The sequence below is a fragment of the Arachis ipaensis genome, chromosome B3, assembly GCF_059453495.1.
Source record: "Arachis ipaensis isolate K30076 ecotype BB chromosome B3, ASM5945349v1, whole genome shotgun sequence".
Lineage (NCBI taxonomy): Eukaryota > Viridiplantae > Streptophyta > Magnoliopsida > Fabales > Fabaceae > Arachis > Arachis ipaensis.
In genome coordinates this window covers 13,155,116-13,224,405 of record NC_142438.1, presented here as the reverse complement: position 1 = coordinate 13,224,405, position 69,290 = coordinate 13,155,116, and the positions used below count along the sequence as shown (strand labels likewise).

At 33.1% G+C, this 69,290-nt stretch overlaps 4 protein-coding genes, 1 long non-coding RNA gene and 1 pseudogene across 5 annotated transcripts; 2 read left to right on the top strand and 4 right to left on the bottom strand.

The window, feature by feature from the left end:
- Window positions 1-10,733: 10,733 nt before the first annotated feature.
- On the bottom strand, window positions 10,734-11,222 carry LOC107632536 (ran-binding protein 1 homolog a pseudogene; annotated as a pseudogene).
- An 8,003-nt stretch (window positions 11,223-19,225) lies between these two features.
- Window positions 19,226-19,898, bottom strand: LOC148569872 (uncharacterized). Its single transcript, XR_015907638.1, has 2 exons — window positions 19,770-19,898; window positions 19,226-19,411 (listed from the first exon to the last, which is right to left on the bottom strand). It is a non-coding gene; the product is annotated as an uncharacterized LOC148569872 (long non-coding RNA).
- A 160-nt stretch (window positions 19,899-20,058) lies between these two features.
- Window positions 20,059-23,262, bottom strand: LOC107629670 (S-adenosyl-L-methionine-dependent methyltransferases superfamily protein). The gene is made up of 8 exons (XM_016332509.3): window positions 22,901-23,262; window positions 22,567-22,680; window positions 22,392-22,460; window positions 21,829-21,848; window positions 21,696-21,748; window positions 21,549-21,579; window positions 21,366-21,447; window positions 20,059-20,623 (listed from the first exon to the last, which is right to left on the bottom strand). The coding sequence occupies exons 1-8, from the start codon at window positions 23,085-23,087 to the stop codon at window positions 20,418-20,420; spliced, it is 762 nt and encodes a 253-aa protein (XP_016187995.1). The 5' UTR covers window positions 23,088-23,262; the 3' UTR covers window positions 20,059-20,417.
- A 6,662-nt stretch (window positions 23,263-29,924) lies between these two features.
- Window positions 29,925-31,489, bottom strand: LOC148569871 (uncharacterized). Its single transcript, XM_088507831.1, has one exon. The coding sequence runs from the start codon at window positions 31,487-31,489 to the stop codon at window positions 29,978-29,980; it is 1,512 nt and encodes a 503-aa protein (XP_088363957.1). The 3' UTR covers window positions 29,925-29,977.
- Window positions 31,490-37,890: 6,401 nt separating this feature from the next.
- GLYI8 (Lactoylglutathione lyase / glyoxalase I family protein) lies at window positions 37,891-38,989 on the top strand. The gene is made up of 2 exons (XM_016332507.3): window positions 37,891-38,278; window positions 38,410-38,989. Exons 1-2 carry the CDS (start codon window positions 37,916-37,918, stop codon window positions 38,674-38,676), a joined length of 630 nt encoding a protein of 209 aa, XP_016187993.1. The 5' UTR covers window positions 37,891-37,915; the 3' UTR covers window positions 38,677-38,989.
- A 16,950-nt stretch (window positions 38,990-55,939) lies between these two features.
- On the top strand, window positions 55,940-65,015 carry LOC107629667 (transducin family protein / WD-40 repeat family protein). The gene is made up of 22 exons (XM_088508363.1): window positions 55,940-56,651; window positions 57,607-57,661; window positions 57,844-57,966; window positions 58,070-58,166; window positions 58,253-58,289; window positions 58,391-58,496; window positions 58,573-58,630; window positions 58,887-58,984; window positions 59,119-59,238; window positions 60,072-60,114; window positions 60,314-60,435; window positions 60,513-60,640; window positions 60,727-61,282; window positions 61,399-61,491; window positions 61,928-62,113; window positions 62,204-62,417; window positions 62,736-62,833; window positions 62,927-63,106; window positions 63,480-63,602; window positions 63,693-63,951; window positions 64,158-64,396; window positions 64,486-65,015. The coding sequence occupies exons 1-22, from the start codon at window positions 56,335-56,337 to the stop codon at window positions 64,579-64,581; spliced, it is 3,348 nt and encodes a 1,115-aa protein (XP_088364489.1). The 5' UTR covers window positions 55,940-56,334; the 3' UTR covers window positions 64,582-65,015.
- Window positions 65,016-69,290: the final 4,275 nt, after the last annotated feature.

Sequence of the window (69,290 nt, the reverse complement as noted above, 5' to 3'; positions counted from 1 at the left end):
TTTTTCATAAAATTCTTAAATAAAAGTATTAAGAAAAATAATAAAATAAACTACAAATCAAACACATCTTTATATTCTTTTGTATGTTTTGGTAATTCCTGAAAAGTAGCACTGCACATGGATCGGATAATATTCGTATATTCATGGTAATTATCCGCATTCAATCCGAATTTTACGGATATTATTCAATCCGTACTATGGTAGGACTGGATTGCGGATTTGGCAGTGATATGAGTGACATCCACGGATCCGATCCGCAGATTCGCATATCCGCACGTCTTATATAAATATCATAGTTTAAGAAAGTAAACCCTAATGTAATATGAATTTTAGTGTTGTTTTATGAATTTATGGTATCTTATTTTTAATTTTTTATGTTGTACTTTAACTTAGAATAATTAAACTTAGATCTTGTGTTATTATTTTTCTTTTGTTATTCAAAAGAACTTTTATTGATAATATTTTAAGAATAAATAGGCTTAAACACGTAAAAAAAATAGATTTTCTAGAACAAAAAAGGGTCTTAAAACAATTTTTTTGAATTATGTGGATATACCTGATATCCGATCCGATCTGATCTAACTTGAAAAAATGCGGATATCATATCTGATCCAATCCGATAAATATAATGCAAATCAAATAGAATTATAAGCTATATCCAATCTGATCTGATTCGTGTGCAACCCTACTGACAAGTGCTTCTTACATATCTATCCACTAGTTTGAATATCCGGGTACACTAAATAAGTTCTGATTTGAACAAGACCGCATTCCTTCAAATTTGAAAAAAAAAAATAGAATCCTTTATTTACAGGGACGAATGTAAAAAATTTGGCCAATAGAACAAATATATATATATAATTAAACTAAAACAAAATTTAAATTTAAATTAAAAAAATTAAATTAAAAAATTTTAAATTTTAGAGAGAAAAGAGAGTTTTTCTCTTTAAAAATCTATTTTAAACATAAACTAAAACTATCTTTATTGTTCCCTTTGATCGTCCTTAAGTTTGGCTTGAAATACTTTAGAAATGAGTTGGATTGAGCTTGAAAAGGTCTAAAATCGCAACCCACATGTTTACTTAAGTGAAATCACGTGCTAGTAGTTATGCGTACGCACAAATTTGCGAATTCTCATAACATGCGTACGCATACGCGCAACATGAAATTCATGTGTACGCACAAACTTGAGGTGCTCTAAACTTCATTTCTTCATAAATTTCTCCACTTTTATATGATTTTTCCTCATTTCTTCAATCCATCCTTGTTTTGTAAGACTGAAATCACTCAACAAACACATTGTGGCATTGAATGAAATTAAAGTGAATTAAATTTAGCAATTTAAAACCCTAAAAAATCATATTTTTAATCTTAATCACAATTTAGGAGGAATTCACAAAATTATGTTATTTCAATGAATATATAAATGTAGGATAAGTTGATAAAATTTACTCATTTTAATACAAAATAAATCATAAAATTGTGGTTTATCAAGGACATAAATATTTATAATTGATAGATAAACAACATATAAAATTGTTCTTTTTTAATATATATAAATTATAATTTATTGATATAAAATTATAGATTACGTTCCTGTTATTTGAGCCAACTCGTGAGTTCAAACAAGCTTGTGAGTTTTTATTGAGTCGAACTTGAATTTAAAAAATTTGTTCAACAATTAAATCGTGAGCTAAGTTCAATTTTCGTGAGTTGAACTTGAGCTTGGTCTAACTCAACTTATTTCGACTAATTTTCAGTCGTAGTGTCGAAAATATTTAGTGCTATATTAGAAAACCATTTATTAACAAATCCCAATTAGTAAAGGCGTTTTAGATGGCTATGTGATATTATTTCTTTTCCATTTTCAAGCTTAGTGCGTATGAAAGAGAATATATAGAAAGAAGTTGAGCTCTATAATAATTGATGAAGTATAAACCGATTACCAATATAGGAAACTAGAGAGGGTTGAAAAATGAAACAAAATCAAATGAAATCTGGCCAAATTGACAAGCCATATTAATTTATTCTTTCTCTGAGCTACGTTATTTTGAGGATACACATTAGCTGCGTTCTTAGGTACCTATTATGTTACCATGGCTATAGTGAATATAAGCAAATTGCCAATTAAATATAAATATCTGACTTTTCTAAAGTAACTTTGACTTTGAGTTACGATGTTTAAATAAGGTAAAAATTTAATAATTAAGATAAATAATTTTAATAAAAAATTTGGGAGAAATTATTTTTCTATGCTAGAAAAATAAAGAAAAAATAGATGTTATCACATCATCTATAGATACTGAAGTATTACATGAGTTAGAATTGTTTGAATGTGAAAAGACTGATTATTATAGCAAATATTGGCATTCACGTTGTCTGCGATCTGTTATGAAAAGAGGGAAAGTAAGATGTTAGGATATTATTTTAATTTCTTAATTTGTTTGTGGGCAATACATATATTAATTATGATCACAAATTATGTTATTTTAAATTAAATAATTTATATAATGATGATCTCATTTATTGTTATAAGTGCTAAATTGAATAAGTTATGATTATTTTTGATTTGGAATTAAATGAGAATAAAATTATATATTATCTTTTGTTCCTTAGATAATTATCTTTTTGAATTTTAGATATATTATCTTTTAGACTTTAGTTACTATTTTATTTGAGTTTTAGGGTTTAATACTTTAATAGTGCCATATTCAAATATAAATAGTGTCTTCAGAGATTCGGTTTCCAATATACTAAAGTCGCCTTTGTAGCTCTTTTTCCGTCAGAAGAGTCACAATTCAGTCCTCTTAGGGATACAGAAGACTTTGGTTGAGGAAGATCGAAAGAGTTACAAAACTGAGACAATTCTTTCATCAATTTCTGATTTCTATGAATAAAAGTACGCTTTCGCATTGTGATATATTTTTGGTGATTCAATATAAGTGATCTGAATTAATAAAATAATTTATTCTAACAAATAATATTAAAAATATCTATAATTTGATCATCAAAATATTTAATTTTATTATTCTTTTATTTGGAATATGTTAATATTGCGTAGCTTACATTAATATTATCGCACCGCAAAATTACATATACTGTAGGTGAACACAATATTCTTTTACGGTTCTGTCAATTATTGTTGCACATATATAATATATAATTCTCCTTTTGACGCGGTAGATGTCGTTTGAATTGTAGTGCTTTTATATATATGACATGGCCATTTACATATATATATATATATATATATATATATATATATATATATATAGAGCATGTTTTAGTTATTTTTTTATATAAAATGATGCTCATTAATTGATGATTTATATACGGTTTTTACCTTTTGTTAAATCAATAGAGTATTATTGAATTATAATTGTTTCGTTTTAATTGTATGTATACCATTAATTTTGATGTAAAGTTAATTGATTATCTTTTTGGATATAAAGATTATTATGTATATGTTATTTATGCAAATATTAATTTGTCCGGAGAAAGATTTATATTTGGCCAAGTTATGTTTACACATTAATAATATTTGAGTAATAGAAAATAATGTTTATTATTTATGCAAACAGTAATCGGCCCAAAAGAAATTTATTGTTTGGCCAAATAATAAGAATTATACACTTTTGTTTATTTTCTATTAATTATGCGATCAATAATCGACTTAAAGGAAGGTTATTGTTTGGCCAATTAATAGAAAATATATGCGATAATAAATAGGTTGCGAAGTTTAAGTTTCCATGTGCGCATTAAGTCGGTCCAAAGAAAGGCTTAATGTGTGACAGAAATTTTGACAATATTTGATTACTGCAATGAGAGTATCACTTACAGTTAATTTTTCTATCCAAAGTTAAAAAGTAATGTTGTTCTAGATATCTCAATATGGACCTTTTTTTTCCATTATTTAACTAATGTTTACTACATGTTTCTTTTGTTCTAATCCAGAAACTATGGCTTTAGCTACTAATGTTTCTGCACAAATTAGCAGTATTCCTATGCTGAATGGTTCAAACTTTAAGGTTTGGAAGGATATCGTGGAAATTGTCCTCGGTTGTATGGATCTGGATATAGCACTTTGAGAGGAGAAACCCACTTCTACTTCGGAAAATCTCAATGAGGTTAAAATAGAGAAGTGAGACAGATCAAATCGAATGAGCATTATGATCATGAAGCGCTCAATTCCTGAGGCGTTTCAGGGCTTAATTACTAAGGATAAAATTCCACTTTAGCCTATCATAAGCTTTCTCGAGGTCAATTTTGATCGCCATCCACCCATTTTTTCCTTTCAAGTTTTTTATAGAATGAATAACCTCCTGTGTGATAATAATGCTATCACTGCTATGCCTTCCTGAAAAAAACTATTTTGTGTCGGCTTGACCAACTTTTCCATAACCTTTCTAAGACACCTTGTAAGAATTTTTGTCACAACTTTGTAAGAAACATTACAGAGGCTTAGCTTATAGGCCTCATTTGCTTTATACTAGTGATGGGTTCAACTTTTAGAATCAACGTGATGAGCATCTCATTAATACCACCCAGCTCATGAGGGTTATTGAAGACACCCGTGACAAACCTGCAAAGATCTATCCAAACTCTGTCATATTTATTCTGATAAAAGACCGCCTATATACCATCTCTTTCTAGAGCCTTGAAGCTCCCTATACTGAAAATAGAATTTTTTATCTCCCATTCCAACACACTGCTACCAATAAAATTTAAATTCTCATTACTTAAGGTAGGAAAGGCCCGCCTCAAAAGGGATATCCAAAAGATCATCCATGTATAAAGTGGTATAAAAGGTAATGGCCATACAGAACCATCATTAACCCACATTCCATTATCGTCTTGAAGAGCATCAATCCTATTTCTCTTTCTTCTAGCCATCGTAGTCCCGTGAAACAATTTTATATTACGATATTCAAATTTTATCCATTTACATCTAGATTTCTGGAACCACAATAACTCTTCTTGAGCTAAAATATCCTCATATTCACGCCACAAACTATCTTGAAGTTCACATAAGAAGCTGTTGTTTCCTCTATTAAGGCGATTAGCAAACTGAAACGGTCTTCTCCCCTAGTTGGGAGGGATTGAGGGAGAAAGTTAAAGGCAAAGGGGAGCATGATCAGATTTGAGGATGGGAAGGTACTTGATCTTATCTTCTGAAAAAGCAACTTGCCACTGAAGTTTGCTGAGCCTCTTATCTAAATGTTCAACCAAACTGCCTCTCTTTTAAGTAAATGTCCATCCACTATACTCCAAATCAATAAGACCACAGTTAGCAATGCAAGATTGAAATTTAAAACAAATGCCTCTGTTCTGAGAACCAGCACCACCTTTCCTTTCAAAATCATGTAGAAAAACATTAAAATCTCCAATTAAACACCAGGAAAGGTTGATACCATTTTTTATTTCTCTAATAGTACGCCAAAGATCTCTTCTAGCCAGTATTATCAAAATCGGACCAACCCGCCCGGTGGAACCGAAAATCCGATGAACCGATAACAAAGCCGGTCTGGGTGAGCTTGCTGACCGGACAAGAAAGAGAACCAGCAAGACCTAGTTTGAACCAACCAGGTTTGACAAAAACCAGCGAACTGCCAAGTTTGAAAAAACCCGGACCGGTTCGAATTCTAATTTTTTTTTCTTCAAGTGAAACAGCGTCGTTTCGATCAATAAAAAAAACTAAACTAAAATGAAAGAAACCCTAGCTCGAAGCCTCCCATTCTCTTTCCCAAACCCATTCCCTTTCCCCAAGTTCATGAGAGAGACCTGAGATTGAGAGAGATCCGTTTAGCCAGCGCCCCTCACCATGATCGCAGTCTCCTCTCGCACCACCTGAGCACAACCAGTGCCACCTCCATGGAACGGTGCGACATCGGCGGCTCTTGTGTGTCCGTCGCCTCCTACTACTGCTACTGCTTGTCGTCTCCTGTCCTGTTCCGTTGTGTGTCTCGTCCTCCTTTTGCCAGTCCAGTCGTCTAGTCGTCCCTGTCGTCGTCGTCGGCATCGTGCTTCTTCTCCGGTCTCCCTCTTCTCTGCCGGCGGTGCATCAGCCATAAGGTATGTATTTTCATTTTTTTAAAGTTAATCAGTATTTCAAAATTTCAATGAGTTAGTACTTTAGTTAGAATTAATTGATTGATGATGTTGATTATCTATGTTGATTTCTGTTTGATTTCTGTTAGATTGTTCAGTTTTTTGTTTTATGTTGTTGGTGTAAATTGTTGATTATAGTGTAATATTAGTAGATTGTTGTTGCAATATCAATTTTTTGTTAAAGTGTTTGATTTTTGTTGATTATATTGTTGATTATATTAGTAGATTGTTGTTGTATATTATTCCTGTAGATTAGTCATTTAGTCCTAGTTGTTGTATATTATTCATGTTGATGATATTTTGGTTATTTTATATATTTTACTTATGTGGGACTGGAATAACCGGTTGAACCAGTGATCCACCGGTTGAACTAATGACCCAGTAATCTAATCAGTTCAATCACCGATTTGGTTCTGACAGCTATGCTTCTGGCAATTTTCTAAGGCTTTCCATAAACGGCAGTGAGGAGCCATGGCCTAGACTCACTCCCCTCAACCCTCATATGCACACACTGAGTATTATGATGAAGAATATCTACCTTCCATTTTCCTGTATCTCAAAGGCACCAAATTCAACCAGTTTAACCTTTAGCTTCTTCCACAAAAAAATGAACCAAGAAATAGTCATGATCCATATCAATAACATTAATATAATCTTTTCTCACCCAATCTCTTTTGAGTCTTTGCTCCATATATCCCAAGCCCACTATTTTGTTTAAAACTTTGACAATGAGCGCTGATTGTCATGGTTTCACCATTCATCGAACTCTTTTTGAACTCCTCTTTTAGTGTGTGTGTGTGTGTCTATATATATATATATATATATATATATATATATATCAACTATTAAAATCAGTCATTATATATTTAAGTATAAATAAATATATTGTTTAACTCATTTTTAATATGTATTTTATATTTTAACATATATTTTATATTAATGGTTAATTTTATATATATATATAGAGGGACGGATGTACTATATAAGTTATGGGGACAAGTACTCCCATTAACTCTCTCTCTCTCTCTCTATATATATATATATATATATATATATATATATATATATATATATATATATATATATATATAAGTTATGGGGACAAGTACTCCCATTAATATTTTGAAAAAATGTACAAAAATATATGTATAAATATATGTGTGCCTCCATTAAAAAATTATATTTGTCTCCATATTAAAAAAATTATCTATTAAATTGTGTTAAAACACATAACCCAATCATTTTTTGTAGCACAAGTTTGCATTAAGCCACTTCTTAAAATTTGTAAAGAAGAAATCTTGTGGGATCTCTTGTTGAAAAACTAACTTCCGGGTCTGCTTAGCAAAGGGACAATCTCGAGCCATGTGGAGAACAATCTCTTCTTCATGAATGCATCTCGGATTATCTGTCATATGTCTTCGGACACAGTTGACATTGGTAAGAACAGCTTCATTAGCCATGAGCTACAAGAAAGAACGAATGCATACCGGTCCATGCCAATTCCAAATGAGTTTGAAAATCTTGTCAGGAGGCTTATGATCATCAAGGATGGATTGGTATGCGGTCTTAACAGTGAAGGAACTATCAGTAGTTCGAGCCCAAGCAACACTACTATCTTCATTGTTCTTCCATGGAGATGGTGGAGCCAAGGCCATGATTCTTCTGTCCACCTCATTCGGTAGAGATTCTCGAAGCTTCTTTTCGTTCCAGATGCCTGAAACAGAGAGAAAATCATTTAAAGATGTATTCGAATCACTAAGATTAGTTACCTGCAAGTTATGCTAATCCAGTCTCCCGATATTTGGTACCCATTGATGCTCCCAAAACTTGATCTGATTCCCATTTTTTATACGCCATATACTGTTTTTTTGAACATCATTCCAAGCAGCATTGACTCCCTTCCAAAGATTAGAATCGTTGCTTTTCTTCCTTATATTGGGTAGCACATCATCACCACATTTGTATTTGGAATGCAAGACTAAAGCTTTAAGATAATCTTTTTTCTCCATCAAACCCAACCAACCTTCATCATAAAAGCATGATTCAGGTCTTTGTCATGTCTAACTCCCAACCCACCTCTGCTTTTGGGTTTATTAATTTTTTTTCAACTAATGAGATGGATTTTTTTCTATTGATCCAAGTCTCCCCATAAAAATTCCTGCATTTAGCATTAATCTCATTACAAGTAAATACCCGAAATAAAAGCAATTTGCATAGCATAACTAGGTAAAATAGATAGGAAATAACAAATCTTACTAGAGTAATCCTTTCAACAAGGGAGAAAGAGGTCTCCTTCCAATTACTGAGTATCACATTCAACTTGCTTAAAATTTCTTGGTAAGTCTAATTAGTCACTCTGAAATGCAACAAAAGACGATATGAGTCTTCTCTAACTCGATGGCCTACATTACTTGAAAAGATGAGATGAGTCTTTTCTTGATTAACTTTCTGACCAGAGCTAATACAGAAGGCATCTTAGGCCCACCTCTATTAAGGTGAATAGGTTTTCAATAACCAAGATTAACCGCTTCAGTGATGAGGTGAATCAACCTTTCCATGCACAAAATGAATAAATACGGAGACAATGAATCCCCTTAACGAATACTCCTTGAAGGCTTGAATTCACCGAACTCTTCACCATTCCAAAGCACTCTCATTCTAGCGGAAGAAATGCAGGAATATATTAAGTTAATAATGTGAGTTGGTAACCCAATATCACAAAGAGTGTCTTGGATAAAACTCCACTTTAGCCTATCATAAGCTTTTTCGAGGTCAATTTTGATTGCCATCCATCCTTTTCTTTCCTTTCAAGTTTCTTATAGAATGAATAACCTCTTGTGTGATAATAATGCTATCAGTGCTATGCCTTCCCGGAACAAAACTACTTTGTATCGCCTTAACCAACTTTTCCATAACCTTTCTAAGACTCCTTGCAAGAATCTTTGTCACAAATTTGTAAGAAATATTACAGAAGCTTAGCTTATATGCCTCATTTGCTTTAAACTGGTGATGGGTTCAACTTTTGGAATCAGTGTGATGAGCGTCTCATTAATACCACCCAGCTCATGAGGGTTATTGAAGACACCCGTGACAAACCTACAAAGATCCATCCAAAGTCTGTCATATTTATTCTGATAAAAGACCGCCTGTATACCATCTCTTCCTGGACCCTTGATACTCTTCATACTAAAAATGGAATCTTTTATCTCTCATTCTGACACAATGCTACCAATCAAATTTAAATCCTCATTACTTAAGGTAGGGAAGGCCCGCCTCAAAACTTAAGGGATATCAGAAAGATCATCCATGTATAAAGTGGTATAAAAGGTAGTAGTCTTATTCTCAAGAGCAGAATCATCATTAACCCACACTCCATTATCATCTTGAAGAGCATCAATCCTATTTCTCTTTCTTCTAGCCATTGTAGTCCCATGAAAGAATTTTATATTACGGTGTCCGAATTCTATCCATTTACATCTAGATTTCTGGAAGCACAATAACTCTTCTTGAGCTAAAATATCCTCATATTCACGCCACAAACTATCTTGAAGTTCATATAAAAAGTTGTTGTTTCCTCTATTGAGGCGATTAGCAATACCTTGCAATCTTCTGAGGATTTTGGACTTTTTTTTATTAATGTTTCCAAAAACGTTGGAGTTCCACACTTTAAGCGATTTTTGAAAATCATCAATACAATCATTCCAACAATCTAACAGTTTCTAGCTACTACTTACCAAATTATCAAGATCAGGATGACTGAGCCATGCTGCATTAAACTGAAAATGTCTACTCCTCAAGTTGGGAGGGATTGAGGGAGAAAGTTGAAGGCAAAAGGGAGCATGATCATATTTGAGGACGAGGAGGTACTTGATCTTAGCTTTCGAAAAAGCAACCTGCCACTCAAGATTGCTGAGCCCCCTATCTAAATGTTCAACCAAATTTCCTTTCTTTCAAGTAAACCCCCATCCACTGTACCCCAAATCAATAAGATCACAGTTAGCAATACAAGATTGAAATTTAAAACAAGCGCCTCTGTTTTAAGAACCAGCACGACCTTTCCTTTTAAAATCATGTAAAAAAATATTAAAATCTCCAAATAAACACTAGAAAAGGTTGATACCATTTTTTATTTCTCTAATAGTACCCCAAAGATTTTGTCTGGCAATTTTGTAAGGCTTTCCATAAATGACAGTGAGGAGCCATGGCCTAGACTCACTCCCCTCAACCCTCATATGCACACACTAAGTATTAGGGTTAAGTACTGTTTTCATCCCTAAGGTCTGGGGCGACAATCAAATTTGTCCCTGACCTTTTTTTGTTATTAAAATCATCCTCAACGTTACAAAACGTTATAAAATCATCCTTTACTATTTCAATTTTATTATTTTGACTAAATTACCCTTTATAATTAATAAAAATAATATTAAAAAAAACAAAACAACCCCCTCCCCCCCTCCCGAACCCAAACCCTGCATCTCTTCAGTTTCTTCCCTCTCATCCCTCTCATCCCCTTCTTCTTATCCTTCCTCCTACCTCTTTCTTCGGAACCCCCCATCCCAACCACAACCCCAATTCTTCTTCTCTCTCTTTCCGCCACCGTACCATCTCAGCTCCTGCCTCCTTCTCTACCTTCTTCTCCCCGACGAGGTCCACAACTTCGCCGCCCAGTCCCACATCGTCGTCTCCGTCGACAGCAAAATGCACCGAATGCAGAAAAGCTCATCTTTCAATTCACCATCGGCGAAGTCTCTAGCATGCCAAACACATGATTTTTCGTTCCCGAAGTGCTCCTGCACACTCATCGAAGGTAGAATCAAATGATTGGCGCAGATCTTGAGCGTCTTAGATTGCCTCGTGAGAAGGCAAACCTTTCCAGTTTCCTTGTGCTTCAGGAACTTCACTGTTCCAGCACCTTGCTCCTTCCATTGATTCCCGTCCTTATTGAATCGATATAGCTTGGATTTAAGATCGAGAATAGCATGTTCGTTTTCTTCGCCAGTGGAGACGGTGACCTCTTCGAATTTGACGATTAGAGCTACCTGAGCTCCGGTGTCCTCGTCCTCGCCGGCGGGAGCCTCCTCCTCTTTGCGGTGCTCGGCTTCGGTGTTCGACATGCTAAGATTTAAGAACATAAACATCATTTTTTTAATTCTTTTTAATTTCTGTGGTTGCTGATTTTAGATTTGAAGTGCAATTGATGATTGTTGAACTGTTGTCAAATTTAAATTTTTTAGTGATTTATTTTGTGGTTGTTACTGCTGAATTTGTTATTGTTGAATTTGCTGGATTTGTTGTTGCTGGTGAAGAAGAGAAGAAGAATTGTTGTTGCTAGATTTAGTTGTTGCTGTTGCTGAAGGAGAGAAGAAGAATTGGAGTTTTTTGTGTGGGGGAGGGGGAGGAGGAGGGAGTCCGAAAAGAGCAGAAGGAAGGGGATGGGAAGGGAAGAAACAACAGGGACGGGGATGGGGACGGAGTGGGGGGAGGGTTTTTTGTTTTTGTTTTTGTTTTTAATATTATTTTTATTAATTATAAAGGGTAATTTGGTCAAGATAATAAAATTGAAGTAGTAAAGGACGATTTTATAACGTTTTATAACGTTGATGATGATTTTAATAACAAAAAAGGTCGGAGACGAATCTGATTTTCACCCCAGACCTTAGGGACGAAAACAGTACTTAACCCCTAAGTATTATGAAGAAGAATATCTACCTTTCATTTTTCTGTATCTCAAATGCATTAAATTCTACCAGTTTAACCTTTAGCTTCTTCCACACAAAAAATCAACTAAGAAATAGTCATGATCTATATCAATAACATTAACATTATCTTTTTTCACCTAATCTCTTTTGAGTCTTTGCTCCATGTATCCCAAGTCCACTATTTTGTCCAAAACTTTGACAATGAGCGCTGCTTGTCATGGTTTGCACCATTTATCGAACTCTTTTTGAACTCCTCTTTTAGTATATATATTTGTACATTAAAATCAACTATCAAAATTAATTATTATATATTTAGGTATAAATAAATGTATTGTTTAACTCATTTATTTTAATATGTATTTTATATTTTAACATATATTTTATATTAATAATTAATTTTGATACTTGACTTATATATATAGGGACGGATGTACTATATAAATTATGGGGGCAAGTGCTCCCATTAACATTTTAAAAAAATGTACGAAAATATATGATAAATATATATGTGTCTCTATTAAAAAATTATATTTCTCTCCACATAAAAAACTTATCTATTAAATATTGTGTTAAAATATCTTAAGAATTTTGCTAACCTATATATGTCATAAGGATACATTTTAAAAACACCATAAAAAGAAAGGTTTAACAAAAAATTTAAAAAATATATATTTTACATTTTCAATGTATTAAATATATTAAAAATTTTAAAAAATTTTATTATTATTTTTAGAATTAAATTTTGATACATTATCACTACTAAAAAATAATATATTACGGATAAAATTTTCAGACAAAATTTTACTGTCGAAAATATCGACAAATTTCTAACAAATTTTTTGTCGGTAAAAAAGTTAAAATTTTTTTCAAAATATTACTAACAAATTATAAATTTATCGGTAATTCTATCTATAAAATTGAGATTTTAACTTTAAATTTATTACAAACAAAAAATCCATCTGTAATTAATTATTGTTGAAGAGCTTATTATATATAAAAGGTGTAAAATAGAATAATTTTTATAGTGCATATATAGAGGAAGTGAAATCAGATTTGCATGAGTCACTAGCGTAAGTATTAAAGATTCCATTGTTACCGAGACGCATGCTGGGGATATAATGATTTAATTATTGAAAATCATATAATTAAGATTCCATTATATTTGTTTTTCAAGTGAAAAGGTGTTTCTGGAGACAAAGTACTTTTACTTTCATCTGAAAGAGTGTGTGTTTGAAAACAATAACAACAACAAAGTCATTGGGTTCAAGACTAAGTTTGTTTTTGGAAGAAGAAGAACCGCACTGGGTTTCTTAAAACTAAGTAGGTTATGTTTGAGTTTCGTGTTTTTGTCCCCATCACAACTTTCAATTCCTCTTAGGTAATTCTTTTCTTTATCTCAGAATAATGATCACAATTTATATAATCATGACTACTACAATATCAGAAACGTAGAAATAGTAGACATAATAACAATTCATTTAGTTGTTTAGATAGGAATAAGATACAAAACTTTTGTGTTCATTATTTAAAGGGTTAAGTTCGATTTTTGTCCCTAACGTATGGGTCAAAAATTTGTTGTTTTCAACTTTTTTTTGCTACAAAATGGTCCCCAAAGTTTTAGTTTGTTTTAAAATCGTCCGTCGGACGAAAATACCCCTCCCTCACATCTTCTTCCTCAACACCCATCTTCTTCCTCAAACGCAGAAGAACACCCAGAAGCAGATACACAAACGCAGAAGAACATCCTCAGCATCATCAAAATTCCAAATTCAAGCCAAATCAGAAACAGAAATTCACCTAATCAACATAGCATGACATTGCAGCAACATCAACATATCCAAAATCCATATCATCAATAGACAAACTCAATATTCCACGAGCAAAAAAATTCCACAACAAAAATCAGATATTCCAAATCAGAATATATTTCACAACAAATTCCACAACAAATTTAGATTATGTAAGACAAATAAAAAATTCAGTTCACAAAGAAAGGAAGAAGAAGAAGAAGAAAGAGAAGAAGAAGAAGAAGAAGAAGAAGAGGAGGAGGAGGATCAGCGGCAGTGGCGGCAGCTGCGGCAGTGGAGGACGCAAATCCTTCAGCTCGCACATCCCTCTCTCCCTTCGGGGTTAGCGACGATGGCTCAACGGCAGCGACGAACCCAGTACGACGGCGGCTCCCTCCTCTCCCCCCTTCTCCCTTCCCCCTTCCCCCTTTCCCCTCGTGATCCCTTCCCCTTCTCCTTTCCTCTTTCCTCTTCCCCCGCCCCTGATTCCTTCTCCTATGTAACCCTTTTTCTCCACATTGCTGCGTGGTGGTGAAGCAGGGGAGGCTCCACGTTGCTGCGTGGTGGTGAAGCAGGAGAGGCTCACCGGCGGTGAGCTTTGATTCGAGGAGATCCGAGACAGGGAAGAAGAGAAGGAGGGGAGAGGGTCACGGTTGATCTGGACACGATGGCGGGACGGCGGGACGGCGGCTTCCCTTCCCCCTTCTTCCCTTCCCTCCCCCTCCCCCTCCCCCCTCCCTGTTTCTCGCGCCCCCACCTCCCTTCTTTCTCTCCCCCCATTCTCTCTGTAACCCTTTCTTTCTTTCTTTTTTATTTATTTTATATTTATTTTATTTTATAATTTTTTAATGAGGAATAATTTGGTAATAAAAAAAATAAAATTGGTAAAAAGGACGATTTTAAAACAAACTGAAATTTTGGAGACTATTTTGTAGCAAAAAAAAATTAAAGACGAAACAAATTTTTCACCCCTACGTTAGGGACCAAAATCGAACTTAACCCTTATTTAAAAGATAGAATCTAAATGCAAAATAAAAGATCATGTTGCCATATATGAATAATAATCAAATCTTTTCTTCCTTTTTCTCTTAATACTTTTGTGTCACATTATCTTATCTGAATAATGATTTTGGTATATATTTTATTAAATCATTATATGATATTTTATAACATGTGATTTTTGAAACAGATAATGTCATTATGGGTTGGCTATAAAATATATCTGAAGAAGGATAAGAGGAGAAACAAGAAGACAAAATTTTTTTGTGAGAAAAATAGTGATGATGAAGAAAAAGAATTAGCAGCAGAAAGAGCAAGTGAAGTGAATTTTGCAGATGAGATAAGTGGAATTAACACCAGACCTCCTTCACCAACTTCATCTAATGAATTCTCTGTTACAAGTTAATTATTAGAGTAGTGAAAATTGTTCAAATGAGTTAGGAATTGAATAGGAGTTGCTTGCAGCATAGGTCTTTTAATTTACAAGTATGAGAACAAAATTGTTTACATTTATATTTATGTTGTATAAAATTAGGTTTATTTTGCAATGAAAAAATCTAAAAAAAAATGTTGTTTTACTTTATTGACATATTTACAGACAAATTTTTCGTCTGTATTCAGAGTTGGAATTTTTTTTTTCGGGTTCCAATTACTAACGAAAAAACTGTCAGGAAATCTGACGCTAGTTACCGTCGAAAAATCTGTCAAAAAATTGGACAGTTTAAGCGAAATTGAAGTGATGATTATCGAGGAAAAATATGTCGGTAACGGAAAAAAATTGTCGGTAATTTAGCGACAGAAAATTTGACGGTTTTTTAGGGAACGGAGGGGACCATTACCGAGAAAAATTCTGTCGGTAATGGGAAAAATCTGTTGGTAAATTATTGACGGAAAAAAATTCATCGATAAGTAATTTTCAACGAGACTTTTACAGAGGGACAAAATCCGTTGATAATTTCAGCGGTAACCAAAAATTCGCCGGTAAAAGAGACCAAATTTATTTGTAAATTCATCTTTAATAAACAATTTTCTAGTTGTGTATCAGTGTAAAATAAATTTGCACGTGTGCGCAATTACTAATGCCATGTTATAAAAAATAATTACTTTTTATATTGATATACCTTTTACATTGATCGTGTTAATGATCATCAAAAAAATAAATATAATTGAATAACCGTATAAAATATTTTACACCGTCAATACATTAAAATTAAACTCTAATTTATATATAAAAGTATAAAATAAAATATATATTAAATTAATTTAATAAAAACAAAGCTTTACTGTAGCATTATAAAATAAATTTATTTAGTTGAAATTTATATCCTTGAGGTTTTTTTACTTAATTTATTTTATTTTATTTTTTATTATTATATGTTTTATTTATAAAAATTTAAATTAATAACTATGTTATTATTTATTAATATATCAATATTGATAATTAGTAAATAAAAAATTATTTAATATTTAATATTTTTATATTATTTATTTTTATATATTTTAATATGTTTATACAATTTTTATGTGTTATCATGATTTAAAATTTTTGAATTCGTCATTTTATATATATATGTAAATAAGTAATCTTAAAGTATCATTTTATATAAACGATGATCAATTATAAATATAATTTAAAATTAAATTAAAAGGTAAAGTATTAAATTGGTCTTCTGTGTTTGGGCATAATTATGTTTTGAGCCTTGAAGTTTAAAATGTCTTATTTGAATTTAAAAAAAAATTATTTAGTTTTAATGTAGTCCCACCGTGATGTCAAAGTTAAATAATTAACGGAATGTCCTACATGATAGTAGTACAAGGATAAGGTCGATAATTTGGAGAACAAGTACAAGCTCCAGAGGCACAAAATCAACTGTGGATGTATCAATATATTTATTTATTATTTTTTTATAATTTAAATGAAATATTTTCTATAGAACTAAGGAGAATGATAAATAAATTTATTGATATATTCATGGTTGATTTTATAACTTTGGAGCTTGTACTTGTTCTTCAGATTATTAATCTTGTTCTTGTATTGCTGTCGTGTAGAATATTCTGTTAATTATTTAACTTTAACCTTACGGTAAGACTATATTGAAGTTAAATAAAACTTTTTTGGATTTAAATAAGACACTTTAAATTTTAAAGACCAAAATAAAATTACGCCCAAATATAGAGTATCTATTTAATACTTTACACTAAATTAAATTATCTCTAACAAAAATAGCTGGTGTAGATAGAGGGTGTGTTGTCTTGGATGGTTTTGGCACTTGGGCTATTTGGGTTCTCATGGAACAATATCTTTTGTTCCTTATTGTAGAACCCTAAAAGGAACATACGATGATTATTTCATTTAGATAGTTACACGTCAAGGAGCCTTGGATGGACATTGGACAAGGTGTGAGAAAAACCTCACACTGAAGTAGTGACTATCTAGTGAGACATCAAATATTTTATTTTAGCACTCTCAAAATGGGATCATGGACTAAGTTTATTTACACTCTCAAATATACAAAATAATAATTTATCCCTATATACATCACATAAATATACTCTTTAAGGATAATTCATTTAATGAATGTGAATCTATTTGGTAATTTTTCAGTGTTTTTCAACAAAATTTGATTATATATATTATTGTAAAAATTTTAATTATTCTACTGATATAATTTTACTATTTTAGTAGCAAATTATTTTATAAAAAGATATAAAAAATAATATATATTATTAATGATATTTTGTATTTACATAGCATACTAGCATTTTTGAGATTGAAATTTACTGACTTAGTATTGTATTTGGTAGTCGGAGACGACTGAAACTAAAATTTTATTTTTGTGACATAAAATTTCAATCTCTTCAGTATTTTCAAAAGATAAAAACACAGGAAACTAAAATTTCTGAAGACGAAAACTAAAATTTTAATAACATTTTATTCCTAAAATACCCTCGTTCAAAATTTTATATTCCAAATCTATCCTTCACCTCCAATCCCACCCCACCTCTCACTCCATCACCATACTCTGCCAGCAACGACAACAGTGCTACAAAATTCAGATTCAACCACAACAAGACCAATCCCATAACAACATACCAAATTCCACCAGCACCAACAACAATAATACCAAAAACCACAAGAATCTCATAAACATATATCAAAATTAGATACAATAATCATAACACGAGAATTTTAAAATCAGAATAGAAACGAGAAGAATAAAAGCAGCATGGCGAACACAGTAGGAAACAGAAGCGGCATGGCAGACCCGAATACGACGAAACAACCCGAAAAGAAGTGGCACGGCACAGCACGGTATTGGAACTCGAACACGACGACACTCGACAGGTACGATGTCGTCGCCGGGCTGGAACTCAAACATATGACGAAGACCTTCGGCGAACACGACACCGCCGTAACTCGAACACAACGGCCGTCGCTGGATATTGCCGGAGAGAGAGAGAGGTGGTTAGAGCTGAATAGAATTTTCTTTTAATTTTTTTATTTAACGAGAATATTTTAATAATTTTATTTATTTAAATTTTTATTTTTATCTTAAATCAAACAAAATACTGAAATATATCTCAAGTCTATACACTTTATATCAAACATAATATAAAAACTTAATTCAATCTTTATTTTTTAATTTCTGTTTTTCAATTTCTATTTTCTCTCTTAACACTACCTAATTAATGTCAAAAACCTTTTTGCATGTTGATGTGATGTGTGTATTTTGAGGAACCAGGAAGACTAGTGACTTTGTCTAGCTGACTAGCTGAGACAAGGAGGGTTCAAGTTTGTGTCAGAACTCAGATAGCACTTAACCGTGAGAAACAAGGGGCTCGAATATGATAGTGGGCCCCTTCCATAATTTTGCTTTAAACATTCTGCATAATGGCCCATCCATTGTTTTTTTTCAATTTAATACTCATCCTTTTGGTCCATATATTTATGTCTTCAACAGACATTTGTACCAGTTCATGTTTAAATTAGTTCTTAAAAGGTTACTAATGAATTAATTTGGTTTCTCAAAGATTTAATACTCCAATTTTGCTTTTAAAAAATGTCACTTTAATTTAAGTTGATCTTTTTGTTAACTTTCTACTAATGTCATGTAACGTATTTAAAAAATTGACATGTGACAGATTTTACTTCACACATCAGCAATAATCAATGACATATCAGAAAAAGAATTAACAAAAGAACCAACTTGACTTGCATTAATATTTTCCAGGACAAAATCAAGACATTGAATATTTAAGGAACCAATTTACTTATGTTTGATTTTTCAAAGACCTAACATCAAGACAAACTTTATATAGACTATGGAGGATAAGTAAAATGTTTTCTTCTGTGAAAAAGAATAAAATCTCTCTTGATCCAGTTATAGTAATAACAAGGACGGCAAGGACTTCAAAAGTCAAATGGCCAATGATGAAACTTGGAAGTGAGCTTATTGATGGGTTGAAATTTCTTCCATCTTTGGAAAGGGGTAAATGGGGTTCCCCATTATACTTTTCCAACAGTGACTAACCTTTTCCAAGTGCCTGCTTTAAATACACTAATTCAACAAATAAATAAACTCTTCACTTAAGTAATGAAGAGAGGAAAAGAAAAAAAAAAAGGAAAACTAGTTCCCACCAAATTTCAATCATATGATTTGATAGAAGTTCCGAAATGAATTGGTACACTCCAACTATATGAATATGACAGAAGCAAGTGGCTACCGGTTCATCAATTTCCATTTGATGCCTTAATAAATGTCCTCGTTAAGAGATATAGGTGCGTCCAAGGGCCTCTAACTCATTACTTCCACGTCACTGACAACACAAAGTAATGAAAATTTCCAGGGTGTTTATGACTTTTCCCAAGCTGATAACAATAAATGGTTGAACAAGCAATGTTTATGGCCTATGATGTATGATGTGAGACGTGTGAGATGTTTGTTTCGGTAGAACTACCACTAGAGTTTCTCTCTTGTGCTCAAGTTTCAAGCATTACTGTGTCTGTTACTAAAGAGCCAAATCCAGTTACTCTGCTAGCACATTTAGAGTTTTTGAGGGAGATAAAATGAATGGAAACGGGTTCAAAAGTAAAAGGGACTTCACTTAATACTTCAAATCCTTCTCTTCCCTTCCATAATGAAATCTGGTTATTAGTATAGAAAAACCAACACACCTTGAGCCTTACTCCATGCATGTATGATGATGCAACACCAACAAAATTTGCCCTTTCATTCCAAAAGCACCAAGGCGCCTTGGTACAATCCTCAGTCTCTCAAAACCCAAACATAAAGCAAGGAAGTTTCTGATGTTGCTATCAGAGCAACCTTCAACAAAAGCAAAGAGAATTAGCTTAAGCCATGTTGATCAACAGGGTGCCAACCCTGTTTGAAATATGGTAATGGATTGCCACATTTAATGGATGCATTAGCAACATCTTCTTTAAAGGAAATGGGCAAGAATAATGGTTCTGGTACAAGCATAATTATAATAGTAATCAAGCTTAGGGAAAAGAAAACAGCGTTTACATGTCACAATTACAACAGATACAACACGTGAAAAAATAACAGAGGGAAAAAATATCAGTCATTTTTGTCTCGTTTCTTCAGATATTTTAATTTATATCAATCATCACTACAAGCTAAACACTGCTACTCTAATTTATGAGAATAAAATACTATTACAACATCCACCAATGATGGTGGTAACTAATTCAAATGGTACAAATGACAAGAGCAACCATATTTAAGTGACTATGATCCACATCAAAGCTTGTGAAGATGATAAATACTACCTTCGACAGTGCTTCAGTGGAAACTCCGGGCTATAAAATATTAGCTGTTAGTCGATATGGTGGTATATTGTCCATCTCTGTGTTGTTGTTCTTTCTACAAACATATATATAGTGAGAATCTGGGTCTTCCAGAATGAAATCTGGAGGAAGTAAGCCCTTTTCGGTCAGAGGGATGGGATCTAAATATGATTTTCTTGATGAACTAGTACTCTCAGGCTTTTGAAATCCTGGTCTGGCTGCAGGGATATAGAAAATGTGTGCATAAAAAGAGCACTAAACCAAATCTCCACAACTATTGTCTATAGGCATTTGGCAATAAGAATTCTTATGTAAATATGCTTCATATATAATTCATCAACGACAGAACATTTCACAGAAGAACCATCCTAATTGTTTTAAGCGCAAAAAATTGATATACAAATGTACTATATATCTCTTGAATACCCCTAAAATTTCATCTAATTTCCAAATTCTATTATCACTTCGGTAAAACATTGCCTAAAACTTATCAGTTATCAATTTTTCTTCCATATTCTATACATTTAGCCACTAAATGGTCTTATATGGATTATACAGTTAACACACCAGCAACAAAAGCATAATATTGACTCTGACACATAGTACAAAACAGGAGGCAGTAAATAATCATTATATAATAGTGATAAAAGAGAAGGAAAAATAGTGCTGGATAGTGGATTCCATGTTTTGGAGATGTCAAGAAAGAAACATTATTACCAAATATTGAGATATTCTATCTTGCAAAAAAAGCAGTTAATTTTCAACCATCTTGATATATTCTCCAGATAAGGATAGAAACAAAAGATACTCTTAGTCTACACTTTAAGATACATGATGCAATAGCAACTTAGCAAGACCAAACATACTTGAAGAGGAAAGTGGCAGGCTAGTAGGTTTTAATGTTATCCATATTTAAGAGTAAAGAAAAAAGATAATAGGTGAAATCGGATGAAATCTTACGGATATTGTACAATGAAATTTTCCAATTGTATACAGGTCTGTTTATATGAGGCATCCTTACTGTTGGATCACCATATGTTATCTGAAATGGCAATTCAGCTATTAATTAGATCCTCTAAATTCCTAGAATAATTGACATGACACTAATAAAAAACAAAGTCCTGTCTGTGTAAATAAAATTACCAACATATAAGTCCCTCCAGGTTTTAGAACCCTGCAAAGAACAAAATAGCCATTACTAGTGAGAATCACAAAATGAAGCATGCCCATGAAATTAAATACTGCAGCACAAATATCAGGAAAAAATTTGTTCTCACTACAGTCTACAACCTACACACTTCTGCAAGCATCTGGGCAGCACTAATTGGAGCATCACTACCACACTAGAGTACATAAAAGCAAATGTGAGGATCAAAGCATGTAGATAAAGAATATTATAAGCAGAACTGGGTAAGCACCATACCATCAATGAATCAAGAGTTCCTAGACCAAGAACCAACGGATTACAAGTGCAGATGGAATACCAAGACAAAAGTATAATTAGTAGATGGATAACAAAGTAAGAGTGCATTAGTTTCTAATATTTAAAAAGAAGTGATTTACAAGTTGATTTTTTATACTGTTGAAAAAACTGAAAACTAAGGATGTGTTTGGTTTGCATTTTCATTTTCTGTTTTCATTTTTAATGCTTTCTATTTTCAGAATTTTGCGAAGAAAAGAGAGAACAAGAGGTGAAAACTACAGAAAACATTGTTTTATTATTTTCACTGTTTCTTCTTTTCCTTCCCAAAATTTTGAAAACAGAACACACTAAAAATAAAAACAGAAAATGAAAATGCAAACCAACTGCAATCTAATTTTCATAAAAGCTACTCTACAGGAAACATAATTTGTTGAAGTTATGATCATTTTTATATTTTCCAACATATAAAAGGTTATTTTTAGCCCAAAAAAAGGTTGAGACAGATGCACCCAATATATATAATCCAAAATTCCGTTAATTTTGACAAGGTTTGCAAGTGATACCTTTATCAATGACACCATCAAAAGATTCATCCAGAAAGAAGCTCATATCCCTAACATCCATCTGCAAGTCTATTCATGAAGGAAACTTAGAAACAGAGTTTCACAGCTCTTGTATTCAGTTAAGAAAATGAAAATAATGCGACTGATTGCTTGATTGATAAGATAAAGATAGTACATTTGAGCTGAGGGATGTGATCATATTTTGTTCTCATCATGTGAATGGCAACCGATGAGATATCAATATTAGTGATGCTCTCATAACCATCCTTGACCATATCCTCTGACATCACTGCAAAACACATTACACCAGTTTTCTCCATCTAAATTTCTCAACGTATATCAAATAATTTATCAACAGACACAAAATATATAGAATTTAACACGTAGTAGTAATGATAGCAAATGTCGCAAATGAATCTAATGAATGAGAGTGTTGGAGATTAGAAAAGCCCTAAGAATGAATTGGGGGAAATAGAATAGAAGAGAAAAGGAGAGGAATGAGGACGGACCAGCATTGCCGCAACCAACCATGAGGACGGTGGAATTGGGAGGAGGGATGTAAGTACGGACGAAGGGTCTGAGAGCAGAGTAGCGTTGATACCAGTCAAAGGAGCCACCTTCTTGGACGTAGCGTGCGTCCCAGTAGAGGGCATCACCGTAATTGTACGTATTGCAGCTCGATACGTCCCTGAACATGTTTATGCTTGCAAGTGACAACCTCCTCCTTCTTTTTCTCTCTCCCTCTCTGAGATATGGGGTGGGTGGTGGTGGTGGCTTGGACTTTGGAGAAGGAACTGAGCGACTGAGCGTGCTCTCTTGTGGGCCTTTTTTTACTTGGTGTAAACTCTAAAAAGTTAACACCAAAAGCGTCCTCCTCATAAAAGCGAAATTCATCATTGAAATTACAATCATGACCCACAACGATGAACTAACATAGTGATGTTTAAACTACTGGATCAAGGTCTTCTCAAATAAAAAGTTGATAAAATAATAAAATAAAGAATTAATTATTCTTAAATTAAGAGATTGAAATACATACTTTATATAAGTTATGGTAAAGAATTCGATGGTTTAATAACGTTTGAATTATTAAATAGTTTTAATAATAAAATATATTTTTTAATGATGGTTAAATAATTTTTATTTAATTTTAATTATATATTAATTTTTTAAATATTATTTAATTATAAAATTTATTTTATATTTATAAATTATTATTTTATTATTTATCTATTATATTTATTAATAATTAAAGAAATAATAATGAAATAAATCTTCCATTAATCGTGATTTTCATAAATATTTTGACAATGCAAATCAATGAGTTTTTTATTTTTTGATCCGTTATATCCGACAATATAGAGGTAACAGATCAAGAGATAAAAAACTCATTGATATTGATTCATATTATTAAAATATTTATGGAGATTACGATTAATAGAAGATCTATTTTTTTTGTTGTTTTTGTTTTTAATTGTTGATAAACATAGTAAATGAATAATAAAATAATAATTTATAAAATAAAAAATAAATTTTATAATTAAATAATATATAAAAATTAATTTATAATTAAAATTAAATAAAAATTATTTAGCAACGATTAAGTAAGAAATTTGAATGTATGGTTGAGAAAGAAAAAAAAACAATAGTTAAAGACGAGAAATTTAAAGATTAAAGATGATGATAAAAAAAATTAAAATTTCAATTAAATTTTTTTTAATGAAGTCAACATAGATATAATTTGAGTACTTTTGTTAAACATGATATATTTTTCTTGACCAACAAATTGAGTTTTTTTTTTATTTTGGTATTTTTATTTGTTGTAAATACAAATAAAAATTTGTTTTTATATAATAGAATTCAATCACGTCATTTAATCTATGTAATCGACTCTATTTAATAGAACAAGACTTTATTATTGTTGTAAAAATATTGTTTTATTTTAAATTTTAAAATTATAATTAGCATCTAAATAGAATAATACATAATTACATAACACAAAAGTGTTATGTAAAGTTGATATAACAAATTTTCAATTTATTTATTTAATAAGTTTTTTAATCAGCACCATTTACTCGCGTATTAAATGGGCGGAGTCTATTACTTAGCGGATTAATTTGTCAAACTTTTATTTTTTTTAAATTTTTAAAATTTCAAAAATTAGTCTATTACGTTTTAATTTTTATTTTCTCATTCTCTTTACATTTCTCTTTTTCTTCCTCCGTGTCTCTTCTTTTTTTTGTGTCTCTCCTTTTATGCCGTCTCTTTTTTTCTCTGCGCCATCTCTCCCTTCACGTCTCTTTCTTCGTGCCGCCTCTCATGTTTCTTCTTTTTCTCCTCTTTTAAACAATCTTTCGAAATTCTTCTTTTCTTCTAGATCACTTTTCGAAATTCTTGTATAATGATTCTAGATGTTTTCTTTTGTTACGTTTCAAATATTTATTTTTGTTAGATTTTAAATATTACTTTTACAATAATTTTAAATTTTTTTTTTCACTTAGTTTTAGATATGTTTTCATTATATTTTGAATATTTTGTTTAGTTTTAAATTTTTTTATATTTTATATATTTTTAATTAATTTTGAATTATTTTTTTTATTTATTTGTAACTCAACTAATAATTAACTATTGTTAGTTGATATTTTAATTAGTTAGTTAATATATAGTTGCTTTTTTGTTATTATATCTTTTAGTTTGGTAGTTGTTCCGACCCAACCCACTAATAATCCGAGTCCGGTAACAAACCACCGATCTGACGGTCCCGCCGGCTCGAACCTTGAGGCGACCCGCATGATTCGCCCCCTTTCACAACTTGGACACCTGGAGGAAGCTTTCACGAAAGTGGATTTGGTCACAAAAGATCCACTTGAGTACGGACTATAAATGGTGAGAGATCCATTTCTTTCCAAATATACATCACTTTTCTTACTTTAATTGACCACTGCTTTATACGAATTCTAACTTAAATTTCGAAATGTCTTTATAAGTGGTCCCACTCGCTGTCCAACCAACATCACAGTCAGGCTCCATCACCCAAACTCGAGCTCAGGTTCCGACTCTCATCGACATCTGCTCCAGCACCAGTCTGACCCGACATACCAAACATCCAAGCCAACGAACAATAGTCTAAGAAATTATTACATAAATAATACGGAATTGAACTCTTAACTTATTCGTCAACCTTCTATATGTGCATATATTTTAAGACAAAGTATACTTATATGAAGTGACAAAACAAGTTCAACAAATCTCTTTTTTTTTTTTGGTCAAGTTCAACAAATCTCTTTGAATATCAAAATTTTAATATTTTTTTTTTACCATGATTCATCTAATGTAAGAATTGGACCACTCTGCATTCTTTTTTAAGCCACAACTCATAACAAATGATAAGTTAAAATAATGATCACAGAAAACAATATGCAGACCAGCAGATCGACCGTGAGCCTACAAGTTTTTTTGGTGACTGAAATAAATTAAACAAAGAAAAACAAAAGAAACAAAACAAGGAACTGCTTAAATAGAGGGACAGTCCCGTTTAAGACTACTCTTAAACTCCTCCCAAGGTGAAAGAAGCTCCACATGCGAAAGTTGTAACTTCATCGCCATCTTTGCCATAGTATCTGCCACCGTGTTTGCATTTCTCATAATCAAACGAAAGTCAACACGCCAATTCCAATGCATGATATCTCTTATTTTGAGCACCAGTGGATCAATAAACCCAAAACCATCTTGAGTAACAAGATTAAATGCTTCCACACAATCCGTCTCACAAATAACATCTCGTTGACCCACATCCCAAGCTAAGAGATATCCTCTCCAAATAGCAAACAATTCTCCTTGAAGAATACTATTACTCTCAATCATTCCCAAACACCCCCTTTGCCAGCTCCCATTACAATCTCTAATAACACAAGCAAAACCAACACTATGACCCGAACCAAAATAACTAGCATCACAATTAATCTTAAAAGTACCAATGGATGGGGGATTCCAAAAACCATTTAGAGTAGAGGGAAGGGACATACGTTGTAATTCAAAAATATTTCTAAGCTCTTTTTCTGAAGTTAATGCCAGACAAATGACTTTTTCCGGAGGCCAAGTTTCATGGGGATTAAAGATGTCGTTATTCCTTGCTCGCCATATCCACCAAAGTTCCGAAAAGAACTTGAACGGGTGCTCTCTGCTATGATACAAGAACCAGTTCTTCAAATCCAAAGGATGACAAGGAATATCCAACCTTTGCCAGACAAGCTGAGCTTTTGGACAATCCCGAATACAATGTATAACCGATTCCTGGCTAGAAAGACATCTTGGACACCTATCCGATGACGACATCCCTCTTCTAAAGCGAAAACTTGCAGTAGGAAGAGCCTCCTTAAGACACAACCAAGCCAAAAACTTATGCTTTTCCGGAACAAGCTGACGCCAAAGCCAAAGCCAATTCTCCCTCTCCTCCCAACCAAACAGCTGCTTACACAACCACAAGTAACCATTGCGTGAGTCATAGACTTTGGCAGCAGACCCACTCCAATACCAACCCACTTCCGGACCTGCTTATTCATCTGGATTGTAAGAGAGAATATTATCTTTCAGATTTTGAGATAAAGGAGAATAAAGAGTATCCAAATGCCACCTACCAACCGACCAAATATCCTGTATCCGGAGATTCGAATCAGAAATGTGGACATAATCCATCTCATTAGATAACCGTCCTTCTCTCCTCCAGCTAGAAAACCAAAAATTCTGGTTCAAATCTCCAATACACCAAGCAAACCCATCCTTCAACACTTTCCAAGCCTTGCAAAGACACCTCCAAATGGGAGAGTCCTTGTTCTTAGGATAACTAAAACAGTCATATAGAGATGATCGGTATTTGGCATCCAATAATTGGACCCATAGCTTGTTTGGCTGCTGGAAAAAAGTCCAAACTAGCTTCCCAAGAAGAGCAATATTTACACAATAAGGATCTCTAATCCCCAAACCTCCATATTTTTTTGGAGTAACCAGTACCTTCCAACTAACAAGATTCAATCCTCTTCCATCAACTTGTCCTTTCCAAAGAAAATTCCTCATCATAGACTCCAATTTACTAATGATTCCTTTGGGAAAAATAGAGACCTGCATCTGGTACGTGGGAATAGCAGCGGCAACAGAATTAACCAAGCAGAGTCTACCAGCTCGATTGAGTAAACTCCCTTTCCAGCTTGCTAGCCTACTCCGAATCTTATCCAGGACACCATTGAAAGCTGAACGAGTCACTCTAGAATGGCTAAGGGTAACTCCAAGATACTTGCCCAAATCCTGGACAAATCTGATAGAGGATACCCCAGTGAAAACCTCTTTCCTTGTTGCAGAGACATTCTTGGAGCAAAGCGCTTTAGACTTCTCCACATTAATCTTCATCCTAGATGCTTTGCAAAAAGTCTCTAAAACCAACATCACATTTTGCACTTGTCTCTTTGTAGCTTTACAGAATAGAAGCAAGTCATCCGCAAACATTAAATGGGATATTCTTGGTCCCCCTCTAGAAATAGCAACCGGCTCCCACAAGCCCAAATCAACCTGATGACTAATAAAGCATGCCAGTCGCTCCATACACAACACAAAAAGATAGGGTGACATAGGGTCTCCTTGTCTAAGACCTCGGCTAGGAGTAAAGCCATTCAGACGACTCCCATTCCAAAGAATAGATAAGGAAGAAGCAGTGACACAATTCATAATCAAATTAAGTGTAGGAATAGGAAAACTAAAGCTCTTAAGGGTATGAGCTAAAAACCTCCAGTCAACTCTGTCATAAGCTTTCTCCAGATCAATCTTAAAGGCCAGTGTGCCTTTCTTTGATTTAGTCTTCTTCATAAAGTGGAGGACTTCTTGAGCAATAATGATGTTGTCAGGAGTTCCTCGTCCCGGAATAAATCCTCCTTGAAGCGGGCCAACAATCTCCGCAAGATGAGGACGAAGCCTATTAACAAGGACCTTCGTGATGATCTTGTAAACTACATTGCAGAGACTAATCGGCCTGAAATCTTTCATAGATACCGGTGATTCAACCTTTGGAATGAGAACCAGTAAAGTCTCCAACATTCTCGGATCAAGAGTAACACCGGAGAATGCCTGCTTAACCATCTTCCAAACATCAAGACCAATGATCTCCCAATATTCTTTGAAGAAGAAAGCTTGAAACCCATCCGGATCTGGAGCTTTAAAAGAGTTCATGTGAAAAACAGCTGTTTTGACTTCCTCCATAGTAACTGGTGCCGTAAGATTATTGCAAGCTTCCTCATTCAGAGAAGGAAGAGGCACATCACCAAGGCAACCCAAATCAACATCATCCAAATGACAGAATAAGCTTTTATAGAAAGACGCTGCTTCTTGACTCAGAACTTCTGGATCAGTTTCCCACACTCCATCCTTGAGAAAAAGGCCATGAATCTTATTATGCTTCCTTCGCGCAAGAGTTTGAATATGAAAGAATCTTGTATTCCTATCCCCGAACCTTACCCACTGCTCTCTGGACTTTTGGAACCATAGGAGCTCTTCTTGCACTAGAGTATTATTATAATCATCAAGCAACTGTTGCTCTTTCTGACGCAAATAAATACTATCCACCACTTCCAAACGCTTTTGTAAATAATTAATCTGCTGCTCTAATTCACATTTCTTAACAAAAATGTTACCAAATACCTTCGAGTTAAACTCTAGTGAATTCTTCTGTACTTCTGAAAGCTTGCCATGAATTCCTCTATTACCAGACCACCATGACTGGTTCACAATATCTTTATACCCAGGATGAGTAGCCCAAGCAGCAACAAATCGGAAAGGTCGATTCCCTTTAGGCTGAGGACGACCTTTACAACGCACCAGAATAGGGCAATGATCAGACTGAAGCCTATTTAAAACTTCTGCATAAGCCTCTGGAAAGATAGATAACCAACTACTATTTATACAGACTCGATCAAGCTTTTTTGCCACGTCAACATAATTTTTCACCCTCCTGTACCAAGAAAACTGCCTCCCGATAGTCTTCAGATCAAACAAACCACTATCCCCTAATGAAGTAGCAAACATGTCTGCTCTTTGATGAGAAAATTGACAGCCCTTAGATTCATGAGAAAATTTGACTTCATTAAAATCACCAAGAACAATCCAAGGTCCTTGAAAAACCATGGATTGTGCAACAAGATAATCCCAAAGGAGAACCCTCTTATTAAATTGAGGACTGCCATAAATACCACTACACCTCCAAATTAAATTATCAAAGTGAACCTCAACAGTAACACCCTGATCAAAAGCATCAATGAACTTACAACAAACACCCTTCATAGAGGATAGAAACCAAATACCTCCCTTATGCCCCTGTGCCTCTACTATACCAACAGAGTGATACCCCAACCTTTCCCAAAATAATTTTAAATGCTGAAAAGGGGAGTGAGTTTCAACCACAATAAAAAAAACAGGTCTAAATTTTCTAACAAGTTCCTTACAATGCACCCGGGCTAACTTATTAGAAGCACCCCTAATATTCCAAACAATCATATTTAAACTATCCATAAATAATAGGGACAGAATAAATAAGAACATAAACTCTAAACAGAATCACCAACCTCAATAGGTGGTTTGTCCTGCGGTACTGGCACACTCTGATCCTCAATAATTGCCACCTTTGGACCCCCTGACACTGCACTTGCCATGCTTCCATCTACTAAGGTTTCCTCCGTTGTGCCACCATTTTTATCAACTGGCGAGTTCTGCAAGGAGGAAGGCCGAGGACGCTTCCGTAGAGAAATTCCACGACGTGCAGGAGTTCTGCGCGATGGAGATGGCGCAATTTCATGTTTTTCTTGCTTCCCCATCCTAATGCCAGTTGATTTGCCTCCATCACCATGCAAATTGGGCCTTGGAACCCTTCTCGAACCAAACTTGTGCTGCTTTCCATCTTGGTCCTTCAAACCTGATGACTGGCCCATTGTAAATTTTTTCTTACGCAACACTTGTTGCCAGCCCTCTCCATCATCCATGCATGCATCATTAACAAGACCATCAGGCACGTGAGGAGCCAATGATTCCGTAACCACATCCTTCCCTTTAACAACTCCTAATTTCTCACCCAAATCACGAGCTTCTGATTCAGCTTCTTTTTGAATCTCATGATTGTTGTGTGGCACTAGTGTTGGGGCTTCATTATTTTTTCCATCACCAAAGGAATTTATGTTTCCTTCCAAGGAATCCTTCTCCATGCACAACGATTTATCATGCCCATACCGTGCACAAGTAGCACAAATCAACTGTAAACTCTCGTACTCCACTTCATAAGTCACACCCTCCACTATAATATGTTTGATTACAGGCAACTCAAGATTAATTTGAACACAAGCTCGGGCATATTTTCCTCTTTCTGCGAGCTTAGTAGCCAAATCTACTTTCACCGGAATCCCAATTGCAGAAGCAATTCGCAGCATTGCTTGTTCCTGGTAGCACCAAATTGGAAGTCCCGAGACTCGAATCCATACCAGCGTTGATCCAAAGGATTTTTCGCATGGCCTAAAATCCACATCACATGGCTTTACTGCAACATAGTGACCGTCTATCAACCACGGGCCACCAAGAATGACTTTCTCACGATCCCCAGCAATATCAAATTTAACCAAAAAATATCCAAATCCCACATCCAACAAATCAAACCCTCCTTTGATGCGCCATACTATCCGGAGCTTATGCATGAGAGCCGTGTAGCCATAATACTTATCCAACACCTTGATCACGATGGCTTCCTTATAAGGTTCAGCTAGACAGCTCTTTGCCTCCTTGGTAAAACTGACACTTGGTGGACGAGAATCACCCTGCTTACCTGTCACCGTTGCGATACCATCCCCAGATAAAGACCCTACTAATGCAAAGGCCTTAGACTTTTCTGCACCAATGACTTTATCTCTAAAAGAGACCTTGGATGGCTTTCCTAACCCCTCTCGAGAAGAACCCTCCTTAACACCGGATACACACCCACCCATGCTCTCCCCCTTATCTCTTCCGATGGCATGGCCATCTTCCTCACCATGTTTCACCCTCAACCGCTCGCCCCCGCTTTCTCCTTCTCTCATTCTCTTTGAGTACGGAGTGTGAGCCTACAAGTTTAAATGGGCTAAAGTATATATAAACACGAGCCTCAATTTAAACAACTCATTTATTTTGTGGACAAACCCAATCTAATACATTAATATTTAATGGTAAAAAATTATATATAATTATTTTTATATAAAATTAATAATTCAAATTTTTATATGATAATTTAGTTAAATATATTAAATTATTTAATAATTTTTAACTATTAGTTTTATATAAAAACAAGTGAATATCTTTATCATATTTAATTTATCAATTATACATAATATATACACAAAAAATAAGTGTTAAATTAGTTATTGATATAAAATACATATTAAAATATAAAATATATATTAAGCGTCGTTGTTGTCGCCATTGCTGTCTTCTTCCTCTTTCCTCCTCATCCTCCTTTATTATTATCATCATTGTCCTCTTTGCTTTTATATTCTTCTTTTTCCATAAATGTTCAGAAAATTCCGACACAAAAATTTTGATACACATCACAACATTTTGGTACACAATATAGAAATTTAGTATAGAACAAAAAAAAAATCACATACCCAAAATATTAACACTCAACCAATGAAATACACACAATACATAAATTTTAGATACAGAAATATTGGTACATAATACAAAAATTGTGATATACAATATAGAATTTTTTTGAGGACAACATACCCAGAACGTTAACCACCCTATGAAGCATGGATACTTTGCTAAGTTGCCGTGTCTGTGTATCGGACATTACACTCGTTGACACTCGTCCGACACGCGTGTCTATTGTATCCAATCGTGTATTAATGAAAAATAAAAAATTATTCTCCGGACATATTTGGACACACGTAAATACTATCATATGTCAGCGTGTAAAGCCTTATTCTTAATATGTATTCTTGAAATGAGTTTAGAAATATATATTATTATTTATTAAAATAAAAAACATTTTAAATACTTTATATAATTAAAAAAAGATATTAAAAATAGTTAAAAAATTATTTTATATTTTAATATCAATAATATATTAAAATATCATTGTAATGTATCTAAAAAATACTTTATATTTTATATATATGCTATGTCTCCATGTCTTATAAGAATTTAAAATCGGCATATCCTGTGTCATGTCATATCCCGTGTTTATATCAGTATCCGTATATCATAGACTAACTCACTTAATTAATAAAATATTTATGTATTATATACAAAAATTTTTAGGTGAATTCTACCCAACCCCTCTCAAATAACATGTAAATTGTCCTTTATCATGTGTCAAATTTTAATTGGTCATCATCTTAACCATAGTTAGATTATTTTGTAATTTATTATTTGAGATGAGTAATGATATAATTTCTTAAAATATCAAAACCCCACTTCCGTTTAATTAAAGCACCTTTCCACTCATCCATTCTTTCTTCATCACGCTTCCGTCCTTCCAAGCATCACCGTCGTGACGAGAAACACCAACGTCGTCATCATAATCTCTTAACGACGTGGTTAAATTCTCATCGTAACTTTCCCGTCCTTCCCAATATAGCTAGTGCTGATCTTATCGCTATCTCTTATCCTCTCATTCAATCTCTCTTTTTTTAGTGGATCACTCCTTATCAACATAATTAATGGTTAGTTTGGTTATTAAATTTTTTATTAAAAAAATATATCTTTATTTAATTATATGATAGAATATATATTTACATGTAAAATATAATATAATAAAATAAATCTATTTAGAGTACTTAAAAATATAATTAAAATCAGGAACATACAAATATAATAACAAAATTTGTATTTTAAACAAATAAACATATCTTTTATCATACATAACTTATTTAAAAAAATGAATAAATGGTTAAAATTAATAACACAAAGTTTAAAATGATAAAATCCAATTTTTTTATAAGTATTTTTATAGTATTTTTATTCTTTTAAATTTTAATTTATTAGTACTTTATTATTTACTTAATAATTAAACAAATTATTTTCATGAAAAATTATTTTTTGTATTATTTTAAAGAAGAGACCAATATAACAGTTTAAAAAATAACGTAAAAATAATATTTTAAATAAAAATAGTTAATATTAAAATTTTTAAATGCAAAAATAAATTGTATAGATATTTAAAAGATAAATATGAAATATATGTCTAAAATAAATAAAACAGACAAAAATAATTTTCTATTTCTCAAAGAGTATTTCTATTTATATGTTTTATTTATTTTAGGCATGTATTTCATATTTATCTGTTAAATATTTATACATGCCTAAAATAAATAAAACAGACAAAAATAATTCTCTATTTCTCAAGAGTACTTCTATTTATATGTTTTATTTATTTTAGACATGTATTTTATATTTATCTGTTAAATATTTATATAATTTATTTTTGTATTTAAAAATTTTAATATTAAATATTTTTTATTTAAAATATTATTTTTACGTTATTTTTTATACCGTTATATTGGTCTCTTTTTTAAAATAATACAAAAAATATTTTTTCATAAAAATAATTTGTTTAATCATTAATTAAATAATAAAGTACTAATAAATTAAAAATTAAAAAAACAAAATATTATAAAAAAAATACGGTAAGAAACTTGGATTTTATCATTTTAAATTTTTGTTATTAATTTTAACAATTTATTCAATTTTTTTAAATAATTTATGTATGATAAAGCATATGTTTACTTGTTTAGAATACAAATTTTACTATTATATTTATATGTTCATGATTTTAATTATATTTTCAGTACCCTAAATAGATTTACTTTATTATATTATATTTTACATATGAATATATGTTCTATTACGTAATTAAATAAATATATTTTTTAATAAAAAATTTAATAACTAAATTAATCATTAATTATGTTAGTAAGGAGTGATCCACAACATATAGCAATGACATCGGCGCTGGCTATACTAGGAAGGACGGTAATTTAATAACGTAGTTAAGGAATGATGTACTGAATGAAGAGAGATTGCGTGAGAGTACAGTAGATGACGACGACGGCGTTTCTTGTCACGGCGGCGACGGTGGTACTTGGAAGGACCGAAGCTAGGCGATGAAGAAAGAATTGAGGAATGGAAAGGTGCTTCAATTAATAGGAGTGGAATTTTGATATTTTAAGAAATTATACCATTACCCATCTCAAATAATAAATTACAAAATAACCCAACTATAATTAAGATAATAACCAATTAAAATTTGACCCATCATAAAAGATAACTTACATATTATTTTAGAGGAGTTGGGTAGCATTCACCAAATTTTTATACTATATTAATAAAATTTGTATTATGTATAAATTTTTTAATATTATACTACAAATTTTTTTTATATTATATTAGTAAATTTTTGTATTTTTCAATAAAAATTCTTGTACCGTAAAAAAAACTGGTAGTGCCATATGTAGTTGGGCAGTTGCCATAATTACTAGCGTAATTTGCAATTTAAGGTAAGTTTGATTACAATCAAATATCGAAGCTGTCACAATACTATTTAATATGTTTACAAATTATTTTATATATGGATATCTTTTATCAATCTATTTAATTTATTTTAATTTTAATTATAAACTCACTTATTGTTAAATTAATTATATTTTTATTTAACAATAATTATAAATTTATTTATTTTTTTATAATTATATAATATTTATCAATATTATTTTTTAATAAATACATGTAGTATATAATAGTATAATAGATATAAATTTATTAATAAATTATTAAAATTTAAAAATAATTATTATTTTAATATAAAAACAAAATAAAATATTTATGATAGAGTAAAATTAACAAAATACTTATTATTTCTGTTTCATATTATTTTAGAATAACTGGATATTCTTAAAATGTTAGTAAAAATATGTATTTTAAATTTTAATTTTAAAGTTTTGATTATTTTTTATTTTTTATTTACATAGGACCGGGGTTAACCGATTCAACCAGTGACCCACCAGTTGAACCAATGATCCAATAACTCAGTAGCTTGACCGTTCGATCACCGATTCAGTTCTGACAACTATACTAATAATGGAAAAGCATAAAGTTGTAAGCTGGAACAAATCTTGTATGAAAAAAAAATCTAATTTTTTATTATTAGAGCGACGAGATTACTATTATTATTGAAGAATTTGTGTAGTTATTGTACTATTAGAGTGGTCAAAATAGAAGTATAAAAATAGTGATGAGATTGCTAGCTGTATAAAGTAATAATAGAAAGAGAAGAGCTAGAGAGTAGCAATTTTTGTAATTTGTAGTCATTAAAGGTGGGTTCACGTTGGATAATAGAAAAGTCCGTTTGAACGTCTTGAACGTCTCATTGTCATGTTTGGCAACCTTTTGAAATCCCTAACCCAGAAGTACTTTCACCTCTGAACGTACGTTCACGTGAAGCTAAAAATTCAAGCTTCTGCGTTCACGTTGGGAAAGTTAATTATCGTTGGAGGAAATAGATAAGAAATTTATTCCATATCTACCAACTGTACCCTTAATTTATTCTATAAAAAGGATGCACATAACCACATAATTTCACACTTTCTGTATGTTCTTCTCTTTATGTTCTTGGTTACAAATTTTTTTTCCAATTTTTTTCCAGATTTATTTTCATCACTGCCAAGGTAAAGATTTTAATTTTTTTTATTATTTTTAGTTCTTTCTTTCATATTTTAATTTTTATGTTTTTAATTGTATTTTTTATTTATATAATAAATATTTTTCATATCATTTTTCTGATGTTATTTTTTTAATTTTCTATTGTTATATTTTTATTGTATTTTTTTATTTATATGACAACTATTGTTGATATAAATTTTTATTTTTATTAATTTTTATGATATTTTTATTATTTTTTGTTTATATAAATTATTTTTTTTATTCTTTATTGTACTATATTTATGTTGTGTATAAAATTTTTTATTTTTTTATTTGATTTTTTATATGAATTTTATTTACTTTTTATTATAATTTTTTTTTCATATAATATATGTCGTTGGTTGTGATTATTATATACTATGTTTGTATGATTTTTTTTTGTTTTTGTTTTTTATTTTTATTGTACTTCTTATTGTACTTTATTTTTATTTTTATTATATACTAATTATAAGTAACAAAAGAGTTATAAATAATAAGAATTTATAATCCAAAATGACACTAGATTAAAGAGTACTAACGATACTAAAATAAATTATAAAATATTTTTTGTTTAATATTATAAAATGTATAATACTCCCTTTTATATTTTTATTTCTTATTATTTTTTAGTTCATATGAATTTTTTTTATTATTTACTGTTCTTTATGTTTAATATATAAAGTGTCTTTTTTATTTTTTATTCGACGATGTAAAATTTATAATTATAATTCTCATATATTATATTTTATAGTAACTTTTTTATAATATAGATTAATTGATCCCATTAAAAAAGACAAATTAAATAAAAAATTATTCATAAGTATTAATAAAATTATGAATGTTGGATGTCAAAAAAATCCTATATTGTCAATTTTTATATGTTACTTTAATTTAGTAAGTAAATATTAACATTATTATAAAATAAATTAAAAAGATTTATTCAAATATCTAAAGTAAAATAATAGAATAATATTTAAAATTATTTTAATTGATGTCTCTTTTAATAATTTTTCATCTAAAAGTGATTTTGAATAGTATAATCCAAACAACATTTATTTTACTATAATCCATTTTGACATAAAGATTGTCAAACATAAATCACGTTAACACAAACTTACTTTTTATCAAAATCAAATTTACAAAATCAATTCTATACAAATTCTCGTTTACAAACCGTAATCCAAACACACACTAAATAGTTATCAATAATATTTTTAATAGTATTAAATTTTATCTAATAATATAAAATTACTTATTTTTAATTTACTGATTACTGAACAAAATTTAATAAAATTATTGACACCTAAACTTTTTCATAATAAAAATTATTAAATCAATTTAAATAACATCATTTTTTTTATATTCATCTATAAGTGGCACAAATTCGATTCTGAATTCTAACTTTAAAAAAGATGAACTATTGAGCAAGTAGACATTGATCACACGTAATATATTCTGTGCCATTAGTATTTGGCATTATTGGAGACACTATCTTGGAAAATGGAAACAGTAGCACCGCCTGCCACAGAAGAGGCGCGCACAGAAACCAGTTTATTTGTCTCTCTGTTTTGTTACGTTGTTATGTGTGTAAGTTCAATTCTCAAACTTATCACTGTTCCCGCATGCATATTCAAACACGTACAACCCTCCCTCTTTCAACTTCCCTCCACGTGTCGTCCCTTCACAACAATGCATACATGCATGCTTACACATCTACTCCGCATCTATATGTATAAAATAGCTACTCATTTCACATCAATCACATCACATTAATTAATATTACAATAATGCAAAATCAACAAGAGATTAGAAGAGGAGAAGAAGAGGGACAAATCAATAGATATAATAATAATAATAATAACAAGGGTGATGAAAAAGCAGAAGATAAAGGGCATGATAACGAGACAGCAGCTCCGTTATTAGCATTGAACCATGTTTCGAGGCTGTGTAGAAACGTGAAGGAGTCGATAGAGTTCTACACAAAAGTGCTGGGGTTTGTTCCCATTGAGAGGCCTCAAGTTCTGGACTTCGAAGGTGCATGGTTGTTCAACTATGGAGTTGGTATCCATTTGGTTCAATCCAACCACGAAGATCGATTGCCTTCTGATCCTCAACACTTGGATCCTCAGGACAATCATATATCTTTTCAGGTATATATATCAGTTACCTGTTAGTACTCATGCAGCACTTTGTTCTTCTTTTTTATTTTTTTTTAAGAAAAAAACATCAAGGAAAGAAAGTTAATTGAATTTCTTCTATTGTTGGTTGTATATATTAATAGTGTGAAGATATGGAAGAAATGGAGAGAAAATTGAAGGAGATGAATATTAAGTACAAGAAAGGGACGCTGGAAACAGAAGAAGGAATAGCAATAGATCAACTTTTCTTCAAAGACCCAGATGGGTTCATGGTTGAAATTTGCAACTGTGAGAATCTCAAACTGGTCCCTACTGATTCACTAGGCAAGATTAAGTTGCCAATGGATCGTCACACCCCACCCGTGGACACCAATCGTCACAACCACCGTAATAATGATGCTGCAGATTGATGAGTTCCCCCAAATTTCACAAGTTTTCAGAAAAAATTATTATCGCATGTGCACCCAAAGAGTTTATGATAGGAGAACATTTTTCATTTGTAACCGTGTTTAGTATATATAGAAATAGCCAGAATAATAGTGTGGACTTTTAAGAATTCTGTGTTATGATTAATATGGATTGTTCTTGATATGTGAAGAAATAATACTAATAAGGCCACGTCTCTGAAAGATTGAATATGTGCTCTGTTTTTGCTCTATTCAACTAGTAATAGTTTGAATGGCTTCATGCAATGCAAAGGTGTTCAATTTTGTTATTGTTGAATTTCATCTTTGTTGATTGATGATTGTTTTCAGTGCTTGCTATATTAAAGAATAAAGTTAGGTGGTGATTTTTTTTGTGACAGATGTCCTTAAAATAATTCTCTGTGTTGTCAAATTAGTGGGAAATATTTATGTGAAATAAATTAGGACCGATGTATTTGGACTAAATCTCCTTAGGAGTCCTAAGATTTAAGTAAAAGAAAAGTCTAAGGGGACACCAACTTTGTTAAATTCTGGTCAGCATGTAATCAGCAAAGAAAAGTGAGTCATTGGATGAAATTTTACACCAATCTTACACTATTAAAACCATCATTAATGGCTATTTAATGGCTACAAATCACAAAAATTATTGGCCCTCTAGCATTCCTCTTAAGTAATTAAGTAAATATATGATGTAGTCTTCACTCTTTGGATTTTTGTATTTCGACTAAATCTCCATAGTAGTCCTAAGATTTAAGTAAATATATGATGTAGTCTTCACTCTTTGGATTTTTCTATTGTAATCATTTGGATAGAGTTTTGAGTACTTAATATTTTGATTTTTCTACTCTAGTTATTCAGATAGAGCTTTAAGTACTCATAGTAGTCTTTGCTTAAACATATGCTTAATATTTTGATTTTTCTACTCTAATTATTCAGATAGAGCTTTAAGTACTCACAGTGGTCTTTGAACATATTTAAGTACTCATATAGTGATCTTTGAACATATTTTTGATGATGAGTTATACATGGCGATGTTTTGACACATTGGAGAGCTCCAAAACGTATCATCCAACAACAGTTTGGAAGTAGCGTGTCTTCACTACACTACTGCCGTCATTCAAACGCTCAACCTGTCCCACAACAGGTTCACCATTTGGGTGGTCCAACACCACCAACATCAACGTTACTCTTCCTTCTTCCCAAACATTAAAATCAGTGACCTCTCTCAACCACCAACAACCTCACCGGAACTTTTCCTTCCGATTTTCCTCCACTCAACAACCTCCACTTCCTAAACATCTCCTTCAACCGCTTCAACTCGACGTTAGCCTCAACATCTCCTTCACCTACACCACCACGACTCCAACTCACAGCAACAACCATTCCGCAACTACCACCCCAACCTCACAAGCCATTCAGACAAGATACAAACACAAAAACACATTATTATCGCGTGCTTCTTCGTTAGCGGTTATTTTTGTCATTTGGGCGCTACTACGCATTGCTAGGAAGAAGAAGGAGCGTTACAAGATTAACAAATGGGCAATATCGAAAGCGGAGGACATGAGGAGCGGCGTGATGGTAGAGAAATTAGGGCCGTTCGAGTTCGAGACCGAGTCAGGGTCCACGTGGGTGGCTAATCTGAAGGAACAATGGAACATGTTCTGCGGCCGTGGTGATGTTCGAGAAGCCATTGATGAGCCTGACCTTCAGGGATCTCATCGCTGCCATGTAACACTTCAGTTAGATGGGAACAAACAGAGCTTTCACGTGCTACTGTCACCCATCATCCACATGAGCAAGAATCCCAAAGAGAAGAATGAGAAGAGAGACATGAACAAGAAGAAGACTAGAAGAGATAAATTTTATGAAAATTTGGGGATGTATGGCTAAATATAATGGAAAAGATCAACATGGGTATAAATTGGAAATGAGCAAGTTCAATTAGTCCTTGGAGCCCTCGAGCGTGGCAAAATGTCGTCGAAATATGTTTAAGGACTACTGTGAGCTCTATTTGAAAGACTGTATGAAAAAATTGAATTATTGAAGATTATATTAAATATTTACGTGAATTTCAGAGACTATTATGAGAATTTATTTTGTTACTTTCACTCATTTATGTGAAATTATTATTTTTGTGAGTTGGTGATAAGAACTCAATTAATTTTTTTTACAATTTATATATGTATGGTACAATGGATATATGAGAACACAAACGAATTCATTTTCCAGTGTTGTTACATTTAATTAAAAATAAAAAATAATCTCTGTATAAGTAACCTTGATTTCACTTACAGGTGTATGTGTACCTTGTAGAGACTATACTCAGTGATGACCAATCGATCATGCTCAAAAGAACTTTGACGCTTGAGATTTTCTTATGAAAATTTTCTTACAAATAACACTAATAGTAACAAGTAATAACCAAGGTGGGGAAAATATAAATCATAATTAAAACAACATAACTTAAAAATGCGGTAAGATTTTTTCAACAGTAACATAATTAAAATTGTTGAAAGTTCAAGTTCCCTTACCATCCTGTTAAGTTCATTTTTTTTTAATACTGAATCATAAATTAAAAAAGCCGAATTGAGATATATAAAATGAGTTTTCTAATCTGTTTTCAAAAGCATGATGTGGAAATTGTTGTTAAGATACAAGAATTGCAGCAAGAACAATGCGTAGAAAACAATAGCTTGAAATGCAAGAAACTGAACTAATTGATTTCTCTGGAACGATTTGAATCACTCTGAAGTCTGAGACTTCTAACTATTGACCAAGTCACCTATAGCAAACTAAACTAACTTTCTTGATCTTCTTGAACCATTGACTAGTAGCATTTTGTTTGGGTGATTAGTGTACTGCTGTCAACACATGATGACCTATGAGAAAGAGCAAGAACCTCCATCCTCCGATAAGGTAATTCTGTGATCATGTCCATCGTTTTATCACGGAATAGTGACTTTTGGGTCATTAACACAGGAGCCACTGTTTATGTTACACATATTTTTGCTGTATTTCATTCACACCAAAACAATCAATCCGGTTAGAGTTACGGTCCCAAACAAAAGTATTGTCACAACTTCAATTTTTGACATGGTCAAAATTTCCAACAAATTATATCTCATTGATGTTCTTTATATTCCATCTTTGGCATTAAATCTGATTTCAATCTCAAAATTAATAAAGTCAATTGATGGCGAATTTGTTTATAACAAATTTAATTGTGAGATACAGGACTATCATGCAATAAAACTAGATACCACGAAGTTGAATATTCACACAGCTATGCAACTCACAGCAGCAGCTTCACCAAGTCACAAACCACACTAATATGTGCCTACAGCTATATTCTTCTATTTTTTATCCTTCTTTTATTGGTTAATGCCTAAAAGGCAAAACTGTCGAATTGTTAACTCATTTTTGTTTGGTTAATAATGGTTAAACTCCTTCCTTAAAAGATGAATCGTTCTCTAAATTCGTTATTAAAAAATTTTATCAATTAAATTCATTTTTAAAAAATTATAAATTATTATATTTATTAATAATTTTTGTTAATAATTGATAATGTGAAAAGATAATTGACATATACATAATATCTGATATATCTAATTTTTTTTTGTGACTATCCGATATATCTAATTTGATATTAATCATATATGTATGAAAATTTATTAATTTAATTATTATTATTTTTATAAAAAAAATTATTCAAAGAAATAGCTAAATAACACTTACAAATTACAGAAAATATATTAGATCTAGAGTTAAAAAAGAAATTAGATAATTTCTATGTTAAATTATAAATTGAGTGTTAGAATAATATTTGATTATAAAAAAGTTTAGAGTAAAGTATCATTTTTGCTCCTAATGTTTGGGATAAGTCTTATTTGTGTCCCTAATGTTTAAATTGTCCTATTTGTATCTTTAATGTTTATAAAAGTGATTCAGTGTTATCCTACTATCAATTATACTAACAAATCATATTATATTTTTCAATTATTCTCACTTTGATGTATTCATTCTCAATTAGGTCTCACTTGAATGTGTTCGATTTTAATATTATACCCACTATTTGTGTTTAGATTCAATTATGTCTCTAAAAAAGTGAATTATGTAAATGTTGTAGGAATTAGTTTCTACATTTGATGAGCTATTTTTCGGAGTAGATCATCGATTCTATGTCAAACATTTGTATTCTAAATTTAAGAAAAGATTTTAAAACCCAAGATGTATAATTGATGGTAGAATAACATTGAATCACTTTTACAAACCTTAGGGATACAAATAAGACAATTTAAACATTAGAGACACAAATAGGATTTACTCCAAACGTTGGGATAAAATCGATACTTTACTCATAATTTTATAAGACAGAAATAAACAAATTAGAGTCTTTTTTGTTTCTAATTCTACTTAAAAAATACTGTAATACAAAGAGATATTCTTACTTTTTATCTGAAAATACTCTAATTTTAAGTTTCTAAACTTTATGCTGGAACGCTATCTTGTCGTTACTAATAAGATCATACCTATAAAAAAGACAAAAAATATATTTAAAAATTTTAGATAATACGCATTTAACAACATGTTACTGAATGTTAGAACATAAGGTAATAGTCATGTCAATTGTTTAATAATTTAATTATTATTTAATAATTAGTAATTAATTGATGTTATAATAATTTAATAAACTAATTTTAAAAATTATGTATGATTGTAGAAAATTTTATATAAATCATATTTAATGCGCATAATTAGTAATAAATTAGAATAGGAGTCATTTAGATAAAAACATCTAAAATATACTTTTTTAAAGATGTTTTTTAATAATTAAAATATAATACGTATAATCAATTAAATCGTGTTATTTTTATCAAAATTAGGCTAGATAAATTAATTTGACTGAAAAAATAGTAAATTAAATTTTGAATTGGTCTAAATTAATATTTTTTTAATAGAAAATGACTACAATACCCTTATTATAGAAAATGACTACAATACTCCTATTACATATATTAACTTTGAGAATCCTAAATTCCAATTATTTTTTTCTTTGATGTTATAGGGTTAGAATTAGAATTTTTAAAATATATATGTAATAGGAGTATTTTAGTTATTTTTTATATTAAAGATATTATAATTATTTTTATAAAAAAATACTAATTTAGATCGATTCAAAATTTAATTTATTAATTTTTTAACTAAACTAATTTGTTCTCTAATTTTAATAAAAATAACATAATTTAATTAATTATATGATTTAAATTTTAATTATTAAAAAATATCTAAAAAAAAAAATAGATGTTTTTGACATTGAGTGACTCCCATTAGAATCTTATCGTTCTTCTAATAACATAATAATATACATTTCTTTCATTAATTGATTTAAAACATTAATGGATGCATCATAACTTTATAATAGTATATAATTTTTACCGTTCGTATACTAATATATTAATATACATGTTCTTTCTATTTTATTATATAAGAAATTTATATATTATATATTCATTTATATTTAGTATTATTTAAAACATTCTTTTATTCTCAAAATTTAAATAGAAAAATTCTTTTTATTAAGAGATTATGATTCCAATTATTAGATTTCAATTATGTTTAGTATCGCACACGTACACACGAATCGAGTATGTTCCAATTGTTGTTATTTTAAGGGATTTAATTTAATGGTTAGATATTAATAGTTTAAAAGTGTCATACAATTTGTAAAAATTCAGATAATACTTAATTATTTTTCATGTATTCATCATTACAATAATAAATTCAATGATCAGTTTAACTGGTATTAAATTAGAATATTATTTATCTCATATATATATATTTACACTGTTTTTTTTTATTAATTGTAATAATTCAACTAATATAAATTATGTTTAATTATTTTGTCTTATATTCTTTCAATTGTAGCCATTACGCAGAAGTTATTGTATATATGATTTTATATAGAGTAAAATATTGTTTTTGTTCCTAACATTTGGGGTAAGTCCTAAAGTTGTTTTTAACGTTTTAATCGTTTTATTTGAGACTTTAACATTTTAAAATTGATTCAATGTTGTCTTGCCGTTAGGGATGTATTAACAGAATTGACGGTGAGACAAAATTGAGACGATTTGAAACATTAGGAACTTAAATAGGACGAAAATATTGGGGACAAAAATGATACATAGAAATAAATTTTAATTTTATCATTTAATAATATCAATTTTTTACTATATATAGTATTCAATTATTTTTTAATCACATCTAATTAAATTACACTTAATTATATTACTTTCATTTTAAATAAATTATTTTTTTTATAATTTTACTTTTAAAGATTTTTAGTTATCATGAAATGTTTGTAGAATGACTAGTATATAAACTTACAGAAAAGAAAAAAATAATATATATACAATAAAATATAAATTATACTTTTTGTCTCTAATATATTAAAATTCTTTAAAATTATAAAAAAATAATTTTATTTAAAATGAAAATAATGTGATTAAGTGTAATTTATTTAGATGTAATTAAAAAATAATTGAATAATATGTACAGTAAAAAATTAATATTATTGAAAGATAAAATTAAATTAAAATTTATTTTTATGTATCTTTTTTTTCCTAATATTTTTGTCCTATTTAAGTCTCTAACGTTTCAAAATAATCGTCTCAATTTTGTCCGTCAATTCTGTTAACGGATCTCTAATGACAGGACAACATTGAGCCAATTTTAAAACGTTAAGGACTTAAATAGGACTATTGAAATGTTAGAGATAACTTTTGGACTTATCCAAAATATTAGGAACAAAAACGATACTTTACTCTTTTGTATAAGAGAAACCTTGAAAATATTATATTATTTAAAATATTCTTTTTCCATAATAATTGTATGTTTCTAGAACACTCATGTGCAGACAAAGAAAAAATAAAACGCATCAAAATAAAACTATACCTAATACATCAATAATAAACAAAATCTTAAAATAACGGTCTAAAATAAATTAATTATGAGATTTAAAAAAAAAAACTAAAAATATTATTTTATTATCAAAATTTAATTTGAAAAATCTAATTAAGAGTACCCCCTTTAATCCGAGTTTATACATTTAATTATCATGCTTTTAAGTTTAGGAAATAGATTATCATTTAATGATATAATAATTTGATTTTTTAATTTAAGAACAAATAATTATGTATAATTGTAATATAATTTGTATATTTTATGTTTAGTAGTGTAATTATTAATAAATTAAAATATTATATTTTTTCTAATAATATAAGTATATATGTCCCTACTATTAATTAATTTAAAATATTAATGTATGTATTTTAACTTTAATAATATTTTATTTTTCATAATTATATATATATATATATATATATATATATGTATATATATATATATATATATATATATATATATATATATGTTACGGTGGGTAACCGGAGATTAATGGGCCGGATGGCGTTGGTTGGCCCAAACATATGAAGGAGGTGGCTTTCGAGTGGATCTGTTACTCGGTGTTCCTCCGTCCGACTTGTACGTGTGAAAGAATGGGGGGTGGTACCTGCAAAGACACTCCGATGCCTAAGTTAGCAAGAGTGTGAGCAGGTTAGAGAGTATATTGGAACTTAGAGATACCTGAAGGGTGTCAGTGTATTTATAGTGGTGATCCAATAACCACCGCTGAAGTAGTGCCACCTTTTTAGGTGGATAACCATCCCCATATCTTAGGGAGGTTAAGATATGGCTCTATGAAGTGGTTAGAGAGCTTCTAGGGGCAGTTACTCATTCGAATGAGTGTTATCTGCCAGCTAACCCTCGTGTCCGACTTCTTCGGAACAAGTCGTGTTCAGTACCGACTTCTGGGATGAAGGCTGATGCTGGATGGAGGGCCAACCTTCTGGGTTGGGCGCCTTTGCTTGGATCCTGGGCCCTATTTATTGGGTCAGGGTATGAACAGTGCCCCTACTCGAGCCCAATTCTTTTTTGAGAGTTGGGTTCGAGTATTCAACTCGGGGTCTTGGCCGATTTGCGAGAGGACCGACGTGATGATTAAGAACCGACGTGATTTTTCTTTGACCTTTCGGTTCTGACGGTTACGTCTAATCAAGCGTCGTGTCTGTTGGGTATGCGTAGGGATTTAATGGCCTTGGTAACGGTGCACCTTTATTAAGGATTGTCCCAGTTTTACCATTATGCCCCTAACGTCTTTATAAATACTTTCCCTCTCTTTCGTTGTTTCGTTTCTGCAATCTTTCAAATTTCCCTTGCATGTGTTCGTGCTGCGTTCTTGCGTTTCGAAGGCTTTTACTTCCTCCAGTCTTGATTTCAGACTTAAAGGTTAGCTTTTTCCCTTTCTGTAACATGCGTTCTATTTGCGTGTCTTTATCTTGTAGGTAGATTTGGTTTGTAAGCTTTAGTTCCGTGCCCCTTCCCTTTAGAGACCGTGTGTTGATTTTCCTTTTCTTTTGTAGGTCTCTTATCACCCCCTTTTTTAAGAAAAGAAAATGGCTTCCGTAGATGCTCTCTCCAAGTGGGTAGACGTTACGGTCCCAGGGGAGGAGCCCTCAGTTGACACTGAATTTATCACCCACCTTCGTACTCACTATAGAATTTGTACTTCTGAAGAAGATGAGCCAAAGTACGAATTGGTAGTCCCGGGTCCAGAAGACCGGGTTTGTTTCGGGAGGGCTGACGAGACGGCCCCTCATTTCTTTTTTATGTATGAGAGTATGGTTACTCGTTTGGGCGTTTTTCTCCCCTTTTCAGAGTTTGAAATGTCTGTGTTGCGTCATTGCCGGGTTGCCCCCACCCAGCTTCACCCCAACTCTTGGGGTTTTTTGAAAATTTACCAATTTATCAGCCAGGCCTTAGAGTTTCCGACTTCTCTGAGGATTTTCTTCTATCTCTTCCATATGACCAAGCCCTTCAGTGGGTTAAATAATAAGCAACAGTGGGTGTCCTTCCGAGCCATACAAGGTCGGAGGCTTTTTACCCTTTTTGACGAGTCCTTTCACGACTTCAAGAACTACTTTTTCAAAGTGCAAGCTGTAGAGGGTCACCACCCCTTTTTCCTGGATGATCATTCTTCTCCCCGATTTCCTTTATATTGGCTGGAGGTCTCCCCCTGCGAGAAATATGGTCTAGATGACCTAAATGAGGTAGAAGCAGCCATTGTGGGGTTCCTCCGAGAAGTGTGGGGGAGGGCCCCATACTTGGATACTAAAAAATTTCTCCAGGGGTCGCCGGCCTTTGTCCAGTCACAATTAGGTAGCTTTTTGCGTTTCTTGCTTATTTCCGACTTGCAATTTCTTTTACCGACTTTGTCTGATTTTAGCTACCAATTTGTTTTTGCAGAGATGGCAAAGAAAAACGCTCAAGAGTCTTACCAGAGGGTTCAGGAAGCCAAGGCAAAGTCTCGAGCCAGATCTGGAGGTGTTAGGACGGTTGTCTCTCCTCCTCCTCCTCGGAACATCGGGACTCCCTCTCAACCTATTGTAATTTCTTCCTCTGCTCCCTCTCTGCCACCCCCTCCCGTCCGACCTACTCCCGAACCAGAGCCAAAGAAGCGCAAGACCTTAGAGTCTGGCGTTTCTGGTGAGGCAGACGCTCTTGCGTTCGTCCGAAAGAACATTTATCCTCATGCTCATATGAGTATGGATGATGTTTCTGTTCGGCACTACCTCACCACTGTGGTTGAGGAGAGTCTTAAGACGGCGGGGGTTTGTGGCAAACTCTTAGATATATTTGAGAAGACTCCTATCAGTTCTTTAGGGACGACCTCGAGGATCGAGGAGCTGGAAGGTAGGCTTCGCATATATCAGGATCATGAGAGGGAGTTGGAGGGGGAAGTTACCAAGCTGAAGGAGGAGAGAGACAGCCTTCGGGAGAAGGGGAAGAAGTTGCAAGCCCAATGTAACATGGAGATGGATTTGAGGAAAGCAGCGCAAGCCAGCTACAACAGTTTATTTGCTGATCTTGTGTCTGTAAAGAACGACTTGCTGAATGCTCGGAAGGCCTACACCGAGTTGGAGGACTCTATTGCGGATGGCGCTGATGAGGCTTGGAGGATTTTCAAGGAACAGGTCGGAGTTATTGCTCCTGACTTGGACCTTTCTCCTTTGGACCCTGATAAGATTGTTATTGATGGTGCCATCGTGGATCCTCCTGTCCCCATAGTGGAGTCTGAGTCTGATTTAAAGACTCGGGGGCAGAGGATCGTAGAGTCCCCTCCTCGCTCTAAGGACGCTCCGAGTTCCTCTACCATTCTTCCGACTTCCTCTTCGACTCCGGCTCCTGGCGTTCCCCCTGACTCGGCTGGTGGGGATCCTCTTAAAAAGTGATTTTGGCTATTGGGGCCCGGCCTGTGGGCCCCTCTTTTTAAACTCTTTATATTTATTTGTTGGTGTTTTGAACAATTTTTTGGCCTTTTAAGGCCGTAAACAAAACAATTTATGATGCCCCTTTTTAATAAGAGTTTAATTTAGCGTTAAATAAATGCCCTTTTTGGATAAGGGTTTTGAGTTACCTTATGCGCGCATGCTTTTTCTGTTCGTGGTTCTTTTGATTCTTTGATCTTTTCTAGAAAAACCTTTTCTTTTGGGCTTGCCTGCTTTTCTGAATCTCCTTGATCTTCAAGGCAGCTTTACAATTTTTCTTAGTTTTTCCTATCTCTTTTGTTATTCCTAGTACTCAATTTCATTTTATTGAGCTTTTCGTGACTTAGGCTACTTTTGCGATTCATTTTAATTTTACTCGGTTTCGCACTCTGACTTATGAGTCGGACTGCTCCCGAGTTTATCATGATCGACCTTTATAGCCTCTTTACGCCGACTTGTACCTCGTCGTTTTATCCTGACGACCATCTAGGTCGGTTCATGGGATTTTCACGTTTTGTCGAGCTTAAATCGGCGCGTTTCGTAGAAAGAGAATAAAAGGGAATTTTAAAAGAGATATTTTAAAATAAAAGAGATCTTTATTAGTTGAGGAGGTACCTTATCGCTACTAAGGGCTTTTGATAATTTATTTCCCTTAGCCCCTATTATGATGCCTCGTTAAAAACCCTTCTCCAGAAAAAACCCTTTGATTCTGGAAAAAAATCATGAAGCTGGGAAAAGAGTACATCAGGGAGTAGAGTTTTCTTTTAACTGTAGTACCTTTTCATATTACAAGCATGCCATGACCTTGGTAACTCGGTGCCGCCTAAGTCGGTCACCTTATAATAGCCCTTTCCTAAGACCTCCTTGACCTTGTATGGTCCTTTCCAATTAGCGGCGAGCTTTCCCTCCCCCGATTTGTTGACTCCAATGTCGTTTCTGATCAAGACTAAGTCGTCAGGGGTGAAACTCCTTCGAATGACTTTTTTGTTGTACCTTGTAGTCATCCTTTGTTTCAACGCTGCTTCTCTTATCTGAGCTTCTTCTCGGACTTCAGGGAGCAAGTCGAGCTCTTCTTTGTGCCCCTGTATATTCCTGATCTCGTCGTGGAAAATCACTCTTGGGCTTTGCTCATTGACCTCTATTGGGATCATGGCTTCTACGCCATAGACTAGCCGGAAGGGTGTTTCTCCAGTGGCGGATTGGGGGGTTGTTCTGTAAGCCCATAGTACTTGTTGGAACTCTTCAGCCCAAGCTCCTTTCGCATCTTGCAGCCTTTTCTTCAACCCTGCTAGTATGACTTTGTTGGCTGCTTCGGCTGTTGGACCTCTCTCAAACAAGTCGGGCTTTTCATCTCTAGGATAGCTCTACACTTGTCGGGATTGGCTTCGATCCCTCTTTGTGTTAGCATGAATCCTAGAAATTTTCCTGCCTCCACTGCGAAGGCGCACTTTGCAGGATTTAGTCTCATCCCGTGCAACCTTATGGTGTCAAAGACTTGCGAGAGGTCGGATTGGAGGTCGACTTCCTCCTTGGTTTTTACCAACATATCGTCGACATATGCTTCCATTAAGCTCCCTAAGTGGGGGGCAAACACCTTATTCATCAGCCTCTGATATGTGGCCCCTGCATTTTTCAACCCAAATGGCATGACCACGTAGCAATAGTTGGCTCTGGGCGTGATGAATGATGTTTTTTCCTGGTCTGGCTCATACATCGGGATTTGGTTATATCCTGAGTAGGCGTCCATGAATGACAGGTATTGATACCCCGAGCTAGAGTCTACTAGGGCGTCAATACTTGGTAGCGGATAAGGATCCTTGGGACATGCCTTATTTAAGTCGGTGTAGTCGACGCACATTCTCCATTTACCATTTTGTTTTTTGACTAGCACTATATTGTCTAGCCATGTTGGATATTTGACTTCTCTGATGAAACCGGCTTCTAGGAGCGCCTGCACTTGCTCTTCTACTACTAGGGCTCGCTCGGGGCCGAGCTTGCGTCTTCTTTGTTGCACAGGTCGGGACCCTGAGTAGATCGAGAGCTTGTGAGACATGAGCTCGGGATCTATCCCAGGCATGTCGGAGGCCTTCCAGGCGAAGAGATCTGAGTTATCTCTTAGGAGTTTAATCAACCCTTGTCTTAGGGTTTCCCCTAGGTTGGCTCCTATATGAGTGTTTTTTCCTTCCTCTTCGCCGACCTGAATCTCCTCAGTTTTTCCCCCGGGCTGTGGTCGCAGTTCTTCTTTAACCCTTGCTCCCCCGAGTTCTATTGTGTGGACTTCTTTGCCTTTTCCTCTCAGGTTTAGGCTTTCATTGTAGCACTTCCTTGCCAGCTTCTGATCTCCCCTCACCGTTGCTATCCCCGATGAGGTCGGGAACTTCATGCAGAGGTGGGGTGTCGATACCACTGCTCCGAGTCGATTAAGGGTAGCTCTGCCGATTAAAGCATTATAGGCCGATCCCACGTCGATGACTATGAAGTCTATACTCAGAGTCTTTGATTTTTCCCCTTTTCCAAAGGTGGTGTGAAGGGGCAAAAATCCTAGTGGCTTTATTGGCGTGTCACCTAATCCGTACAAGGTGTCGGGGTAGGCTCTTAACTTTTTCTCGTCTAAACCTAGTTTGTCGAAAGCGGGCTTAAAGAGGATGTCTGCTGAGCTTCCTTGGTCTACTAGTGTTCTGTGTAGATGGGCATTTGCCAGGATCATGGTAATTACCACTGGGTCATCGTGCCCAGGGATTACTCCTCGCCCGTCTTCCTTTGTGAATGAAATGGTCGGAAGGTCGGAGGACCCCCCTTCGACATGATAAACCCTCTTGAGATGTCTTTTACGAGAGGATTTTGTGAGTCCCCCTCCCGCAAATCCTCCTGAGATCATATGAATATGTCTCTCCGGAGTTTGTGGTGGTGGGTCTCTTCTATCCGTATCTTCTCGCTTTCTTTTTCCATGACCGTCCGACCTTTCTATGAGATATCTGTCAAGCCGACCTTCTCTGGCCAGCTTTTCTATCACATTTCTAAGGTCGTAACAGTCGTTTGTAGAGTGCTCATATATCTTATGGTACTCACAGTAATCACCGCGACTCCCCCCTTTTTATTTTTAATGGGTCTGGGGGGAGGCAGCCTTTCAGTATTGCAAATTTCTCTATATACATCCACTACAGGAACTTTCAATGGAGTATAAGAGTGATATTTTCTTGGCCTATCGAGGCCAAGCTCTTCCTTCTTCTTCGCTTCCCTCTCTCTCTCTTTCGTTGAGGGAGGGTGCCCGAGTCGCAAACTCGGGTCTCTTAGCCTAGCGTTTTCTTCCATATTGATGTACTTTTCAGCTATTTCCTGTACATCATTTAAAGAGGCGGGGTGTCTTTTTGATATGGACTGTGAGAAGGGACCTTCTCTAAGACCATTGACTAGCCCCATGATGACTGCTTCGGTGGGCAGGTCTTGAATCTCCAAACATGCTTTGTTGAACCTTTCCATATAGGCTCGTAAGGACTCCCCGACCTCCTGTTTTATTCCCAGGAGACTTGGTGCATGTTTTACTTTGTCCTTCTGGATGGAGAACCTCATCAGGAACTTTCTTGAGAGGTCTTCAAAACTGGCAATTGACCTCGGAGGGAGGCTGTCGAACCACTTCATCGCTGCTTTTGACAAGGTTGTCGGGAAAGCTTTGCATCGCGTAGCGTCAGAAGCATCGGTCAGATACATCCGACTTTTAAAGTTGCTCAGATGATGCTTTGGATCGGTGGTTCCATCGTAGAGGTCCATATCGGGGCTTCTAAAGTTTCTCGGAACTTTTGCCCTCATTATGTCCTCGCTAAACGGATCTTTCTCTCCTAAGGGAGAATCTTCTCTATTGCCGTGGGAATTCCGACCTTTGAGGGAGGATTCTAACTTTAAGAGTTTTCTTTCTAACTCTTTTCGTTGCTCCATCTCCTCTTTTAGGTTCTTTTCAGCTTCCCTTTGTCGTTCCCGCTCCTGTTCTAGCTGCTCGAGGCGGCTATGGATTAATCCCATAAGCTCACTAGCGTGGGAGGGTTCTTCTTTTTCTGATTCGCGCCCCTCCGAGGAGTTCACCTTCGGATTTTTTATTCCGGAGGTGCCTTCCCTATGTTGATCATTGGCTTCCTGGTGGAGGGTCTGATCTGCCTCATTGTTTCCAGTGTTCAAATTCTCCTGTTCGGAATCTGTCTCCACATGACCCTCTTCAGGGGATCTATCCGCCATCACTGGTTGATCTCTCGGGTCCCCGGCAACGGCGCCAATGTTACGGTGGGTAACCGGAGATTAATGGGCCGGATGGCGTTGGTTGGCCCAAACGTATGAAGGAGGTGGCTTTCGAGTGGATCTGTTACTCGGTGTTCCTCCGTCCGACTTGTACGTGTGAAAGAATGGGGGGTGGTACCTGCAAAGACACTCTGATGCCTAAGTTAGCAAGAGTGTGAGCAGGTTAGAGAGTATATTGGAACTTAGAGATACCTGAAGGGTGTCAGTGTATTTATAGTGGTGATCCAATAACCACCGCTGAAGTAGTGCCACCTTTTTAGGTGGATAACCGTCCCCATATCTTAGGGAGGTTAAGATATGGCTCTATGAAGTGGTTAGAGAGCTTCTAGGGGCAGTTACTCATTCGAATGAGTGTTATCTGCCAGCTAACCCTCGTGTCCGACTTCTTCGGAACAAGTCGTGTTCAGTACCGACTTCTGGGATGAAGGCTGATGCTGGATGGAGGGCCAACCTTCTGGGTTGGGCGCCTTTGCTTGGATCCTGGGCCCTATTTATTGGGCCAGGGTATGAACAATATATATATATTTCCTTCTATTAGTATAATATTTTTAAAATTAACAAAGAAATTATTAATTAATAATATAAGAATAAAGAGCATCAAAATAAAGTCTACTCATCAATATATTAAAAAACAAAATCTCATATTGTCTAAATTAAACTACCAATTTCAAACAAGGAAGAAATTTAAAATATTATTTATTCTCAAAATTTAATTTAAAAATTATATTTATATAATAAACTAACATGTTTATTCTTCGATCAAAGTTTATGCATTTAATTATAATACTTTAAAAAAATTTATTTATTAATTAATAATAATATAATAACTTGATTCTCTAATTTAAAAATAAATAATTATGTATAATTTTATGTATAAATTGAATAATAATTTATGTTTAGTATAATTTATAATAAATTAAAATATTATCTTTTTAGGAATAATATTACCACATATGTTTCTACCATTAAGTGATTTAAAATATTAATATACACATTCTAACTTTAATAATATTACAAATATTATTTTTCTCAAAATCGCGTTTCTTCCATAATATTTGATAGTATCTCGATCTTCTTATACACATTTAGTATTATTGACAAAAAAAATACTATTATTATTTTAAAAGATTCATTTTATGTATTATTTGTTTGAAAGTATATTAAAATTATGCATCATACTATCATATTAGAGATATTTTTAACTTAATTACTTGAATATATTTGAATTTGATAAAAAAAAAATCTTAAATTGTAAAAAATATTAAAAGTAAAAAATTAAATATTACATATCTAAATTAATCAAATTCAAATATAATTAACATTTGCATCGACAAAAACAATTTGTAATGGAACATGAGGAATATAATGCATTGTATATAATTGTGTAAAAGATGATATCGTTATAAAAAAAATTAAGTAAAAACATTTATTATATAATTAAAAAAACAAAAATAGGGTTAAATTCATAAAAGAATGATAAAATTATTATTTATACCTTAGAAATGATCAATTTTAAAAAAAAAGATAAATAGTTAAGGAAGAAAGAAAAATTAAAAAATAAAATAAAATATTTTAGCTCAAACAAAAATCGAACTCTTTCTAAAACAATTAACTTTATTAATATTCTATTAGATTGGTCGAAATATATAAATAGATTCAACCATCATTCTTTAAAATAAAGTTCATTACCTTTTCATTGAACTCTTATATCCATGTAAAATACAATTCGAGATGGTATTTGATGAATGTGGTGTATTATAAATAATCATGGTAAAAGACAATTGCACATAAGGATAGATGAAAAAATAAAATTCAGTAAGAATAATTATTAAATTATCAAAAAAATAAGAGAATGGCTACATCAATAAACGATCGTAAAAGAAATTGTAACTTGTACCTTAAAATAATCAACTTTAATAAAAAAAATGAAGATTATATTTTTATTCTATAAAGTAGTCAAGAAAAAATAACAAATTAAAAATTAAAAAAAATATTTTACCTCTAAAACTTACACTCATGAATGATAAAAAAAAATTATATATAACATTTAATCACACGAAATTAATTACGAAAATATTCTATTAATATATGTGTTATTAATATACACATGCATAATAAAATTATAAACATACGTATTATATAAATACTAATTATATATGATCGACAATTATATTAGAATGATTAAAAATAAAAATAACTAATAATTAATATAATTAAAATTAAAATAATTTATAATTAAAATAATTAATAATTAATATAATTATTTATTAAATATTAATTTTTATTTTTAAGATAAATAACACAAATAAAATATTTTTTTAAAATTACACCCATATTCTAAATTGAAATAGATTACACGACCGTTGAATATAATATAAATTTAATAATAATTAAATTTTTTTTATTAATTTATCATTTAAAGAGTTTTTTTTTTCTTACGGAGTTGTATGATAGAATCAAATTATTCCACATGAAGTCACCCAAAAAAAAAATACTCCACATGAAAAACCCATCACACGTGTGGAGCTCTAATTGGTTCAAATGACATATTTACGTAGTTACAGCATTGGAGCCACAATCCAGTGCGACGCGTACAAAATAGAGCTTTCTACAACCCCGCTTATGCGGTTGTACATTGCAGACAGTACCACCCTCACAAGGCCCCGTAGTAGTGTGTCACACTGAAAGAAGTGTTATAATAAACTCACAACGAGCTCAAACCACGCTAAGTTATTGTAGAAACAAGAGAAGAAGAAAAAAAAAAGAACAACAGAGAGAGAAGAGAGAAAAAAGGGGAAAAGAGAAAGAGAGAGAGAGAGAGAGAAAGAGAGTGGTTCTTCACACTCTCACATTCCACAGATCAGATCCGAAACAATTCCTGATTCTCAGATCCATTTGAATTTCGGATTCGCGATTCCAATTTCGTGTTTCCGATTAGGTTTTGGTTTCTTGTGTGAGGAATCGGAGGGAAATGGCGTGCATCAAAGGGGTGAATCGATCGTCGTCGGTGGCGCTGGCGCCGGATGCGCCCTACATGGCGGCGGGGACTATGGCCGGTGCCGTCGATCTGTCCTTCAGTTCATCGGCGAACCTCGAGATATTCAAGCTTGATTTCCAGTCAGACGAACCCGAACTGCCTCTCGTCGCCGAGTACCCTAGCTCCGAGCGCTTCAACCGACTCTCGTGGGGGAAGAACGGTACCAACACGGAAGGATTCGCGCTAGGCCTCATTGCTGGTGGACTTGTCGATGGTAACATTGATATCTGGAATCCTCTCACTCTGATCCGGTAATTGCACCTTCCTTTGTTCTTGCACGTTGCCTTTTCGCTTTTATTCTCGAAAACGGAATGTGTTTTGATTGGAGGTTTGAGTTTCGAGTGATTAGGTTGCCTCACAGGAATTCGGTTAGATTAGATGGTGAACTTTTGGCTTTCTATGGTGGTAAAATGAACTGATTAGTAGTAGTACTATTTTACAAGTGCATGGATTATAGCACTGATTAGACACATGTTACAATTTTCCTATAGAGCTTAATGCCTTGATGTTTTGCGCTAATATGAACGAAAATTCCTACTGCTCGTGTAAAATTTGGCCCTCTTAATGGAAAATAGAATATTTATATTAGGAAGAAACACTGAAAAGCATCGAGGCAGAGTTATCCTCCTAAAACGTCAAAGGAGAAGGAATAGATCAGAAATTGCCTAACTGCTCAGTTAAATGGATACAGAATTGCTGACTCTTTTATTTGCAAAAGAAACTTTCTAGTGCATTTATATTATTTTGCTTTTGATTTTTCCTTTTCCTTTTTTTTTCCCCGGCTTGCAAGTGTTACTGTGAGGATTGTGCATTGTTACATCAACTAATGAATGGATTGATATTTTTTAAGATAAACGTGAGAGAAGATACCTATAATGATTTAGTATTGAAATTTGCACTCATGTTCAGAAAACCTTCCAATTTTATTTTGTGAATTGATGCAGTAACATTTATACAATAGAATGCTAACTCAAAATCAAGCTGTTCCCTTCAAATTATAGTGCTATAGAGTGATCGTTGTGAAAATAGATGAAGATAGTAATTGCTGTTGTGGTAGACAAATGTTGCATTATTGCTACTTTTAGAGTTTTCTTTGGTCTTGATGAAGTTGTTAACAAATATTTGGTAATTTAAAATATCTGAGTCTAATTTACAATTTTCTCCCTGCCTTTCCAATTGCTTCATTTTCTTAACAAAATTTTACAGTTCGGAGAAAAATGAAAATGCTCTAGTTGGACATCTTGTAAGACATAAAGGACCGGTAAGTTCTTCTTTGCTTGTATTTACAAATCAATCTGCGGGGTTTAAATTGTTTGTTTTTATATGGTGCCTGTATTTTTACCCCCTTCAAAGATAATATTCATTCATTGAAAGTGATGAATTATATAATGCCTGTATTCTTTGGTTAGGTGAATTCTAACCTTTGACATTTTTATATTTCAGGTTCGTGGTCTTGAGTTCAATGCCATCACACCAAATCTTCTTGCGTCTGGCGCTGAGGATGGTGAAATTTGTATATGGGATTTGGTCAATCCTTCTGAGCCTACTCATTTTCCACCACTTAAGGTCAGATATCCTTTCCCTAATGGATTAATGTCTACATCTTCAAATATCAATTTTATAGCTCTTTTCTTTAAAAAAGGGTTTCACGTACCTTATTATTGCACAGGGTAGTGGCTCTGCTGCCCAGGGGGAAGTTTCATTCTTGTCTTGGAATAGTAAAGTCCAACACATATTAGCATCCACTTCTTACAATGGGACCACTGGTGGGTTCTATTCTTAATATTGTGTTGTTTAGTAGTTGAATACTAGAATTTTCATTTTATTTTGTTTTCTCATTTTATCTTTCCAGTGGTCTGGGATTTGAAGAAGCAAAAGCCAGTGATAAGGTAACTTTGGTTGATTATCTTCTGCTATTAGTTTTGAAGTATTCTGGTGTTCTATTGTCAATAACTCATTATAACCTTGTCTATCCTTTGTGAGCTATCAGCTTTGCAGATTCAGTTAGAAGGCGTTGCTCAGTTTTGCAGTGGCATCCTGATGTTGCCACACAACTTGTTGTTGCATCAGATGAAGATGGTTCTCCTTCTCTAAGGGTATAGTCATTGCCAATCATTTAAGTCTGTTTTTTCAGGGGAATATGCATTGACCTTATGTGGGATATTGATGCAGCTTTGGGATATGAGGAATATAATGACACCAATAAAAGAGTTTGTGGGTCACACCAGAGGTAATGGCACCCTTTTAATTCTTTTTTTGGTCCTGTTATTTGCAAACAAGTATGACATACGTGTGATTTTTGGAATTGTTGCTTCTGAAAACTAATGTGCAGAGATTTCAGACAGACTGTGGTGTGTTAGGCTTTTTTATTATAATTTGTGATATTTGATATAAATGCTTGAAAACTTGCTTACTTCTATTAGAAATCGCCATTACTGGTATAAGCGTAGCTGACTTGATTATGTTGCCTGAATTTCCTATATTAGGTGTTATTGCAATGTCATGGTGTCCAACTGATAGCTCTTATTTGATAACCTGTGGCAAAGATAGCCGGACCATATGCTGGGACACAATTTCTGGAGAGGTGGTGTTTGCCTTTTTTTTACCCCATAAATATTCTGTTTGACTAATTTCAAAATTACCCTCTTGGGTTAACCTTTTCAGTTGGAGAATTTTCTTTGGTAGTGACACTTTTGTTTTGGTTGGGGTTGGGCACAGATTGCCTGTGAATTGCCAGCTGGAACCAACTGGAATTTTGACGTGCACTGGTATCCAAAGATCCCGGGAGTGATATCAGCATCCTCCTTTGATGGAAAAATTGGCATATACAATATTAAGGTATATTTGTATATTTTAAATTTGACGAGTTTTCACTGGATTTTGTTTTGCACTATTGGGAGGCATACTCTATTTGTAATTTGTAATTAACTAGGAATAATGTGATGATGTAATATGGAGAATGAAAAACTAGATAAGTAATGTGTGCATTTTCTTCGCCCTATTAAGTCATAAGTTCAGTGCCTAGCAGTTGTTTTAGAATGTCATGAAGTTTGAAGTAGCATCTTTCAATTCATATAATGGCAAATTCTAGAATAAAACCTTTTACATTGCTCAATTCAATTAATGTTATAAACTTTAAGAATATGCTGCAGCCTTATATTCTTATGGTCCTTTTGTTCTCCATTCCATCTTTTACCACCTCAATTCTATTGGAAATCTAAGAACTATTATTATTTTTAATTGAAGTAGTTCTTTGACACCGATCACCAAAGTTTTAACTTGCATTTCATACAATCCATTTTTCCTTCTCTCTCTCTCTCTCTCTCTCTCTCTTAAATTCTGAATCTTAGTTTTCATTCTATATCTCCTGAAGCATATGGGTATTTTTGTTTAAATTTTTTACTTAGAATTATGTTAGCCTAGTGTTTGTTAGATCCTACCATATCACATATCAACTTCATATTTGGGTTATTGGTAACAGTTCACGTTAGGCTTTCCTTTTTCTCCCCTGCCTCCTGGCCTAAGTACACCAGAAGTCAAGGGTTAAATATCCATACATAAAATAATAATAAGAAACTAAATTGTTTGTTTCTTTGTTGATTCTCTTCTGTAGATATTAGCACTTCTTTTCTGGGGTCAGAATTAATGATAGCATATGTAATTTTCTGCAGGGTTGCCGTCATCATGGTGTCGGGGAAAATGATTACGGTGCAGGTGATGCATTTGTTTTTGTTGTCTATCAAATAAACTGCAAACTATTATATTTAATTTTGCATATATAATTGAACACTATGCAGCATTCCTTGATAAGTATTGGTGTGTGTGTGGGCTAGGCAAGATTATGTTATTGTTGTGTTCCTTGATATAACTTAGTTTTTTGAATCTCTTAATGAAATTTCCCTCTTCTGCGCAGTATCACTTAGAGCTCCAAAATGGTACAAGTGCCCTGTTGGCGTTTCTTTTGGCTTTGGTGGAAAACTTGTGTCATTTCAGTCTAAGGCATCTGCATCTGGTTCTCAACTTGGACCTTCAGAGGTAATATTTTAGTACTTGGTTTATTTGGCTATGTTCTTGAATGGTTCGTTTTAGTCATGCCATTTGTAACTTCCCAGGTTTATGTGCATAACTTGGTCACTGAAGATGGTCTAGTCAGTCGATCCTCTGAATTTGAAGCTGCAATTCAAAATGGTGAAAGGTCTTTGTTGAGAATTTTATGTGATAAAAAATCTCAGGAATCAGAGTATGTTCTATCCACTCGTATTGCATTGATTCATATTTGTTGTGTGAATTTTCCATTTGTTTAATTGCATTTCATTGTTGTGACAGATCTGTGGAGGATAGGGAAACTTGGGGGTTTTTGAAGGTTATGTTTGAAGATGATGGGACTGCACGCACAAAACTTCTAACACACCTTGGATTCAACGTACCTAGTGAAGAAAAAGACACAGTTAATGATGATCTTTCCCAAGAAGTAAATGCTCTTGGACTTGAGGACACTGCTGTTAATAATACAGGACATCTGGCACCTCATGAAGCACCTTCTTTTTCATTTGATAATGGGGAGGATTTCTTTAACAATCTTCCCAGTCCTAAAGCTGAATCACCCGTAACTACTTCTGTGGGCAACTTTGTTGCTGAGGACACTGCCAATGGATCAGAGAAAATCCAAGATTCTGTCGAAACAGAGGAGAGCAGTGACCCTTCATTTGATGACAGTGTTCAGCGTGCTTTAGTTCTTGGGGATTACAAGGGTGCAGTTGCGCAGTGCATATCTGCAAATAAATGGGCCGATGCCTTGGTTATTGCTCATGTTGGTAATGCTTCCTTGTGGGAAAGTACAAGAGATCAATACCTTAAGATGATCCGGTCGCCTTACCTAAAGGTAGCTGATAACTACATCGCACAATCTGTCTATTTCATATCTGACAATCTATGTAATAACTACCTGGTATTTGATTTTTATAAGCCACATTCACTGGGCATGATTTCCATTTTCAGATTGTATCAGCAATGGTGAGCAATGACCTGTTGAGCCTTGTGAACACTAGGCCTCTCAAATTTTGGAAAGAAACCCTTGCTCTTCTTTGTAGTGTAAGTTCTTTGGTTTTCTTGCTTGTTTAAGTTTATTATGATAGTTTGGAATTGCCTGATACTGATTTAATGTTTCCTATAACTGCAAAGTTACCTAATGAAGTGTTTGGTAGCATCTCAGACTCAATCTCCTTTATTTTACCGTAGTTTTGTTTTAATAGTCGTTTGTTATTTCTTGTAACGTATTAGATCATCAATTCTCCATTTGATTTCTCTTTCTGACTACTTTATCATCTGTATACTATTGCTACTAATAGTGATGCAATATCATGTTGCTAATGATATCTGTTTTTATCTCTTTTCTCTTTTTGGGGTTAATGATTAGATAAAGTTGAGGCTATCATTTTACTATAGTATGAGTAAAACTATATTTTCATGTTGTGATGAAAACATTGTTATGGCTTATGCTCATGATATTGTTGTCACGTATTGACAGTTTGCTCAGAGAGATGAATGGACAATGCTTTGTGACACACTTGCCTCAAAACTCATGGGGGCTGGCAATTCGTTAGCTGCAACTCTTTGTTATATATGTGCTGGAAATATTGATAAAACAGTTGAAATATGGTCGAGGAGCCTGTCAGCTGAGCATGAGGGGAAATCTTATGTTGATCTTCTTCAGGTGAGATTGATACTCCTTATGAAAAGGTTTGATGTAAAATTTTGAATTACCAATACTGAAGATAGAAAATTTACAATTTTATTATGTTAGGATCTGATGGAAAAGACTATTGTTCTTGCCTTGGCAACGGGACAGAAGCAGTTTAGTGCTTCTCTGTGCAAGCTTGTTGAGAAATATGCTGAAATTTTAGCAAGTCAAGGGCTGTTGACCACAGCAATGGAGTATTTAAAACTTTTGGGTTCTGATCAACTATCACCTGAGCTTGTGGTTTTAAAGGATCGAATTGCACGTTCTACAGAACCTGGTATACCTTTTTCTCTGACTGGTGTACATTATGCTAGAAAATTGGTGATAAGGTTATGCTAATTATTAGCAAGTCACCCTTAATATGCAGGATTTGCTTGATGATACCCTTGTTTTTTTTTTTTGGGGTGGTATATCATAGTCATGTTAATTGTGAAGTGCGACAGTTTACACAGTTTCTGATCAGAAACTTGACCAAATTTTCCTTAATTTTTCTTTTGTTCTTCAATCATCTCGCATTTTCATTTTTTGTGCAATATTTGAAGTTTTCTGCACACCTCAGTGTTCTTATCTTTCCACCTTTAAATCATTGTTGCAGAGAAAGACTTAAAAACTACTGCTTTTGATAATTCTCAATCACACAGTGGATCCTTTTATGGTGCTGATAGCTCTAGTTATAATAGAACTTACCATCAGGTAGTGACTTTAATTAACTATGCTGTTTGGCATTTTATATTTTGTTCAAAGTAGATTTTTGACTTGGAAATTGCTCCTCTTTTTGTTCTTTAGGAGTCAATATCTGCTCAAGTGCCGCATGGGATTTCTGGTGTTCAATATTCTGAAAACTATCAACAGCAATTTGATCCTAGATATGGAAGAGGATATGGTGTTCCTACACCACAGCAGCAACCTCAACAACCTAATTTATTTGTTCCACCACAGACTGCTCAGGTTCCTCAACCTCCCCAGGTATTTTAACAAAAACTAACAGTTGCAGCTTTTTGTGTCTATAACTTCCTTTGGAGTTGGTGTTCAATTGACCCATGTTTTTGTCGTCGTAAAAAAACAGAATTATGAGCTTGCGTATTATATATCATTTAAGCCACATTTTTCTACTGTTGATACATGCTGAAAAGATTGTGAGGGAGACCAAATGTTATTTCATGTATTTTTTACTTCCTTGGTACATCATTGTCTTTTGTCAAATTTGTTCTGAAGCATTAGAAGATTTCATAGTGATCATTGCCTCAGCATTGATGTTACAGATAACCTCATAAGATATACTTCCATTTTTTCCTGTTTTTATTATTTATTTATTTATTGGATAATTTCTTTATTGTAGATGAACTTCTCGAATAATGTTGTCACACCCCCTCCTTTGAGAACTTTCGATCCTCATAATTTTCCGGCACTTAGAAACGTGGAACAATATCAGCAGCCCACATTGGGTTCTCAGTTGTACAATGTAAGTTTTGACTTATGGTTTTAGTTTCAGATTTGACATCATTTATTTGTGGCTACTTGTGGATTCAAAACATTATTTTCTGTATTTCAGTCAAGCACCAATCCGCCTTACCATTCAGCACCCCCTGCTCCATCACATGTGGGTTTAGGTCATAACCCTAACTTGTCACAGGTTGTGGCCCCTACACCAAATCCAATGGGATTCATGCCAGTCCCTGGTTCTGGTGGTGTCCAAAGACCTGGATCATCGCAACCACCCAGTCCTCCCCACCCTCAACCTGTTCAACCAGCTGCAGCACCCGCAGCGCCACCACCTACTGTGCAAACAGCCGACACTTCAAAAGTACCTGGTAATATGTTTTTCCAGTAGTCCATGTTATATTGAACCAAAATAATCTTAAACATTTCCTGGCATTTATGTGTCCGTAGTTTTTGTTTGTCTCGGCTGACTTGGAAACCCAAGTCTGGAATTTGTTATATCGTGAGTCACTCTTATTTGTTAGAACTAACTCATTCTATCTATCTGGTTCTATGTTTTGCTTTTTGTGACTGCCAGCACACCAAATGCCGATTGTTACAACATTGACAAGGCTTTTCAACGAAACATCAGAAGCATTGGGTGGTGCACGTGCAAACCCAGCTAAGAAGCGGGAGATAGAAGACAATTCAAAAAGACTCGGTGGATTGTTTGCCAAATTGAACAGTGGGGACATCTCCAAAAATGCATCTGATAAGCTCCTTCAACTTTGTCAGGCGTTAGACAATGGTGATTTTGGTACTGCCTTACAAGTTCAGGTAAAAGCAATTGCAACTGCAACTGCCAATGCATGTTAGTTACAATATTATAGGATTTACATTGGCTGATTTACTTGTGTGTGTTGCAGGTTATTCTTACTACTAGTGAGTGGGATGAATGCCAGTCATGGTTGGGTTCCCTTAAACGAATGATCAAGACAAGGCAGAGCGTGAGGCTAAGTTAAAGAAGTTAGAAATTTCTTTTTCCTTTTCATGATTTTGGGAAAATTTTCATGTGATTAGCATCTTGCAGTAGTGTCCCTTGATCCTGTCACCCGTGTACACAAGACTACTGTCTAGATTGCAAGTGCAGGGTTTTGATTCTATGCGCACATCTACAATTTCTTGCAGTGTCTGCTGCTTTCTTCACATAGACAGTTATTAAAAGCGGTTACTGAAGGTAGTTTTCAGGACATGATCAGAAAAGATATTTAGCAGATTGTTTTTTCAACCAATATTTGTATTATGGAGAACACTGTTTTGTTTGTTTGCTCAAAAGATATCGGATGGTTTTTCTTTTACCTCAGCTATAGATTGGGTCAGTGTTTCCTTTTCGTTATTTTCTTTTTAAAGAACATTGTATCACAGTAGTCATATAAAGTATTGATTGGTCGACAAATGAATAATGTAGCATCATGTTTATTTAATCATGCATCATTGGATTTTCTTAATTTCAAGTGTTTATTTAGAAGCGGTGGTTCTGTCATCTGTCCAGGTTTTGATGCATAGATCCTAGAGTGGAATGACACTAGTATCATTAGGCTTAAGACATATTTGTCAGTGATTATCGGGGATGTAGAACGATAATTATAATGCGTTTGGCGATTACTATATTGGAAACCTACAAGCTATAAAATATGGTGTAGAAGTGTAGAACAGTGAACACTGGAATATTTTGTTTTCCTGATTTTAAACATTGCCGGTTTTAGATGGCTATCATTTTTCGCCCAATTCAAAACAAAGGTTATCATTTTAGGGGGTTGCATACTTGCATAGGTATCAAACTCTTGTACCTTATATATGCTCAAGTTTCTTGTTTTTTATTTTTTGGTGGTACTTGCTCAAGTTTAACACTTGATGTGGGGAGGGAGGCAAGGAAAATGAGGGTATAGCCGCTAAAATTTGATGAATTAAAGCGTACGCCACTAGATTTTGGAGCTATTATTCAAATTCAATCAATTTTTTTTTTTTTTGGGTATTATATTCAAATTCAATCTTAACCCCCAGGGAAACTATCCTAGGATTTTATCGACTTAAGTTATGGTATACGTAAGAGATGGGCTTGTTTGTAAAATACTGTCTAATACGGATTCAGATCTGTTCAACTATGTGGCAATACATGTCCCAGTAATTTTAAATTTGATTCATTTGATTAATAAAATTGATACATATGTCATAGTGTAATGAAAATAACAACAAAGAGGACACCAAGTTGCGACAAATGATCTGCCTTCCTCTAAGGTCTATGAAATAAATAAATAAATAATCGAGTTAGAAATTTCTTGGTGAGAACAAGGGTATATTATATCTTGGATATACGCATAAACAAAAGTAGAAGCATAATGAACTGGGTGTAATAGAAAACTTTGATTTTCTTTTCATGTCTAATTACATATCTCCAAAGTGGATCATTACAAGTAGATGTTCAATTAACTCAAATTGTTTAGTATTGAAAATATGTGAAATAAGACACACACACACACACACACACACACACACACACACACATATATATATATATATATATATATATATACACACACAAATACAAATACATAACAGCTAATTTTCTGTAGGCACACAGTATTTTTGGATAATTGGATGTAAGGTGGACAAAATGCCGACTATGCTTGGTTCCATCAAATTTGACAAGGATGTAGCATCAAAATATCCTTGTGAATCTCAAATGTGAATAAGAGTTGATTGATGTGTGGTTAATGTTAGAGAAATAATAATTTATGTATCTTCTCTTATTAGTTTAAACTTCTAGAAGAAATGATATCATGACATTGTATTAGAGTTTTTGTGACCCAAAGATCTAAAATTCGATTTTGTTATTCCCAAACAAAATAATTTCAGCATAAAGCCAACAAAAAAGAAAGCTATGCAAAATATCAAATTTGATGTATAACTTGGTGGAATCCATTTAGAAGTGAATAACAAAAGAACTTGACCAAAACTATATATTGAGCTATAAGAGAGTTATGTTTGTGTTCATTTTAATGTTTTCCTCTTTCTCTCATGAAATGATGAAATTGTATAATTAATATCTCTAGAGTGCTGCTAGAAGGATTTCATTGGAAGATCCAATAAAAGTTATTCAATTTTCCATAGATGCCATTGACGTACAGACACAAAAGAGAACTAACTCTTGATGAAATTGGTGCCTTTTGACATTTTTTCTTTGCCTCTCTGGCGAACCCTTCCATGATGAACTTTTTCCCTCCTGGAAAATAAAGGTGATTTTACCTTATATTTTTTATCCCTCAGAAAGACTACAACTTTAAAAGATGCAAAAACAAGGGGTATAAGACAAGAGTGATAGTATAAATTATAATATTTTAGTCTTTTAGATATCAATTACATTGCATAAAAAAAATGGTTAGTTAAGATTTTACTCTCAAAAAGTTAACATCATAGGTATTTTCACTTTAGAACTTTAAATATGACAAGGCAACCTTTCAAATTTTCAAAATGTACATATAAACCATGTTGACATTTTCTCTATCAAGTATCAAGTGTGAAACAAAATATAAACGGTTCTGCTACGTTACCAACAGCATATCTGCCAACTTCTGCCAACTCTTATTTATAATTGTGTTTCATAGAAGTGTGTTCGTGGATGTGTCTAATAAAAATGTCTTTTTTATAGCTATGTTTAATAGAAGTGTTTTTATAGATATATTTTCTGAATGTGTCTCTTTATATATGTATTTAAAATATATTAATTATTAGACATATGCACGAACACAATTATAAATAAAAGTTGGCAGAAGTTGGCAGATAATATGTTGGTACCCTATACTTTTCCAAATATAAATAAGCAAGGTTTGGCGTATCAAAGTGCGCATTAAAAAAATGAAATAAAGAATAATAAGGCAATTAGGTTCTTGTATAATATTGAGATAGATTTATAGGTATTTAAAGAAAAAATAGTATCAAGGACAAATTATATAACGAACTATAACTTTTTTCTTAAAAACTTATAAATCCATTGCAAAATCCAAAAAGACTTATCTATTATATTACTCTAACAAAAATTAAATCAAAGGGTGACTTATATATAAGTCAGTTCTGCATTGGTTAAAAATCATAAGTTAACAATCGTTTTTGTTAATGCCGATAGTGATAACGATATAAAATTTGCTACAATGATATAATTAATGAGTAATTTTATCTAAAATTGGAATGAATGAATAAATTTTACAGACTATTGGAATTGTGAAAGAAAATCGAAGATAAAGATGAAGATAATTCCAATTTAGAACGACAAGGGTATTGGAATAAAATAATTGGTGGAAGATAATAATCCAAATTTTGTATTTTGGTTTAAATTTAAAAGATAAAAAAAGAAGCAATTTTTTAGATTTTAAAATGACCCATTTGCATTACTACACTATAAGGCTTTTCTCTGATACACATTTTGAAAAATAAAAAGATCCGTTCTCTTAGATGATCATTCATGCGCTCAATATAAACGGTAATTATTTTTGCTAATGTTACGTTATATAATTGAATGTATGTGTAACATGGTTTTACAATGACAATGCCTCAAAATTAAATTCATAAAATAATCATATTAAAAATTAACAATGGGTTGTTAATTAATTAAGATTAAATATGTTATAGCATGTAAGAATTTTGTCCCTGCAGTCAACTATATATTCATTCATGATACTTATATTCTCCAACTAACTGAAAAGACAACTGTAGCACACATGAAAGCTTTCATAAATTCAAAAGAGATTTTCTTTGATGCATCATGTAAGGAAGTTTCTGAGCTGTAAAGCCTTCATCTAAGGAAAAGGAATATACATTATTTTTTCAACTGCTGCAAACTGCTAAACAGTAAATGACACTACTCATTTTCCTCCATTTTCTTTCTTGGATTATGGAATTTAATTTAACATCACACCACTTTGTAACACTTCTATAGTTCTATAGCTATATAGCTCTTCTCTTATTTTAATAATTATTTGTCTTCATTTGTTGATGTCATTGTCTCTATTTAAAACCCATTTTTGGATTCACCAATGGCTCTAACCTTGTGAAGGTTACCTAGCTTTTTTGTCTTGTCATTTTCATGGTTTGGAATTGCATTTAAATTTTAAAAAATAATTGTCCTATTCTTCATTCTTCATTCTTCATTCCACTACTGAACCATAACTACTTCTCAGCAATAACAACTCAAAGTTCTTCTAAGATGAGGGTAAAAAAAAAAAAAACCTATGCATATCATCATAACATAAATAAGAAATAATGGCACACTATGGCATTCATTCTATGAAAGCGATTTTTCATCTTTTTATGGACTTGGCACAGCTGGTTTTTTTTTTTTTAATTAAATTTGAATATGACAAATAAAAAGTCCAAATTTGTATTGTTGATGTTATCGTTTTGATTGACTTATAGGTAGCAAAAATAATGCTCACTAATGACTAAACCATCATAATCATAGGCCTTAAGTGGTTAACAATTCAAATGGTGTGGTAGAAATGTTAATGTGGTAAAAATAAAGAATTAGCAAAAGAAAGTAAAAGTGTGGTAATATCCTCTAAATGCCTTCAATCATGTTAGTTTCTTCCAAGTTATTTGGCTCTCTTAGCATTGAGAGATTATATTGTTCTTAATTAACCTAGCTACACTTTCTTTTCAGAATTAAAAATATTATGAC

Excerpts from the sequence above, each read along its gene's own strand:
- LOC107629670 (XM_016332509.3), bottom strand. The coding sequence starts at position 23,087 with ATGTTCAGGGACGTATCGAGCTGCAATACGTACAATTACGGTGATGCC. Across the intron at positions 22,681-22,900 it reads GGTTGGTTGCGGCAATGCTG|TGATGTCAGAGGATATGGTC; the intron begins GTCCGTCCTCAT and ends TGTGTTTTGCAG. Across the intron at positions 21,749-21,828 it reads GAACTCTTGATTCATTGATG|TGTGGTAGTGATGCTCCAAT; the intron begins GTATGGTGCTTA and ends TATGTACTCTAG.
- LOC148569871 (XM_088507831.1), bottom strand. The coding sequence starts at position 31,489 with ATGAGAGAAGGAGAAAGCGGGGGCGAGCGGTTGAGGGTGAAACATGGT.
- GLYI8 (XM_016332507.3), top strand. The coding sequence starts at position 37,916 with ATGCAAAATCAACAAGAGATTAGAAGAGGAGAAGAAGAGGGACAAATC. Across the intron at positions 38,279-38,409 it reads ACAATCATATATCTTTTCAG|TGTGAAGATATGGAAGAAAT; the intron begins GTATATATATCA and ends ATATATTAATAG.
- LOC107629667 (XM_088508363.1), top strand. The coding sequence starts at position 56,335 with ATGGCGTGCATCAAAGGGGTGAATCGATCGTCGTCGGTGGCGCTGGCG. Across the intron at positions 57,662-57,843 it reads TTGTAAGACATAAAGGACCG|GTTCGTGGTCTTGAGTTCAA; the intron begins GTAAGTTCTTCT and ends TTTATATTTCAG. Across the intron at positions 64,397-64,485 it reads GTACTGCCTTACAAGTTCAG|GTTATTCTTACTACTAGTGA; the intron begins GTAAAAGCAATT and ends TGTGTGTTGCAG.